The sequence below is a fragment of the Heterodontus francisci genome, chromosome 11 (genome assembly GCF_036365525.1).
Source record: "Heterodontus francisci isolate sHetFra1 chromosome 11, sHetFra1.hap1, whole genome shotgun sequence".
Taxonomy (NCBI): Eukaryota; Metazoa; Chordata; class Chondrichthyes; order Heterodontiformes; family Heterodontidae; genus Heterodontus; species Heterodontus francisci.
This window is the reverse complement of record NC_090381.1, coordinates 108,619,989-108,692,077: the sequence shown is the minus strand read 5'-3', so window position 1 is coordinate 108,692,077 and position 72,089 is coordinate 108,619,989. Positions and strand designations below refer to the sequence as shown.

General features: G+C 42.8%; 1 protein-coding gene across 2 annotated transcripts; it reads right to left on the bottom strand.

Moving 5' to 3' along the window:
• Positions 1-54,738: 54,738 nt before the first annotated feature.
• On the bottom strand, positions 54,739-68,158 carry LOC137374958 (extracellular calcium-sensing receptor-like). Of its 2 annotated transcripts, XM_068041572.1 has the most exons (6): positions 68,034-68,158; positions 64,901-65,192; positions 62,976-63,806; positions 62,020-62,244; positions 55,735-55,858; positions 54,739-55,652 (listed from the first exon to the last, which is right to left on the bottom strand). In XM_068041572.1, the coding sequence occupies exons 2-6, from the start codon at positions 65,156-65,158 to the stop codon at positions 54,739-54,741; spliced, it is 2,352 nt and encodes a 783-aa protein (XP_067897673.1). In that variant the 5' UTR covers positions 65,159-65,192; positions 68,034-68,158. The 2 variants fall into 2 exon arrangements, with proteins under 2 accessions (XP_067897673.1, XP_067897674.1); XM_068041573.1 differs by lacking the exon at positions 68,034-68,158 and having other exon boundaries at positions 63,006-63,806; positions 64,901-65,179.
• Positions 68,159-72,089: the final 3,931 nt, after the last annotated feature.

Sequence of the window (72,089 nt, the reverse complement as noted above, 5' to 3'; positions counted from 1 at the left end):
AACGGGATTTGAGGAAGAAATGGAGACCGCCTCAAAGACCTGCAGACGAAGACTGGACAGGGACTATTAAGGTTAGCACATGACATTCCTTTCGCAGGACATAGGGGAATTCAGAATACCAAATCACGCATAAACCAACATTATTACTGGCCAGGTCTTACAAAAGATGTGAGACAATTTTGCAAGATATGCCATACATGTCAAATGATGGGAAACCCACAACCTACCATATAACTGGAACCCCCATTCAAGTGATTGGTATTAGTTGACTGTGTAAGACCCTTGCCTAAAACTAAAGTGGGACATTAATGCAAACTTACTATCATGGATGTGGCTACTTGATTTTCAAAGGCCATTCCATTGAGCAGAATTACTGCAAGAATAGTAGTAGAAAATTTAACCCAATTCTTTACGAGATATGGCTTACCACTTGAAGTTCAATCGATCAAGGTTCTAATTTCATGTCTAAGATATTTCAACAAGTCATGGGCGATTTGGGAATTAGACAGTTAAAATCTTCAGCATACCACCTACAGTCACAGGGAGCTTTCGGGAGATTCCACCAAACTCCCAAAACAATGGTTAGAACATACTGTCACGAATATCCACATGACTGGGATGAAGGACTAAACTTTGTTTTATTTGCCAACAGAGACTCACCAAATGCGTCTACAGGCTTCTGTCCTTTCGAATTTGTTTACAGTCATGAATTAAGAGGTCCTCTAAAACTTATAAAAGACAGATTTTTGGAACAAAAAAATAAATCTTTGATACTGTACTATGTATTTGTGTTCCAGGCACAGCTCACGAAAGCTTGCGTTGTGGCTCATGAGAACCTTAAAGCATCCCCAGCCAATATGAAAAAATGTGCAGACAAGAATGCAAAAGCCCGTGATTTTAAACCAAGGGATGAAGTATTGGTGTTGTTACCATCACAGGGAGAACCATGAAAAGCACGATTCAGTGGTCCATATGGAGTGATCAAAAGAGTGTGTAAGGTAGATTGCTTGATTGACTCCCCTGATCACCGGAAGAAGAACCGGTTGTGTCACACTAATATGTTAAAGCAATATTATCATAGTGAGGAGGATAAGCCAGAAAAGGAATGTCAGGTAATCAGGAATGTTGAGAAGGAATAGGATAGTGATAATGAGGCAGAAGGAGGACATCATTCAGTAGGAATGTAACTTGCAAATATTTTTAAAATGTTATTCTCAATTAAAAACTGAACCACTGTTAATTTTGAGTATGTGTATGCGAATGCAGGGATTAGATTTTTAAATAAGAAGTTATAAGGTCATTAGACATTGGTTTATCTCAGTAGTGTTTATGATTTTAGTTTTTTGATAAATAATTAATTTGAAGTGGTCTAAAGGTACCTGGTTTGGTCCGCTTTATTCGGGGGAATACTGGAGCATTCAATTTGGCTGCTTTTCTGATTTGGAAAGCTTAAAGAAATATGTTGCAACCTGTGATGTGTTGGGGCTGAATTAACAGTGTGTTGCTCCGACCACAGTCGTAACAACACAAACAGAAACTTATGCAAACATGAGTTTTCTTCCAGACTCCTGCCTAATTCTGTTCAGGACAGTTCTCTAAAATGGTACAACAACCCCAAATTATTTACTGCCGACCTTCTAAGATTCTTTATTTTTCCTCATGACTGCTGCACACCACGCACCCACTCTCTTAGGCTTATGTGCCCATGACACAGAGCTGCAATTCCTTTTCCTGTTGTATCCATCGTTTATTCGTTTGTTCGTTACCTTAGTTATCTTTATCTTTAGTTCTTTAATAACAATAACTTATGAAATTATACTGGACATTTTGCATTCCAAATGGAAATAACAGTGTTCCTGCAGTGACAGTTTTTGTTAATGTTCAGCTGAGTTCTTCCCAAATGAAACATTTCTCTATATTCATAGAAACCAACCAGACTGCTTATTTTTTCACTATATTTTGATTTTCCCATTACACTTCGAAACAACTCCATCAGGGAAGGCAACATTTTAAATTAAACTCCAATTGTTTCCAAACTTTTCACGTTTTGTAAAGATTTTTTTGATACAACAAAGATGATTCCAAATTCAAAATCACAGCAATAAGCATTAAAAATTCAAAACTGCCAATGTTATATACGAGCAACCTTTTATCTGGTATTAAATACTCCCACATACCATGCGATGATAACTTCTAAGTTTGTTGTTGTCACTAATAAAATTCCAGTTAACCCAACTTACTGGTCAGTTAACCTTAATACCTAAACTTAATTCAAACCAGTGCTTATTAACTACATATAGAATAGAATAGCATCTGCATTATAAAAGAAAAGGCAAATTACGTCATTTTTCATGTTCTTTCTTCTGGCGTCTTTTCAAATGACTGCAATAAACCAAAATCTAAAGAAAAGGTTGTTTAACGTTCTTACAACGAAGACTTAACACCAACATCTAAAACTAACTTTAAAATCTTTCCAATCTCTCGTTTATTTATCCTTTAACAGTCATGTTTTTAATTTAAACTGCAAAAAAAGCAATAGCAAATTTTAAACTTTGGTCCCATTAAAGCAAAGCATTTAAAAACTTCAAATTGGATTTCTGCCAGGCATTTCCAAGTATCCAAGGCTGAAGCTTATCTCTTGCAAAATTGTGCATTGCATTTTCACAGTTTCAAAACCAACTTTAAAAATAAAAATAAAACATGACACCAGCATTTTTAATTTAAAATGTAATTCCGTTTTTATATCCCATTCTGGGTGCACAATCTTAAATTGAAATTAACACATTAAACAATCACACTGACACTATCTGAATTCCATGCAACTTAGAATTATTGATTCCTGGAATGGTTAATGAATTCAAAGTACCAATCTGCATCAAATTCCCAGCCCCAAGCCGAAGGAACATATACAGGTTCAACTAGTTCACTTCCAAAACATGACATATGCAAGCTTAGAACAAGTAACAGACTGATGCTTTCAACTTTAGAACAAAGGATAAAGAACAAAGAACAGTACAGCACAGGAACAGGCCATTCGGCCCTCCAAGCCTTCGCCAATCTTGATGCCTGCCTAAACTAAAGCCTTCAGCACTTCCGGGGTAAGTATTCCTCTATCCCATCCTATTCATGTATTTGTCAAGATGCCTCTCAAATGTCTCTATGGTACCTGCTTCCACCACCTCCCCCGGCAACAAGTTCCAGGCACTCACCACCCTCTGTGTAAAGAACTTGCCTCGCACATCCCCTCTAAACTTTGCCCCTCGCACCTTAAACCTATGTCCCCTAGTAACTGACTCTTCCACCCTGGGAAAAAGCTTCTGCCTATCCACTCTGTCCATTCCACTTACAACTTTATAAACCTCTATCTTGTCGCCCCTCCACATCCGTCGTTCCAGTGAAAACAATCCGAGTTTATCCAACCTCTCCTCATAGCTAATGCCCTCCAGACCAGGCAACATCCTGGTAAACCTCTTCTGTACCCTCTCCAAAGCCTCCACGACCTTCTGGTAGTGTGGCGACCAGAACTGCACGCATTATTTTAAGTGTGGCTTAACTAAAGTTCTGTACAGCTGCAGCATGAATTGCCACGTTTTATACTCTATGCCCCAACCGATGAAGGCAAGCATGCCGTATGCCTTCTTGACTACCTTATCCACCTGCATTGCCACTTTCAGTGACAGCCACCTGCGTTGCCACTTTCAATGACTAAACCCAGGTAACAAAGGATTAACAACTATTCGCTCTACAGAACACAGGCTACACAAGCAAGGGCATAAATTCATGGAAGCTTCCAACATTCATACAAACATGAACAAAGACACAGGAATTAGTCCCTTTTGTCTGTCCTGTTCTTTCCACCATTCTTTATGCTTATCCACAGTGCACGAGGGATACCGATCTTTCTGATCATTTTATCTAACGTCTTCTAGTTTCCAGCTGCCAGAAATTTGGTGAGTGACCCTTTTGGTCCCCATTCCAGATCCTTATTTGCCATAAATGATGTTTTATACTCTGAATATTGTTAGTATTTGTTTGGGTACGGACCTCTCGTTACCCTATGATCGTTCCTATGTGTGAAATTGACCACCTGTTTCCCCTCTGATAGTTCTTACTCCCTCTCTGTGTGTGGGTATGGACCTCTGGCTATCCTATGATCGGGCCCATGGCAGAAACAGACCTTTCATTTCCTCTCTGATCTTTCTTACATCCTTTTTGTTGGAAACAGACCCGTCACTTCCTCTGCAAGCGTTTCCTACTTTGTGTGGGTACGGACCTCTGGCCAGCATACGATCGTTCCTACATGGGAAATGGACCTCTCACTTCCTCTCCAGTCATTCTTAATTCACCTTGTTAATCCCAAGAACGATATTACCGCCTCGTTTACCCAAGTAATGGCAATCCTGATGCTCTGCCATCTTTAGCTTCTCCACACGTGGACCCGTACTTTGGTTCTGATCCTTAAATTGGCCTGTCAGCTTCCTGTCTGAAACGCCAACCTCCCTATCTAGAGTCATAGAGTTATATAGCACAGAAACAGGCCCTTCAACCATCGTGTCTGTGCCAGCCATCAAGCAACTATCTAGTCTAATCCCATTTTACAGCACTTGGCCCGTAGCATTGTATGCTGTGGCATTTCAAGTGTTCATTTAAATACTTCTTAAATGCCTCTACCACCCCTTCAGGCAGTGTGTTCCAGATTCCAACCACCAGAAATTTTCCTCAAATCCCCTCTAAACCTCCTGCCCCTTACCTTAAGTCTATGCCCCCTGGTTATTGATCCCTGCACTAAGTGAAAAAGATTCTTCCTATCTATCCTATCAATGTCCCTCATAATTTTGTATACTTCAATCAGGTCCCCCCTCAGCCTTCTCTGTTCTAATGAAAATAACCCCAGTCTATCCAGTCTCTCGTCGCAGCTGAAATGCTCCAGCCCAGGCAACATCTGCCGATTCTCCTCTGCAACGTCTCCAGTGCAATCACATCCTTCCTATAGTGCAGTGACCAGAACTGTACACAGTACTGCAGCCATGGCATAATTAGCATTTTAGACACCTCCATCATAACCTCCCTGCTCTTATATTCTCTGCCTCGGCTTATAAAAGCAAGTATCCCATTTGCATTCCGAACCACTTTATCTACCTGTGCTACAGCCTTCAGTGATCTTTGAACAGGTACACCAAGGTCCCTGTGACTCTCAGTACTTCCTAGGGTCTTACCATCCATTGTATATTCCCTTGCCTTGTTAGTCCTCCCAAAATGCATCACCTCACACTTCTCAGGATTTAATTCCATTTGCCACTGCTCCACCCATGTTACCAGCCCATCTATATCGTCCTGTAATCTAAGGCTTTCCTCCTCACCCTGTACGACACCACCAATTTTGGTGTCATCTGCAAACTTCCTGATCATACCTCCTTTTTTCCTGTCTAAATCATTAATGTACGCTACAAACTGCAAGGATCCCAGCACTGATTCCTGTGGCACACCACTGGTCACAGGCTTCCACTCACAAAAACAACCCTCAACCATCAACCTCTGCCTCCTGCCACTAAGCCAATTTTGGATCCAATTTGCCAAATTGCCCTGGATCCCATGGGTTCTTACCTTCTTAACCAATCTCCCATGCGGGACCTTATCAAAAGCCTTACTGAAATCCATGTAGACTATGTCAACTGCTTTGCCCTCATCTACACATTTAGTCACCTCCTCAAAAAATTCAATCAAGTCAGTTGGACCCGTTCTCCCCCCGACACAACCATTCTGACAAGCCATGATTAATCCCTACCTCTCCAAGTGGCGATTTATGTTGTCGCTCAGAATTTGTTCCAGTAGTTTCCATACAACTGATGTTCGACTCACCGGCCTGTAGTTACTTAGTTTATCTCTGCTAGCCTTCTTGAACATTGGTACCACATTCGGTGTCCTCCAGTCCTCTGGTACCTCTCTGACACAGGATGTAGACAGGCCAACCAGGGGCGATGCCACATTGGATTTGGTACTGGGAAATGAACCCGGCCAGGTGTTAGATTTAGATGTAGGTGAGCACTTTGGTGACAGTGATCACAATTCGGTTAGGTTTACCTTAGCGATGGGCAGGGACAGGTATATACCGCAGGGCAAGAATTATAACTGGGGGAAAGGAAATTATGATGCGATTAGGCAAGATTTAGGATGCATAGGATGGGGAAGGAAACTGCAGGGGATGGGAACAATCGAAATGTGGAGCTTATTCAAGGAGCAGCTACTGCGTGTCCTTGATAAGTATGTACCTGTCAGGCAGGGAGCAAGTTGTCGAGCGAGGGAGCCGTGGTTTACTAAAGAAGTTGAAGCGCTTGTCAAGAGGAAGAAGAAGGCTTATGTTAGGATGAGACGTGAAGGCTCAGTTAGGGCGCTTGAGAGCTACAAGCTAGCCAGGAAGGATCTAAAGGGAGAGCTAAGAAGAGCAAGGAGAGGACACGAGAAGTCATTGGTGGATCGGATCAGGGAAAACCCTAAGGCTTTCTATAGGTATATCAGGAATAAAAGAATGACTAGAGTTAGATTAGGGCCAATCAAGGATAGTAGTGGGAAGTTGTGTGTGGAATCAGAGGAGATAGGGGAAGTGTTAAATGAATATTTTGCGTCAGTATTTACAGTAGAGAAAGAAAATGTTGTTGAGAATACTGAGATTCAGGCTACTAGGCTAGATGGGATTGAGGTTCACAAGGAGGAGGTGTTAGCAATTTTGGAAAGTGTGAAAATAGATAAGTCCCCTGGGCCAGATGGGATTTATCCTAGGATTCTCTGGGAAGCTAGGGAGGAGATTGCAGAGCCTTTGTCCTTGATCTTTATGTCGTCATTGTCGACAGGAATAGTGCCGGAAGACTGGAGGATTGCAAATGTTGTCCCCTTGTTCAAGAAGGGGAGTAGAGACAGCCCTGGTAATTATAGACCTGTGAGCCTCACTTCGGTTGTGGGTAAAATGTTGGAAAAGGTTATAAGAGACAGGATTTATAATCATCTTGAAAAGAATAAGTACATTAGAGATAGTCAGCACGGTATTGTGACGGGTAGGTCGTGCCTCACAAACCTTATTGAGTTTTTCGAGAAGGTGACCAAACAGGTGGATGAGGGTAAAGCAGTGGATGTGGTGTATATGGATTTCAGTAAGGCGTTTGATAAGGTTCCCCACGGTAGGCTATTGCAGAAAATACGGAAGTATGGGGTTGAAGGTGATTTAGAGCTTTGGATCAGAAATTGGCTAGCTGAAAGAAGACAGAGGGTGGTGGTTGATGGCAAATGTTCATCCTGGAGTTTAGTTACTAGTGGTGTACCGCAAGGATCTGTTTTGGGGCCATTGCTGTTTGTCATTTTTATAAATGACCTGGAAGAGGGTGTAGAAGGGTGGGTTAGTAAATTTGCAGATGACACTAAGGTCGGTGGAGTTGTGGATAGTGCCGAAGGATGTTGTAGGGTACAGAGAGACATAGATAGGCTGCAGAGCTGGGCTGAGAGATGGCAAATGGAGTTTAATGTGGAAAAGTGTGAGGTGATTCACTTTGGAAGGAGTAACAGGAATGCAGAGTACTGGGCTAATGGGAAGATTCTTGTTAGTGTAGATGAGCAGAGAGATCTTGGTGTCCAGGTGCATAAATCCCTGAAGGTTGCTAACCATGTTAATAGGGCTGTCAAGAAGGCATATGGTGTGTTAGCTTTTATTAGTAGGGGGGTCGAGTTTCGGAGCCACGAGGTCATGCTGCAGCTGTACAAGACTCTGGTGAGACCGCACCTGGAGTATTGCGTGCAGTTCTGGTCACCGCATTATAGAAAGGATGTGGAAGCTATGGAAAGGGTGCAGAGGAGATTTACTAGGATGTTGCCTGGTATGGAGGGAAGGTCTTACGAAGAAAGGCTGAGGGACTTGAGGTTGTTTTCATTGGAGAGAAGGAGGAGGAGAGGTGACTTAATAGAGACATATAAGATAATCAGAGGGTTAGATAGGGTGGATAGTGAGCGTCTTTTTCCTCGGATGGTGATGGCAAACACGAGGGGACATAGCTTCAAGTTGAGGGGTGATAGATATAGGACAGATGTGAGAGGTAGTTTCTTTACTCAGAGAGTAGTAAGGGCGTGGAATGCCCTGCCTGCAGCAGTAGTAGATTCGCCAACTTTAAGGGCATTTAAGTGGACATTGGATAGACACATGGATGAAAATGGAATAGTGTAGGTCAGATGGTTTCACAGCTCGGCGCAACATCGAGGGCCGAAGGGCCTGTACTGCGCTGTAATATTCTAATTCTAATTCTAATTAGTCTAAAGACCCCCACACCCTCCCCACGCTCGCCCCCAGCAGCACTAGCAAACCTTCCAGCAAGGATGTTGGTCCCGTTCCGGTTCAGATGCAACCTGTCCAACCTCTACAGGTCTCACCTTCACCAGAAACGGACCCACTGATCCAGCAAAATAAAGCCCTCCCTCCTGCACCATCTCCTCAGCCACACTTTCATCTGCTCTATCCTCCTACTCCTATATGCACGAGCACGTGGCACCAGGGGTAATCCAGCGATTCCCTTTGATGTCCTGCTTTTTAAACTGCTACTTAGTTCCCTAAATTTTTGTTGCAGAACCTGATCCCTCTTTCTACCTGTGTCGTTGGTACGAATGTGTATCACGACCTCTGTTCACTTTCCCCCTTGGGAATGCACTGCAGCCGCTCCATGACATCCTTGACCCTAGCACCAGGGAGGCAACATACCATCCTAGAGTCAGGTGTGCGGCCACAGAAACGCCTATTTGTGCCCGTTACAATAGAATCCCCTATCACTATAGCTCTCCCACTCCTTTTCCTCCCCTCCTCTGCAGCTCAGCCACCCGTGGTGACACAGAACTGGCTCTTGCTCCATTCCCCTGAGAAGCTATCTCCCGCAACATTATCCAAAGTGGAAAATCTGTTAGATAGGGAGATGGACCCAGGTGACTCCTGCACTACCTGCCTCGTTCTTCCACTCTGCCTGGCGGTCAACCATTCCCTTTCAGCCTGAGCAGTCTTTACCTGCGGTGTGACCACCTCCCTGTTCATGCTATCCATGATGTTCTCAGACTCGTGGATGCAGCACAGTGTCTCCAGCCACCCCTCCAGATCCGAAACGCGGCTTTTGAGTAGCTGCAGCTGAAGACACTTCCTGCACGCGTGTTTGCCCTGGACACTGGAAGTGTCCCTGATTTCCCACATTGCAAAGCAGATGCACTCCAGGTTGCCGAGCTGCCCTGCCATGATTTACCCTTAAGTTACTCCCTTAGATTAACCAAAAATTAGATTATTTACATCAGGGACCGTGATTCCATAAAAAAAATACTGACTATATGTTTAAAAACTGTAGACCTTGCTCTTTACTTTGGTTACTTACCCAGCTATTTATTTATTCCAGAACAGCAGTTACTCACCAACCAATCACCTTGCAGCTTTCCTGTGATGATACTATTGAATTCTTTTTTCTTCTTTTCTTAAAAGCTCCGGCGTGCCTGGACTCCTCTCTGCTCTGCTCCTGGAAGGTAACTGACTAGGCCGCAACCCTCGGGCTCTATTTATTAGCTCCTCTCTTGGCCTTCTCCCCTCAGGTCTGCTCTTCTCTGCTCCACTCCCAGAAGGTAATCTAATGGGTGGTAAAATAAGTGTACTCACTGGCTCTCTGATGCCGATGTTCGACCAGGTACCAGCAACTGAGGCTCGAGGATACTGCCAGCTATGCCAAATTGGTGTGAGGAAAATATAACCACTCTCGACTCCACGAGATTAAAGCAAATAACGACTTTATTTTGTCAAGCATATGCAAGGGAGAAGCCCTGTGGTTCACCCAAACAGCTTCTCAGTGAAACAGAATTTTAAACACACATTTATGGGATACAATCACCATTATTCATTTGTTAACACTACCCCAATACATTCCATGTCTGTAGCTTGATCAATAAACTGGATTTATTGCCCCACTGACATTCTCCTGCTATCTCCTCCCAAACCTTGAAGCTGCCAGCTCCCATAGTTTATGGCATCCTGTCCCATCTCCAGTCTCACCCTTACCTTTTGATTAGTGAAGCAAGGACAGCATGTTTGCACAGATATGGAGGCAATTAGGCACTGAGCTTTACAACTTCCCAGAACAGTGGTCAAGTATCCCATCATGCCGTGGTTCCCCACAACTACAGTGATTCTTCTAAACTTATTAAAACATTCTAATACTAATTCTACTCATGTTATGCTTCTGGTCCCACTTCACTTTTGTTCTCTTTCGCACCACCCCGGCCCCAAACAACCCCCATCCCCCCAACCCCTCCCCCCAGCCACGTCTTTACTTGCTTAAGCCCTATTACATTTCTGACCTTTGCCAGTTCTAATGAAAGGTCATAGACCTGAAAAGTTAACTCTGCTTCTCTCGCCACAGATGCTGCCTGACCTGCTCAGTATTTCCAGCACTTGCTGTTTTATTATTTATTATTAATGCCAGTTTATGCCCAGGTAGTAAGTTGAAAGTATACTGCATGACCTTTATGCACATTTAATTTCATAAGGCAGAGTCCCCTTAACCACCAATTCAGATAACTGATCAATCAGAATTTTTATTAGTTCTTGAGATAGGAGCATTGCTGGCATTGCCAAAATCCCTAATGTCTCTTGAGAAGATGCTGGTGAGCGACCTTCTTGAACCACTGCAGTCCATCTGGTGCAGATACACCCACAGTGCTGTTAGGAAGGGACTTCCAGGATTTTCATCCAGTGACATTTAAGGAATGTCGATATATTTCTAAGGCAGGATTATGTGTGACTTGGCAAATTGCATGTGGCAAGGTTCCCACGCGTGTGCTGCCCTTGGCCTTCGAGATGGAAGAGTTCTCAGGTTTGTAAGGTGTTGTCAAAAGAGACTTGGTGAGTTGCTGTCATGCATCTTGTGTATGGTACACACTACTGCCACTCTGCGTTTTGGTGGAGGGAGTGAATGTTTAAGGTGATGGATGTGGTGCCAATCAAGCAATCTGCTTTGGGTGGTGTTGAGCTTCCTGCGTTTTGCTGGAGTTGCATTCATCCAGGCGAATGGAGAGTATTCCATCACAATCCTGACTTGGGCCCTGTAGATGGTAATGGGCTTTGGGAAGTCAGGAGGTGGGTTATATGCCACTGAATTCCCAACCGCTGACCTGCTCTTGTAGTCATAGTATTTAAGTGCTGCTCCAGTTCAGTTTCTGGTCAATGGTAAACCAGGATGTTGATATTGGGGAATTCAGTAATGGTAATGCCATTGAATGTCATGGGAAAATGGTTAGATTCTCTCTTGTTGGCGATCATCATTGCCTGGCACTTGTGTGGCATGAATATTGCTTGCCACATATCAGCCCAAAACTGAACGTTATCTGGGCATTGCTGCATAAAGGCACGACTGCTTCAGTATCTGAGGAACTGCAAATGGTACTGAGCATCGTGTAATCATTAGTAAACACCCCTACTTCTGACCTTATGATGAAGAGATCATGGATGAAACAGTTGAAGATGGTTGGGCTTCGGGCACTACCCTGAGGAACTTCTGCAGCAGTGTCCTGTGACTGAGACGATTAACCTCCAACAACCACAACCATCTTTGTTTATACTTGGTATGACTCCAACCAATTGGCAGTTCGGAAGATAGGAACATAGGAGCAGGAGTAGGCCATTAATCCCATCGAGCCTGCCCCACCATTCAATAGAAGAGTGAGGCAGCTCCTGGAGGCTGAAAAAAGGTAGAAGAAAGAAAGGAGCCACTCCCTCACGCACCAATCTCCCACTTTACACTGTACACTCAAATATATTTTTTTCTTAATTTATAGCTCCCCTCCTGACCGAACTCCCTCAAGTACCCAACTCGCTTTTTCACAATCTGTGCCCCCAGCAGCTCTCAATGCAGACAAGCAGCACTGAAAGTTCCCTGAAGTTATACTCTGAAAATAATACTTTGTCAGCTCTTCTAGAGCTCTGCTAGAGCTCACAAAACAGCTTAAGCTAGCTACTTAATTAACTAGCTACAGTGACTCACAGAGTGTTTACATGCCCATGTTTAAAATTGCAAGAAACCTCGCTTACCTATTAACTGAAATAGGAATTTCAATTAATTGCTAGATGTAAACAAAACAAAACAAAAAGTTGTCTTGAGAGATTAACCCTTAAAATCCATTCACTTACCAAACTCACTTCTTCACACACTGCAGACCTCTGATTCAGTTTTCAGTTCTCCCTCTGATACCCATTGACTTCAATTTGGCGAGAGAGTCAACTGCTGCTTTGACATCTGGAGGTGTACTTGCAGGTGGTGGTATTCCCATGCATTTGCTGCCCTTGTCCTTCTAGGCATTAGAGTTCATGGCTTTGGATGGTGCTGTTGAAGGAGCCTTGGCAACCTGCTGCAGTGCTGCTTGCTGATGGCACACACTACTGCCAGTGTGCACTGGTGGTGGAGTGAATGAATGTTTATGGTTGTGGATAGGATGCTGATCAAGTGATGCTTTTTCATGGATGGTGTCAAGCTTCTTGAATACTGTTGAAATGCATTTAGCCAGGAAAGTGGAGTGTATTTCATCACACTCTTGACTTCTGTTTTATAGATGCTGAAGCGGATTTCGGTAGTCAGGAGGTAAGTTAATCGCTGCAGAATTCCCAGCCTTTGACCTGCTGTTCCAGTCAAAGTATTTACATGGCTGGTCCCATTAAATTTCTTGTCAATGGTAACCCACAGCAGGTTAATGGTATATTCTATTGCAAAACATTCACAATTATCTGTCAATCACCTCAAACAGGCAGCACAGTGGTGCAGTGGTTAGCACCGCAGCCTCACAGCTCCAGCGACCCGGGTTCAATTCTGGATACTGCCTGTGCGGAGTTTGCAAGTTCTCCCTGTGTCTGCGGGGGCTTCTCCGGGTCCTCCGGTTTCCTCCCACAGCCAAAAGACTTGCAGGTTGATAGGTAAATTGGCCATTATAAATTGCCCCTAGTATGGGTGGGTGGTAGGGAAATATAGGGACAGGTGGGGATGTGGTAGGAATATGGGATTAGTGTAGGATTAGTATAAATGGGTGGTTGATGGTCGGCACAGACTCGGTGGGCCGAAGGGCCTGCTTCAGTGCTGTATCTCAAAACTAAAAACAGACATGTCAAGAACTTACAATGAAGTCATTTTAATAAATAGACAAAGAACCAAACTTACTTGTTGGCTGGTCACTCACTTTATTTTGTCCAGCACTGAATAACAAGAAAACTGGACGATACCAGGTAAATGTGGCTATCCTTATTGTCACTCTGTTCATATATTATCTCTTAGTTTGTGGCCCTGAATACCAATATACGAACATTCAAACATACGAATTAGGAGCAGCAGTAGGACTTTCGGCCCCTCGAGCCTGCTCCACCATTCAATAAGATCAGGCTGATCTGTTTGTGTCTCGAATTCCACATTCCCATCTACCCCCGATTACCTTTGATTCCCCTATCTGACAAGAATCCGCCTCCACCATCTTCGAAGGCACAGAGTTCCAAAGTCTGCAACTCTCTGATAGAAAACATTTCTCCCCATCTCTGTCCTAAAAGAGCGACCCCTAATTTTAAAACAAAACCCCCTAGTTCTGGACACACCCACAAGAGGAAGCATCCTTTCCACACCCACCTTGTCAAGACCGTTCAGGATCTTATACACTTCAATCCAAGTCTCCCCTCACTCTTTTAAACTCCAAGTAAAAATAAGCCCAGTCTGTCCAATGTTTCCTCATCAGGCGACCCACTCATTCCAGATATCAATCTCGTAAATCTCCTCTGAACTGCCTCCAAGAGAGTTACAACTTCCTTAAATAAGGAGACCAAAACTGCACACAATATTCGTGAAGTGGTCTCACCAATGGCCTTTATAACTGAAGCATCACATCCTTACTTTCATTTTCAATTCCTCTCATGATAAAGGATAGCACTCCATGAGACTTCTCTATGACATGCTCGACCTGCAGACTAATTTTTTGTGACTCGTGCACTATAACACCTAGTTCCCTCTGCACTTCGGATTCTGCAGTCGTTCCCTGTTTAAGTGATACTCTATTTTTTTATTCTTCCTGCCAAAATGAGCAACTTTGCATTTTCCCACATGAAAGTCCATCTGCCAGGTTTTTGCCTAATCACTGACCCTATCAATATCGGTCTGCAGCCTCCTGATGTCCTCTTCACAACATACTTTCCTACCTATCTTTATGTCATCTGCATATTTAGCTACAAATCCACCACTCCCCTCAACTAAATCATTGATATAAATTGTAAAAAAGTGGAGCCACTAGCACAGACACCTGTGGGACTCCGCTCGTCACATCCCAACAATCAGGAAAGGACCGATTTATTCATACTCTCTCTTTTCTATCAGCCAAGCAATCTTCTATCCATGCTAATATGAGTTCCAACTTTGCGCAAAAACCTTTTATGTGGCCCCCTTGTCAAATGCCTTCTGGAAATGCTAGTACTGTACATCAACGGGTTCCCCTTAATCCACAGCACATGTTAGTCCTTCATAGATATCCAATTAATTGGTTAAACATGATTTTGCTTCCACAAAGTCAAGTTGACTAATCCTGATTACCTTGAGTTTTTCCAAGTGCCCTGCTATAGCCTCCTTAATGGTCGATTCTAACATGACAGACATCAAGCGAACTGGCCGATAGTTACCTGTTTTCTGTCTCCACCCCTTCTTGAATAGAGGGGTTATATTTGCTAATTTGCAGTCTGATAGAACCTTTCCAGAATCCAGCGAATTTTGAAAACTTAACAGCAACGCATCTACTACCTCATTAGCTTAGTTAAGCTTAAGATTAAAAATGGCAGGAGATCGTAGACCCGTGTTATGCTCCTCTTGCTCAATGTGGGAGATCAGGGACACGGCTGATGTCCCTGACTCCTTCACGTGCTGGAAGTGTGTCCAGCTGCAGCTCTTGTTAGACTGCATGATGGCTCCGGAGCTGCGGATGGACTCACTTCGGAGCATCCGCGATGCTGAGGAGGTCGTGGATAGCACGTTTAGTGAATTGGTCACACCACAAATTAGGATTGCTGAGGGAGAAAGGGAATGGGTGACCAAAAGGCAGAGAAAGAGCAGGAAGGCAGCGCAGGTGTCCCCTGCGGTCATCTCACTCCAAAACAGGTATACCATTTTGGATACTGTTGAGGGAGATGGCTCACCAGGGGAAGGCAGCAGTAGCCAGGTTCATGGCACCGTGGCTGGCTCTGCTGTCCGGAAGGGCGGGAAAAAGAGTTGAAGGGCTATAGTCATAGGGGATTCGATTGTAAGGGGAGTAGATAGGCGGTTCTGTGGTCAAAAATGAGACTCACGAATGGTATGTTGCCTCCCAGGGGCAGGGGTCAGGGATGTCTCAGATCGGCTGCAGAACATTCTGAAGGGGGAGGGTGAACAGCCAGTTGTCGTTGTGCACATAGGCACCAATGATATAGGTAAAAAACGGGATGAGGTCCTACAAGCAGAATTTAGGGAGTTAGGAGCCAAGTTAAAAGGTAGGACCTCAGAGATAGTAATCTCAGGATCGCTACCAGTGCCACGTGACAGTCAGAGTAGAAATGAAAGAATAGTCAGGATGAATGCATGGCTTGAGAGATGGTGCAGGAGGGAGGGGTTCAGATGTTTGGGACATAGGGACTGGTTCTGGGGGAGGTGGGACTATTACAAATTGGATGGTCAACACCTGGGCCGGACTGGAACCAATGTCCTTGGGGGTGCTTTTGCTAACGCTGTTGGGGAGGGTTGAAACTAATGTGGCAGGGGGATGGGAACCAAATGAGGAGGTCAGTGGACAGCAAGGAGGTAATAACAAAAGCCTGTAAGGAACTAGATAATGAAGTCAGCGTGACTAAGGGGAAGAGTAGGCAGGGAGCAGATGATGAATGCAAAGGGACTGGTGGTCTGAGGTGCATTTGTTTTAATGCAAGAAGTGTAGTAGGTAAGGCAGATGAACTTAGGGCTTGGATTAGTACCTGGAAGTATGATGTTATTGCTATTACTGAGACTTGGTTGATGGAAGGGCACGATTGGCAACTAAATATCCCAGGATATCGATGCTTCCGGCGGGATAGAGAGGGAGGTAAAAGGGGTGGAGGAGTTGCATTACTGGTCAAAGAGGATATCACAGCTGTGCTGAAGGAGGGCACTATGGAGGACTCGAGCAGTGAGGCAATATGGACAGAACTCAGAAATAGGAAGGGTGCGGTAACAATGTTGGGGCTGGACTACAGGCCTCCCAACAGCGAGAGTGAGATAGAGGTACAAATATGTAAACAGATTATGGAAAGATGTAGGAGCAACAGGGTGGTGGTGATAGGAGATTTTAATTTTCCCAACATTGACTGGGATTCACTTAGTGTTAGAGGTCTAGATGGAGCATAATTTGTCAGGAGCATCCAGGAGGGTTTTCTAGAGCAGTATGTAAATAGTCCAACTCGGGAAGGGGCCATTCTGGACCTGGTGTTGGGGAATGAGCCCGGCCAGGTGTTTGAAGTTTCAGTAGGAGACTACTTTGGGAATAGTGATCACAATTCCGTAAGTTTTAGAATACTCATGGACAAAAACGAGAGTGGTCCTAAAGGAAGTGTGCTAAATTGGGGGAAGGCCAACTATACCAAAATTCGGCAGGAGCTGGGAATGTAGATTGGGAGCAGCTGTTTGAAGATAAATCCATATTTGATATGTGGGAGGCTTTTAAAGAGAGGTTGATTAGCGTGCAGGAGAGACATGTTCCTGTGAAAATGAGGGATAGAAATGGCAAGATTAGGGAACCATGGATGACAGGTGAAATTGTGAAACTAACTAAGAGGAAAAAGGAAGCATACATAAGGTCTAGGCGGCTGAAGAAAGACGAAGCTTTGAAAGAATATCGGGAATGTAGGACCAATCTGAAACGAGGAATTAAGAGGGCTAAAAGGGGTCATGAAATACCTTTAGCAAACAGGTTTAAGGAAAATCCCAAAGCCTTTTATTCATATATAAGGAGCAAGAGGGTAACTAGAGAAAGGATTGGCCCACTCAAGGTCCAAGGAGGAAAATTATGCGTGGAGACACAGAAAATGGGTGAGATTCTAAACGAGTACTTTGCATCGGTATTCACCGAGGAGTGGAACATGACGGATGTTGAGGTTAGGGATAGATGTTTGATTACTCTTGGTCAAGTCGGCATAAAGAGGGAAGAAGTGTTGGATATTCTAAAAGGCATTAAGGTGGACAAGTCCCCAGGTCCGGATGGGATCTATCCCAGGTTACTGAGCAAAGCGAGAGAGGAAATAGCTGGGGCCTTAACAGATATCTTTGCGGCATCCTTAAACATGGGTGGGGTCCCAGAGGACTGGAGAATTGCTAATGTTGTCCCCTTGTTTAAGAAGGGTAGCAGGGATAATCCAGGTAATTATAGACCGGTGAGCCTGATGTCAGTGGTAGGGAAGCTGCTGGAGAAGATACTGAGGGATAGGATCTATTCCCATTTGGAAGAAAATGGGCTTATCAGTGATAGGCAACATGGTTTTGTGCAGGGAAGGTCATGTCTTACCAACTTAATAGAATTCTTTGAGGAACTGACAAAGTTGTTTGATGAGGGAAGGGCTGTAGATGTCATGTACATGGACTTCAGTAAGGCTTTTCATAAGGTTCCCCATGGTTGGTTAATGGAGAAAGTGAAGTCGCATGGGGTCCAGGGTGTACTAGCTAGATGGATAAAGAACTGGCTGGGTAACAGGAGACAGAGAGTTGCAGTGGAAGGGAGTTTCTCAAAATGGAGACGTGTGACCAGTGGTGGTCCACAGGGATCTGTGCTGGGACCACTGTTGTTTGTGATATACATAAATGATTTGGAGGAAAGTATAGGCGGTCTGATTAGCAAGTTTGCAGACGACACTAGGATTGGTGGAGTAGCAGATAGTGAAGGGGACTGTCAGAGAATACAGCAGAATATAGATAGATTGGAGAGTTGGGCAGAGAAATGGCAGATGGAGTTCAATCAGGGCAAATGCGAGGTGATGCATTTTGGAAGATCCAATTCAAGAGTGAACTATACAATAAATGGAAAAGTCCTGGGGAAAATTGATGTACAGAGAGATTTGGGTGTTCAGGTCCGTTGTTCCCTGAAGGTGGCAACGCAGGTCAATAGAGTGGTCAAGAAGGCATACGGCATGTTTTCCTTCATCGGACGGGGTATTGAGTACAAGGGTTGGCAGGTCATGTTACAGTTGTATAGGACTTTGGTTCGGCCACATTTGGAATACTGTATGCAGTTCTGGTCGCCACATTACCAAAAGGATGTAGATGCTTTGGAGAAGGTGCAGAGGAGGTTCACCAGGATGTTGCCTGGTATGGAGGGCGCTAGCTATGAAGAGAGGTTGAGTAGATTTGGATTATTTTCATTAGAAAGACGAAGGTTGAGGGGGGACCTGATTGAGGTGTACAAAATCATGAGAGGGATAGACAGGGTGGATAGCAAGAAGCTTTTTCCCAGAGTGGGGGATTCAATTACCAGGGGTCACGAGTTCAAAGTGAGAGGGCAAAGTTTAGGGGGGATATGCGTGGAAAGTTCTTTACGCAGAGGGTGGTGGGTGCTTGGAACGCGTTGCCAGCAGAGGTGGTAGACGCGGGCATGATAGCATCTTTTAAGGTGTATCTGGACAGATACATGAATGGGCAGGAAGCAAAGAGATACAGACCCTTAGAAAATAGGTGACAGGTTTGGATAGAGCATCTGGATCGGCGCAGGCTTGGAGGGCCGAAGGGCCTGTTCCTGTGCTGTTATTTTCTTTGTTCTTTGTTCTCTGTTCTCTTTTAGAACCCTTAGATGAAGCCCAACAGGACTCGAGGACTTGTCAGCCCGTGGCGCCATCAGTTTTCTCAGTACCGTTTCGCTGGTGATTCTAATTTCACTAAGTTCCTCCCTTCCTTCCACCTCCTGTGTTTGCACCTATTATTGGATTTTTTTTGTATTCTCTGTAGTGAAGAAAAATGCAAAAAATTTGTTAATTTCGTCCGAAATTTCCTTATTATCTAATATTAACTTCCCATTCTCACTCTTTCGAGGACCAAGACTCACTTTACTTGCTCTTTTCCTTTTTAAATACCTGTAGAAACTCTTGCTATCTGTTTTTACAGTTCTAGCTAGCTTTCCCTCAAACTCTAATTTCTTTCTCCTCATTAACCTTTTAGTCATTCTCTGCTGCTCTTTATATTCTGACCAATGATCTGACCTGCCACTCATCTTTGCACAATTATATACTTTTTCTTTACGTTAACTTCATTAGTTAACCACGGATGGTGGGTCCTCCCCTTAGAGATGTTCTTTGTAGTGAGAATATATTTATTCTAATTGTTCTGAAATACCCCTTAAATGTATGCCACTACTTCTCTATTGATCCAACTCCTAGCCTAGTAACACAGTCCACTTCAGCTCACTCAGCTTTCATGCCCACATAGTTGCCCTTCTTTACTTTTAAAATATTGGTCTTGGACCCACTCCTCTCTCTTTCAAACTGAATGTAAAATTCAATCTTATTGTGGTCGCTGCTACCCAGATGGGCCTGTACTCTGAGGTCATTAATTAATCCTGTCACATGACACAACACCGAGTCTATTATAACCTGCTCTCTGGTTGGTTCCAGAACATGCTGCTGTAAGAAGCTACCTCGAAAGCATTCTATGAACTCATTATCCAGGCTACCATTGCCAATCTGATTTTTCTGATTTATATGTAGATTAAAATCACCCATGATTATTGCCCTCCCTTTATTACAAGCAAACAATATTTCTTCTTGTATATTTGGTCTTACATTATGATTCCTGATAGGGGGCCTGTAGACCACTCCTACTAGTAACTTCTTTCCCCTAGTATTCCTCCTCTCCACCTAAATAGACTCTACATCCTGATCTCCTGAACCAAGGTCATCTCAAAATATTGTATCAATGCCATCCTTGATTAACAGTGCTATCCCTTCAGCTTTACCTAGCGTCCTATTCTTCCTGAATGTCATATTTTCCTCAATATTCAGGACCCTTGTCATCCTGCAGCCATATCTCCATAATGGCTATCAAATCATATATATTCACTTCGATGTGCACGATAAGTTCGTCTACTTTGTTATAAATGCTACGTGTATTCAGATACAGGGCCTTAAGTTTTGTCTTTTTATTATCTTTGTAACATTTAGTCTGAGCTTGGTGTGGTCTTAGGTTTTTTTCTTTCTGTTCCTTCCTGCCATTCTCTGACCCTCACTTCCCATACTACTATTCTGCTCTCCTGTGTTGTCTCTACCCCTTCATTTGCTACATCTACCCAAGCTTGATCCGTCTCCTCCAATTGTTTAGTTAACAATCCTTTCTACTTCCTTAGTTTTACAGTTTGCTAAAACACCGGTCCCAGCATGGTTCAGGTGCAGACTGTCCCAACAGTACAAGCTCCCAATTTCCCAAGTACTGGTGCCAGTACCCAATGAACTGAAACCCAGTTCTCCCACACCAGTCTCTGAATCACGTATTCATTTCACTAATCTTGTGTGCCCTCTGCCAATTGGCACGTGGCTCAGGTAATAAACCAGAGATTATTACTCTTGAGTTTCTGCTCTTCAATTTGGTGCCTAGCTCCTCATATTGTCTGAGCAGAACCTCTTTCCTCGTCCTACCTATGTCATTGGTACTTACATGCACCACAACAAATGGATCCTCCCCCTCTCACTCCAACTTCCTGTCCAGCTCTGAGCAGATGTCCCGAACCCGGTCCACTGGGTCGGCAACACAACCTTCTGGACTCATGCTCTCGGCTGCACAGAATAGTGTCAATCCTGCTCACTACACTATCCCCTACTACCACTCCATTCCTCTTTGCTGCCCCCACTTGAATGGCTTCCTGTACCACAGTGCCATGGCCAGTCTGCTCATCCTTCTTTCAGACCTCACTTTTGTCCACACAGTTTGAGAGCACCTCAAGCTTGTTTGACAATTGCAAAGTCTGAGGCTCCTCCAATAATCTCTACTCCGTCCCTTTACCTGCCTCACTCAAGGTCACATCCTCCTGTACTTCACTGCTAACCAAAAAAGACGACTCTGTTCTAAGAGGTATGACCATCTTATGGTACAAAGTGTCCAGGTATTTCTCCCCCTCCTTTGTGTTGCACAGTGTTTGTAGTTCAGTTTCCAGATCAATAATCCTGATCTATAATTCTTCTAGCTGTTTTCACTTTCTGCAGACGTGTTTGTCCTGAATCACCTTGGCATCCTGGAGCTCCCACATACCACAGTTGCAACATATCACCTGTCCTGCCATTGTTACCTATGCTATGAGTTAATTTACTTTAATTACTTTCTTAATTAACTTAGAATAACTCCTATGTATAATAGAATTTACTGTGTTTATTATATGCTGGTAACACCTACAACTAAAGTTATACTTTACTTGTAGATACAGATATGTACACCTTTCTACTGGTAATAAACCTTGCCAATGCTAATAAAGCTTTGCCAATTCTAACATGCCTTAGTATTATTTGTAAACTTTACAAATACGGATAAACCCTAATAATACTTAATATAGCTTATGTTTTAATTTTTTCTAATTTGAACTAATTCTCTGTGAAGCTCTGGGCATAAAGAAAATCTTTTGCATTCTGACTGCTATCTGAACTTCTCAGAATTTTAAGCATCAACAATCTTTCAGAATTCAATCGGATATTCCAATACTCTATGATAGGGCACTATTCTCTTAGAAAACACTGAAATTCCCTACTTCACACTATGTGTGTCATAGGGAGAATTTTAGAAGCCCCCTGCCGATTTGGCGGTCCACCCGCCAGGGCCGCATCTCACAGAGCAGCGACGATTCTAGGCGTGGCAGCTCATTTAAATAGCAGGGCAGGCCACCACCCACGATCACGTGGAGGGGGCTGGCTGTCCATCCCCGGCAATGGCGTCAGCTACCTGTGCACATTCACTCCCTCCACCACCGACGTATAGTGCCAGCAGTGTGTACCATCTTCAAAATGCACGGCAGAAATGCACCAAGGCTGCTTCAATTGCACCTTCCAAATGAGTGGCCTCTTTGACCTGGAAGATCAAGCGCAGCAGATACATGGGAACACCACAACGTGCAAGTTCCCCTACAAGCCACACAACATCCTGATGTGGAACTATATCGCCATTTCTTCACTGTCATTGTGTCAAAATCTTGGAACTCTCTTCCTAACAGCACTGTTGGTGTACCTATCCCGCATGCATTGCATCAATTCAAGAAGGCAGCTCTCCACAACCTTCTCAATGGCAAGTAGGGATGGACAATAAATGCTAGCCTAGCCAGTGATGCCTACATTCTATGAACGAATGAAAAAATCAGGAAAGGAATGCATCTATTCAAGGAGAAGGCCCACCATCACCTTCTGAGGACAACAAAGGATGGACAAGAAATATAACCTTGCCATCGTCTTCTCAATCCTGAGAATAAATAACAAGATATGTAGAGTGATGCACAGCCAGAAATTCTGCCTCAGCTATTCTGCTCAGTGACAATGGAGCCATGTGCAGAGTTCTACTTTACTGGAAACTCAAGTTAAAATTTAAGCAACAGTCTTTTTAAAACATCTCATGATACAGGCAATGCTAAGAAAGCAGGCATTACATGCCCATCTCCAATTTGCCTTGAGAGTTTGGGAGTAGGCCTTCATTCTAAACTGCTGCAATCTGTTTAGTGAAGATACTGCTTCAACACTATTAGGTAGGGGGTTCCAGCATTTTTGCGCATCAGGAAAGGTGTTATATCACCTGGTCAGGATGATCTGTGACTTAGAAGTGATGCTATTCTCAATCACCAGCTGCCCTTATCTAATATTTATCTTATAGCTAGCTGCACCAAGATTGATGATCTGGTCGTTTATCTAATAGCAGTTTGTAGGAGATCGATACCAATTGGCTGCTGCATTCCCCAAAATTGCAACAACAACTACATTTCAAAAGTAATTCGTTAGCTGCAAAGTGCTGAGGAACCTCCTGAGGTTGTAGAATGCACTGCATAAATACAAATTATTTCTTCCTTTTTAGTTGGGAGAGCTTGCAGGTTTGGGAGGTTCTCCAGAAGAAATAAAGACTTGGACTTTGCTATAAATTAAAAATTCTCAAAAGAAGTGACTAGGATGAAGTGACTTTTTAAAAAATCAGAGGGCTACAATTATACTGATGAAATGTTACAGAGCTGAAACGTTTCTCTCTCCAGATTTCCAGCATCAGCAGTGTTTTGCTTTTATACAATTTTACGACAACAAATGTTTGGCACAGGTTGTTGGAGGCAACCTCAGATCTCTTAGTTTAGGAGTGCATTTCCACACCAATTTTAGTATCACGGTACTCAGGCTTCTTGTTGGCTGTGAGAATGTTGGAGTGTAAACACAAGGCTAGATTGGTCATCTGACAATGACACTAAGGAAGATGGTTGTGGGTCAAAAGCAAAATACTGCAGGTGCTGGAAATCTGGAAAAAAACCCAGAGAATTCTGGAAATACTCAGCAGGTCAGGAAGCACCTGTGGAGAGAAAAACAACGTTCAAGTGTCAGGTCTGTGGCATTTCATCAGGACTGTCAAAAGTTAGAAATGTAATAGATTTTCAGCTAGTGTAATGTGGGGGGAATAAGAATAAAAGGGATGGTCTGTGATAGGGTGGAGGGCAGGAGAGATTAAATGATAAAAGATTTCATGGTTCAAAGAGAGAAGGAATATAATGGGACAAGTAACGAAATGAAGGTGTGTCTGGATGAGGTATGAATGGCAGGATGGCTGCTTTCCAAACACAAACTAAAGGGATTTAAAAAGAAACAAGAGGGGGAGAAAACAGATCCAGAAAAAAATCATGAAAAACGAAACAAAATGGGGGCAGAGGTTATGATGGAAAATAGTTGAACTCTATGTTGAGTCGCAAAGGCTGTAAAATGCCCAGCTGGAAGATGAGGTACTGTTCCTCTAGCTTGTGTTGAGCTTCACTGGAACACCAAAGCAGGCCAAGGACAGAAAGGTCAGAGTGGGAGCAAGGTAGAGAATTGAAATGACGAGCGACATGAAGCTCAGGGTCATGCTTGCGGACTGAACAGAGGTGTTCCACAAAGCGGTCACCAACTTTGTCTTTGGTCTCCCAATGTAGAGGAGACACATTGTGAGCAGTGAATACAGTATACTAAATTGAAATAAGGATAAAAAGAATCTGTTTCACTTGCAAGGGGTGTTTGGAGCCTTGGATGCTGAGAAGGGAGGAGGTAAAAGGGCAAGTGATGTATCTCCTCTGCTTGCATGGAAAGGTGCAGTAGGAAAGGGAGGAGGTGTTGAGGGTAACTGAGCAGTGGACCAGGGTTTCACGGAGGGAATGGTCCCTTCAGGATGTTGAAAGGGAAAGGAAGGGGAAAATGTGTTTGGTTGGGGCATCACTCTGGATGACGTGGAAATGGCACAGGATGATCTGTTGAATACGGAGGCTGGTGGGGTGGAAGATGAGGACAAAGAGAATGCTTTCATGGTTCTGGGAGAGAGGGGAAGGGCTGAGAGCAGAACTAGATAATACACGGTTGAGGGCTTTGTCAACCGTGGTGGGAAGAATCCTCGGTTGAGGGAAAAGGAAGATATATCAGAAGCGCTAGTATGGAAGGTTGCATCATCCAAACAGATGCGACAGAGGTAGAGAAACTGGGAGAATGGATTCTAGTCCATTCAGGAAGTGGGGTGTGAGAAAGTGTACTCCAGCTAGCTGTGAGAGTCCGTGGGCTTATAGCGAATATTGGCGAACACCTTATCCTCAGAAATGGAGACAGAGAAGTGAAAGAAGAGAGGAAAGAGTCGGAGATGGACTATGTAAAGGTGAGAGAAGGTTGGAAATTGGAAACAAAGTCAATAAAAATTTCTAGCTCAGGGTATAGAGCAGAAGTGGCACCGATACAGTCCTCAATGTAGCAGAAGAGGTGAGGGAGGGAGCCAGAGTAGGACTGGAGCAAGGAATGTTCCACATATCCCACAAAAAGGCAACAGAGCTAGGACCCATGTGGGTATCCATAGCAACACCTTTAATTTGGAGGAAGTGAGTGGAGTTGAAGAACTTGTTCAATGCGTGAACAAGTTCAGCCAGGCACAGGAGGGTGGCAGTGGATGGGTATTGGTTGGGCCTCAGTTCAAGGAAGAAGCAGAGAGAACTCAGACCATCCTGGTGGGGGACAGAGCTGTAGAGGGCTTCGACAACCATGGTGAATAGGAGAGGGAGAGAGCCAAGAAACTGGAAACTGTTGAAGTGACGGAGGAGGAATAGATTTAAGGCTGGGATTGACAGATATTTGGTCTCTCAGGGAATTAAGGGATACAGCAAGCAGGCGTGAAAATGAAGTTGAAGCCTAAAATCAGCCATGATCGTATTGAATTGTGGAGCAGGCTCGACGGGCCATATGGCCTTCTTCTGCTCATATTTCTTATGTTCTTGTGCTCCTGTTTGTCACTCTCATGCTAGGAGCAATATGAACAATAAAAAAACCGATGGATTAACCTCCCAAAATGGCCATAGTTTTGCTACAAGACAAATGGAGTATGGGGTCAGGTGACCTCTCCTGCAAATATACATAGTGACTGCTGGATACTGAACCCATTATCATGTTTGGATCATCCCTATAAAAGAATTAGAAATGCTAATAGCCCATTCATTGGTCATGGCTACCTTTTTCAACCAGTTGGGCTAACAATGACGTTTACAGATGTAGAGTAGCCAGACTCAAACCCAGGATAATAGGTGTGACCCTACACCACATTATCAAGATGAGCAACATTCAAGCATCTTGTCTAACAGTAGCCACACATTCAGAGACATTGTTTGAAAGCACCATGGGCAAGCAACTTTGGTCACGTGAAAGAAACCAAATGGAGACTTTTTTGTGCAGAAAGCATAGCAGAAGAAATAAAAAGCCAGGTGTGAGGAGAAGGAGAGAGCGATCTATTCCAGCAAAGAAAGAGACACTGCTGAATACCATCTTTAAAAACTATCTAGAGGCAGAGACGAAGAGGTGACCTTTGAAAATCTCCCCATCTGAGAGATTGCAACAGAATCTTCACCATCGGACAGTAACTGAGATTTAATCAAGGAATTCTTCAGCAAAGCATGCTCCACCTGAAACTTTGCAAAGCTAGACTCGAGTGAACCAGGAGAAAAGGAAGAACAGGTCTGCATCATCTAATTTTTCCTCCCGGGGAAACAAACAATGTTTCACAACAAACTGTTTGTTTTTTAAATACCAGACCTAAATACATGCTATCTTTTAATCTTTGTCTTTTCTCGTGTGCGTACATGTGTGTGCGTGTGTGTGGATGAAGTTGCAAATTTTTAGGTTTTTTGCTCAATAAACATTTATCTTTCTTTAAACCTACCAGAAAACCTGTCATTTGTCTGTTTATTAAACTTTAAAATTCTCAAGGGTTAAAACACAATTCTAATAAAAACATAGTCTGCGGTCAGTTGAGAGGTGAAAAGGGAAACCACCCCTCTCACTTCCTATCTGTCTGATATTGGAAGAGTTGCAGATGTAGGTTGGAAGAAACTGCACAAGGGGAGAAAAACAGAATTGAGATATGAAGAAATCATGTCAGTGGGGCAGGAACAGGGTGAAACAATAAGACTACCAGGGCAGTCCTGTTTCTGGATTTTGGGAAGGATATAGAAGCGGGCTGTCCAGGGTTGGAGACCTATGAGGACGGAGGCTGTGGAGGGAAGATCTCCAGAGGAGATGAGGTCAGTGACAGTCCTGGATACGTTGGCTTGATGTTCAGTAGTGGGGTCATGGACCAGGGAGAGGTAGGAAGAAGTGTCAGAGAGTTGGCGTTCGGCTTCTGCTAGGTAGCAGCCACTACGCCAGACAACAATGCCACCACCCTTATCAGCAGGTCTGATGATAATGTTAGGGTTGGACCTGAGAGAACAGAGTGCTGCAACGTAGTTGAAGGCCAATCATCTCAGCTGCGGACATTACTGCAGGAGTTCCTCAGGGCTGTATCCGATGTCCATAAGTCTTCAACTTCATCATCAACAGCCTTCCCTCCAATATAAGGTCAGAAGTGGGGATGATTGCTGATAATTGCAAATCTTCTTTCACAAATCCTCATATAAAGAAGCAATATGTGCCCACATTCAGCAAGATGTAGACAACAGTCAGGCTTGGGAAGATAAGTGACGAGTAATATTTGAGGCACACAATTAGCAGCCAATGACTATCTCCAAAATGAGGCAGTCCAGCTACCTCCCCTTGGCACTCAGTAGCTTTACCAAGTCAAATATCCCAGCATCAACAACCTGGGGATCACCATTGAGCAGAAACATAACTGGACCAGCCACATAAGTACTTTGCTGACACGAGAGGGCCAGAAGCTGGGTATTGTATGGTGAATGACTCAGCCTCGAACTCCCCAAAGCCTGTCCGCCATTTAAAAGGCACATGTCATGAGAGAGATGGAGTACTGTTCAATTGCCTGGAGCAATGCGGCTTGAACAAAGCTCAGAAAACTCCACATCATCCCGGGTGTGTCAGCCGACTTGAATGGCACCCCATAGATCACTTTAAACATTCACACACTCAACCAAGAGCGTACCATAGCTCCAGCGTGTACTATCTTCAAGATGCAATGCAGCAACTTATCACTGCTTTTTCGACAATACCTCTTAAACCCACAACTTCTATAACCTAGAAGGAGAAGGGCAACCAGCACATGGGAGCACCACCTTGAGAGTCTTGTACTTGAGCTTTCACCCGGCAGATATTTTCATTGTAATATTGTTCCAACAAATAAAATATAAAATATAAAATTATGAGGGACCTAGAAACAATGAATAGGAAGGACCTATTGCCATTTGCAGAGACAGCAACAACGAGGTGGCATGGGAGAAGAATTAGAGAAAAGCTGAGGAGCAATTTTTCACCCAGAAAGTGGAGAACGTTTGAAATTCACTGCCTGAAAATGTGGTAGAGGCACATCGCATTTAAAAATACTTTGATATGCACTTGAGGTGCTGTAACCTACAGGGCTGCAGATCAAGTGCTGGGAGGTGAGATTGAACTGGAGAACTCTTTTTCAGCTGGCTTACATCTTTCTATGCTTCTCTGTTTCTAAATAAGCAGGTGACACAGTCGGCTGAAAGCTATCACTAGACAAATTATCATGTAATTATGTGGAAGGTCAAGGAACTCAAAACAGATTTTGGAATATAGGAAATTGTAAGGACATAAGAGGCCATTAGGGTCTAATATTCCAGCTCATCTGTTAACTGAGCTGATCTTCACATTCCTCGTTTCTGAAGACATTTGTCTACCTTCTCGTTCTCTGGAATAATAACAGGTTTAAACTGAATTCTTAGATATTGCTTCTCTGAATAGCCTTCCACCATAGTCATTTGTGTGGAAAGGTTCTGTTTGAATTGACTATTCTGTCAAGATGTACTCTTTTGTTTAAATGATGACCACGAATTCTGAAGTCTTGATTTATTCATCACAATCAACAATCCCCCTTGATCAAATTTATCAAGTTTCTTTGTGATTAAAAATTCACCAGTCCACTTATAGGGCTTTTCTTTTACAATGTCAACAAACTCAGAATCATTGAATGATACAGCACAAGAGGCCATTCTGCCTATCATACCTCTGCTGACTCTTTGATAGAGCTATCCAATTTATAAAGAACGTACAATTTAAATTTCTCTATTCTCTCTCCAAAAATACTACCTGACCAGCTGAGTATTTCCAGAATTTTCTGTTTTACAGTGCAACGTATTTGTACGTTCACCATAATTAAAGGATCCAAGTCCAGTTGTTCACTCACTATGTGATGCAGGGCAGCACCTCACACTGTACTGTAAGTGGTTAAACCAGGGTCTTTGACGACAACAGTGTAGTTTATTTTGATCTGTATTCTATTCCTGGGCTAACCCAACCAAATGCATTTTTACTTGATGAGTATTTTTATTGCATCAATGCAGTAATTTGCTCGGCCAGTTTCTCATAAGATACAATTATTGGTGGATCTGGTTGCATTAAATTTACTCAGTCCAGTTTGAATATCATTTCTAAATGTTGAAGTCTTGCTACATTAATTGTGCCAAAAACGGATTCACATAATGAACGACTCAATGCCTTCAGATATTATTTTCATCTTTTGAAAATGGTGGTGATTAAACTCCTCTTTAAAACATCCAGTATGGCCAATCCTTTCTCTCTGGGTCATGCACTACCTGTATCATCCTGTCTCTCTCTGAAGCCCTGGAGGATATGGCAATCTCATATTTGCCCTTTTCGGGCTCAACTGGCTCAATGGCCTACTCCTGCTCCCATGTTCCTATGTTCCCACACCATTTGTTCAGGAACCAACAGTTTGTGTTCTTTCCACCACCAACACCAAGATTGTTCTGGTCAAAGTTTTCAATAGGCATTAGAGTGTGGAAACTTGAGCATATGTTCAGAAGGAAGAGAAGTAAAGCTGGAATGGAAGGTAAAAAATTAGAAAGTCAATATGAATAGCAGCGGAAAGAAAGACCAGAAAATAAACATAAAAGGAGTTTGTCACTGCTTAATGGTATATACGTCAATGCAAGGAATCTACTCAAATAGGATGATGAGCTGAGAACACAGATAGACACTAGGATGTATGATAGAAACATAGAAACATAGAAAAATAGGTCCATTCGGCCCTTCGAGCCTGCTATGTCATTCAATACGACCATGGCTGATCATCCAAACTCAGTAACCTGTAACTGCTTTCTCCCCGTATCCCTTGATCCCACTAACCCTAAGAAATATATCTGACTCTTTCATGAATACGTTTAATGATTTGGCCTCAACTGCTTTCCTTGGTAGAGAATTCCACAGGTTCATCACTCTCTGGGTGAAGTAATCTCTCATTATCTCAGTCAGCACAGTGGCGCAGTGGTTAGCACCGCAGCCTCACAGCTCCAGGGACCCGGGTTCGATTCCAGGTACTGCCTGTGTGGAGTTTGCAAGTTCTCCCTGTGTCTGCGTGGGTTTTCTCCGGGTGCTCCGGTTTCCTCCCACAAGGCAAAAGACTTGCAGGTTGATAGGTAAATTGGCCATTATAAATTGTCACTAGTGTAGGTAGGTGGCAGGGAAATATAGGGACAGGTGGGGATGTTTGGTAGGAATATGGGATTAGCGTAGGATTAGTATAAATGGGTGGTTGATGTTTGGCACAGACTCGGTGGGCCGAAGGGCCTGTTTCAGTGCTGTATCTCTAATCTAAGAATAAATGGCTTACCCCTTATCCTTAGACTGTGAACCCTGGGCCTGGACTCCCCCACCATCGGGAATATCCTTCCTGCATCTAGTGGCCAGTTCTGATAGAATTTTGCAGGTTTATATGAGATCCCCTCTCATGCTTCTAAAACTCTAGCGAATACAATCCTAATCGACCCAATCTCTCTTCATACGTCAGTCCTGCCATCCCAGGAATCAGTTTGGTGAACCTTCGCTGCACTCCGTCCATAACAAGAATGTCCTTTCTCAGATAAGGAGACAAAAACTGCACAGAATATTCCAGATGTGGTCTCACCAAGGCCTTGCATAATTGTAGCAAGGCATCCTTGCTCCTGTTCTCGAATCCTTTCGCTATGAAGGCCAACATACCATTTGCTTTCTTAACAGCCTGCTGCTGCTGCAGGCTTACTTTCAGTGACTGGTGCACAAAGACACCCAGGTCTCGCTGCACCTCCCCCTTTCCCAATCTATCGCCATTCAGATATTAATCTACCTTCCTGTTTTTGCCACCAAAGTGGATAATCTCACATTTATCCACATTATACTGCATCTGCCATGTATTTTCCCACTCACTCAACCTGTTCAAATCACACTGCAGCTTCTCTGCATCTTCCTCACAGCTTACACCCCCACCCACCTTTGTATCGTCTGAAAACTTGGATATACTACATTTAATTAACTCATCTATATCATTATTATATATCGTGAATAGCTGGGGTCCAAGCACTGATCTCTGCGGTGCCCCACTAGTCACTGCCTGCCACTCAAAAAAGACCCATTTATTCCGACTCTTTGTTTCCTGTCTGCCAACCAGTTCTCTATCCATGTCAGAACCCTACCCCCAAACCCGTGTGCTTTAATTTTGCATGCTAAGCTCTTATGTGGGACATTATCAAAAGCCTTCTGAAAGTCCAAATACACCACATCCACTGATTCTCCCTTATCTATTCTAGTAGTTACATCTTCCAAAAAGTCCAGTAGATTTGTCAAGCGGCGATTTCCCTTTAGTAAATCTATGTTGATTTTGTCCGATCCTGTCATTGTCTTTGAAATGCTTTGCTATTACCTCTTTTATAATGGACTCTAGCATTTTTCCCACTACTGAAGTCATGGCTAACCAGTCTATAATTCCCTGTTTTCTCTCTACCTCCTTTTTTAAATAGTGGGATTACATAAGCAACCCTCCAATCTGTTGCAACTGTCCCAGAGTCTATAGAATTTTGAAAAATTACCAGTAATGCATCGACTATTTCCAGAGCCACTTCCTTAAGTACTCTAGGATGTAGATTATCAGGCTCTGGGGATTTACTGGCCTTTATTCCCAACAATTTCCCCAACATCAAATCCCTACTAATACTGATTTCATCTAGTTCCTCCTTCTCACCAGACCATATGTTCAGCAACATTTCCAGGAGGTAATTTGTGTCCTCCTTTGTGAAGGTAGAACCAAAGAATGCATTTAATTGGTCTGCCATTTCTTTGTTCCCCATTAAAAAATCCCCCGTTTCTGACTGGGAGGGACCCACATTTGCCTTCACTAATCTTTTCCTCTTCACATATCGATAGACTTTTTACCGTCAGTTTTTATGTTCTCTTTTTTATTATTCATTCATGGGATGTGGGCGTCACTTGCCAAGCCAGCATTTATTGCCCATCCCTAATTGCTCTTGAGAAGGTGATGGTGAGCTGCCTTCTTGAACCACTGCAATCCATTTGAGATTGGTATACCCACAGTGCTGTTACGAGGGGAGTTCCAGTATTTTGACCCAGCGACAGTGAAGGAACGGTGATATAGTTCCAAATCAGGATGGTGTGTGACTTGGAGGGGCACTTGCAAGTGGTGGTGTTCCCATGTATTAGCTGCCCTTGTCCTTCTAGTTGGTAGAAGTCGCGGGTTTGGAAGGTGCTGTCTAAGGAGCCTTGATGCATTGCTGCAGCGCATCTTGTAGATGGTACACACTGCTGCCACTGTGCATCGGTGGTGGAGAGAGTGAATGTTTGTAGATGGGGTGCCAATCAAGCGGGCTGCTTTGTCCTGGATGGTGTCGAGCTTCTTGAGTGTTGTTGGAGCTGCACCCATCCAGGCAAGTGGAGAGTGTTCCATCACACTCCTGACTTGTGACTTGGACAGGCTTTGGGGAGTCAGGAGGTGAGTTACTCGCCTAAGGATTCCTAGCCTCTGACCTGCTCTTGTAGCCACGGTATTTATATGGCTACTCCAGTTCAGTTTTGGGTCAATGGTAGCCATTAAGATGTTGATAGTGGGGGATTCACTGATGGTAATGCCATTGAATGTCAAGGGGAGATGGTTAGATTCTCTCTTGTTGGAGATGGTCATTACCTGGCACTTGTGTGGCGCGAATGTTACTTGCCACTTATCAGCCCAAGCCTGGATATTGTCCAGGTCTTGCTGCATTTCTACACGGACTGCTTCAGTACCTGAGGGGTCATGAATGGTGCTGAACATTGTGCAATCATCAGCGAACATCCCCACCTCTGACCTTATGATTGAAGGAAGGTCATTGATGAAGCAGCTGAAGATGGTTGGGCCTAGGACACTACCCTGAGGAACTCCTGCAATTATGTCCTGGAGCTCAGATGATTGATCTCCAACAACCACAACCATCTTTCGTTGCACTAGGTATGACTCCAGCCAGCGGAGGGTTTTCCCCCTGATTCCCACTGACCTCAGTTTTGCTAGGGCTCCTTGATGCCATACTCGGTCAAATGCTGCCTTGATGCCAAGGGCAGTCACTCTCACTTCACCTCTTGTGTTCAGCTATTTTTTCTCTGCAAGCTTCCTCTCATACTCTATTTTCCCCTTCTTAATCAAATGCTTTGTCCACCTTTGCTGAATTCTAAACTGCTCCCAGTCCTAGGTTTGCTGCTTGTTCTGGCCGTTTTTCATTTCTCCTCCTTGGATCAAATACTAACCCTAATATCTTTTGTAAGCCAAGGTTGAGCCACACTTCCTGTTTTATTTTTGCGCCAGAGAGGAATGAACAATTGTTGTATTTCATCCATACCCTCTTTAAATTGCCTATCCACTGTCAACCCTTTAAATAATGTTCCCCAATCTATCAGAGCCAACTCGCAACTTATACCTTCATAGTTTACTTTATTTAAGTTCAGGACCCTAGTCTTGGAATCCACTCTCTCGCTCTCCATCTGAATGAAGAATTCTATCCAGTTACAGTCGCTGCTCCCCAAGGGACCCAAAACAACAGGATTGTTAACTAATACTTTTTCATTACACAATACCCAGTCTAGGATGGCCTGTTTTCTCGTTAGTTCCTCAACATATAGGTCCAAAAAAACATCTTGTGTGCACTCCAGGAATTCCTCATCGACAGTATTATTGCTAATTTTGTTTGCACAATCTATATGTAGATTAACGCCACCCATAATTACAGCTCTACCCTTACTGCATGCATATTTATGTTCCTGTTTAATGCCACCCTCTAAATCACCACTGCTGTTTGGGGGTCTATATACAACCCCCACGAACTTTTCCTTCCCCTTGGTGTTTCTTAGCTCCACCCATACAGATTCCTCATTAGGATTCTTTGAGCTAATATCCTTTTTCTACTGTATTGATTTCCTCTCTTACTCACAACTGCACTTCCTTTCCCTTTTAAAGGATGCGATAGCATAACGCCTGGAAAGTATAAATGGGATTGGACAAAGTCAGCATGGGGTTACGAAAGAGAAATCATGCTTAGCAAATCTACTAGTGTTTTTTGAGGATGTAACTACCAGAATAGATAAGGGAGAGCAAGTGGGTGTAGTGCATTTGGATTTTCAGAAGGCTTTTGATAAGATCCCACATAAGAGGTTAGTGTGCAAAATTAATGCACATGGGATTGGTGGTAATATACTGGCATGGATTGAGAATTGGTTGACAGACAGGAAACAGAGAGTAGGAATAAATGGATCTTTTTCTGGATGGCAGTCAGTGACTAGAGGGTTACCACAGGTATCAGTACTTGGGCCCCAGCTATTCATAATATATATTAATGACTTGGGTGAGGGAACTAAATGCATCATTTCAAAGTTTGCAGACGATGCAAAGCTGGGGGTGGGGGGAGGGGGAGATGTGAGGAGGATGCAAAGAGGCTCCAATGTGATTTGGACAAGTTGGATGAGTGGACAAATGCATGGTAGATGCAGCATAATGTGGGTAAAAGTGAGGTTATCCACTTTGGTTGTAAAAACAGAAAGACAGTTTATTATCTGAATGGTGATAGATTGGGAAAGTGGGAGCAGCAACGGGACCTGAGTGCCCTTGTACACCAGTTGCTGAAAGCAAACCTGCAGGTGCAGCAAGCAGTTAAAAGGCGAATGGTATGTCGGCCTTTATTGCAAGAGGATTTGAGTACAGGAGCTAGGATGCCTTACTGCAGTTGTACAAGGCCTTGGTGAGACCGCATCTGGAGTATTGTGTGCAGTTTTGGTCTCCCTATCTGAGGAAGGATGTTCTTGCCATGGAATGAGTGCTAAGAATATTGACTATGCTGATTCCTGGGATGGCAGGATTGACAATATGAGGAGAGATTGGGTCGACTAGGCCTATATTCACTAGAGTTTAGAAGAATGAGAGGGGATCTCATAGAAATGTATAAAATTCTAACAGCACTAGACAGTCTAGATACAGGGTGGATGTTCCCGATGGCTGGGATGTCCAGAACCAGGGGTCACAGTCTCAGGATATGCCATTTAGAACCGAGATGAGGAGAAATTTCTTCACTCAGAGTTTGGTGAACCTATGGAATTTTATACCGCAGAAGGCAGTGGAGACCAAATCCATTAAATATGTTCACGAAGGAGATAGATATATTTCTTAATGTCAGAGGGATCAAGGGATATGTGGAGAAAGCAGCAACGGGGTACTGAAGTAGATGATCAGCAATGATATTTTTGATTGGCAGAGCAGGCCCGAAGGGCCGAATGGACTACTCTTACACCTGTTTTCTGTGTTTCTAGTTTCTAACCATCTCCCCTTGATTTTAAATTTCATAACCATCGCTGAATCCTCCACCATCAACATCCTGGGGCTACCATTGACAAGAAACTGAACTGGATCAACTACATAAATTCTTTGGCTACAAGAGCAGGTCAGAGACTGGGAATGTTGTGATAACTAACTGACCTCTTCGCTCTCTGAAGCATATCTACCACCTACAAGGTTATGAAATACTCTTTATTTGCATGTATGGGTGCAGCAACAATACTCAAGAAACTCGACACTACCCAAGACAAAGCAGCCTGCATCACCGACACCTCATCCACCAGCTTAAACGTTCATTCTCTCCACCACTGGCACACACCGGCAGCAGAATGCACCATATACAAGATGCACTGCAACAACTCAACAAGGCTCCTTCCACAGCACCTTTCAAACACGTGATTTCTACCACCGAGATGAACAAGGGCAGCCGATGCATGGGAACACCACCACCTGCAAGCTCCCCTCAAAGTCACACACCATCCTGACTTGGAACACCTATCACCATTCCTTCACTATCGGTGGGTCAAAATCCTAGACCTCCCTCCCTAACAGCACTGTCGGTGTGCCTACACCACTAAAATATTGCAGCAGTTCAAGAAGGTGGCTCATCACCATTTTCTCAAGGGCAATTAGGGATGGGCAATAAATGCTGGCCTCGCCAGTGACATTCACATTCCAGGATCGAATAGAAAATTTGAGGTTCACAGCCCGAAACTGAATGCCAGTAATCCAGCTGGAGCCCAATCAAAGTTCAGCACAACTTTTGAATTCCAACTACCTTAAATTAAGGCCAACATTCCATCAGTCTTTCTGATTATTTTTCACACCTGTGCACAAGATTTTGGCGATTCTGGTACATTGACAGCTCAATCGCTTTGCTCTTCCACCATCTAGTCCCTCATGATTCAGAAAATATCCTGCTTTTTCTTTCTCAGATCCAATGGATGGCATCACATATTCCTACACTGAACTCCACCTTTCACAGTTTTGCACAGCCACTTTTAACTTCCTCCTCCGGTCCACAATACTTCTGTGCGTACCAACCTGGTGTCATCTGAAAGCTTGCATATACAGCTCTCTATTCCTTCATTCAAGTTAACATATATGGTGGAAGGCTGAGGCCCCAGAACAGATCCCACTTGTCACATCTTGACAATCAGAGAATGAAACCTTTATCCCTACTCTCCTGCCTGCCAAACAATTAACAATGGACTGCATTTGTTGACAACGCTATCGGTAGGTGGCGCTGTTTTGGCACATGCGCAAATACAGCATGTGCCACGAAAACGTCACAGCTTGCGAATGTAGCAGCTGCCAGGACTAAAGATGGCACTGGTCAAAGAATCACACAGAGGCAACCTAACAAACACGTGGCAGCATACAATGGCCGGAGTGATAGAGTGGAGCGGGCCGGGGAGAGCAGCGGCGGCGGCGGCGACGAGGGGCGGGGGTGGGTGGGTGGGGGAGAGCTGAGGGAGGGAGGGGGGGAGTGCTGAGGCAGGGAGGGAGGGGGAGAGCTGAGGGAGGGAGAGAGGGAGGGAGGGAGGGAGAGAGAGAGGGAGGGAGGGAGGGGGAGAGAGAGGGAGGGGAGGGAAAGGGAAAATGAGGGAGGGAGGGAGGGGGAGAGAGGGGGAGGAGAGCGAGGGAAGGAGGGAGGGTGAGAGGGAGGGAGGGAGAGTGGGAGGGGAGAGCGGGGGGAGGGGAGAGAGTGGGGGGAGGGCGACGGTGAGTGAGAATGTGGGGGGGAGCAGCGGAGCGGAAGAGGAATGCCTTTTTCTGTGCATGTGCCATAAACACAACAGCCAAAGACTTACCGGCCAGTCCCTGCACCCGGCAACACCAAGGTCTTCGGCCGCTCGCTCTCCGTGGCTCTCTACAGCCTCTCGCTTTCGGCCCTCTCCATTCAGCCTTTCCCTCCAGCTGCGGATGCCCAATCCAGTTGCTTTCTCCCCTACTCCTCAACAGTACTTCAGGCATTGCAACTGTCTGATCCCTGACTTTTGCATGCTCCCTCTCCGCACCCCTCCCCGCTCTCCCCACCCCTCCCCCTCTCCCCACCCCTGACCCCTCTCCCTCTTCACCTCCACCTCTGCACCCACCCCTCCCTCCCCCTCTTCACCCAGCCCTCTATCCCCCTCTTCACCCACCCCTCCCTCTACCCCCCTACCTCCACCCCTCCACCACAGTTGAATATCTGAAGTGCAGTTGCAAAGTCGGGGAAATAGCATCCAAAACAAAACCTCAACAATTCTGGTTTTAATTATTAAGAAGTTTTATTAAATTCATTAAGCATCCGAGGAGCTGCTATGCATGGATACATGAGTGTTGTGTCCAGCACTCCCATGTGACAGACAGGCCGAGTCTCTGCTGTGCACAGCTGAAGAGATTGTTCCTGGAGAGCCTTGTGGTGAATGAACGCTTGGCTCTCTATTCCACTACTGTATTGTCCATGTGAAGAAGGCAAAGTCACAAGAGTCTGAGCTCAGTCTATTCTTGGTGAATGTTCCCCAAGCACATCCCAATGTGCACTCCCAATTCATCCATAAATGCAATGTTCCTTTCCACATCGTCACAAGCTCTGCAGCATCATCCAGTTGCCTTCGTTGCTTGAATGCTGACCTTAAGTGTCAAGGATTGTTTTCTCAATGGCATGTTTTACATGAAAAGAAATAAAGCAAATCAGAGTCAGAGCTTGCCTCCCTCCATCCACTGAAATTACTGTTGTGCACACCTTTTTAAGTTCTGCAGTGAAGGCACCAATTGATAACGTCGCCAATGAAGCACTTATTACCCACCTCTGATGCAGGAATAGCACATCCTTGCGTCCTCTCCCGCACTGCCTCCTTTGCTTGAATGCCGTCCTTAAGTCTCAAGGATTGTTTTCTCAATAGCATGTTTTACCTGAAAAGAAATAAGGAAAGAACAGGAGTGTCAGAGCTTCCCTCCCTCCAATGAAATTACTGTTGTGCATGCTTTATGCTCTGCAGGATAGGCATGTACTGATAACACCGCCAATGAATCACTTAGTACCCACCTCAGCTGCAGGAGTCAGGATGATGTAACTGCCCCTATCTCTTGATGGTTCAATGCTGCTCTCAGGGAAAACATGAATGATGTGAGGGTGCTGGAAAAAGAAGCACATTTCTTTTGGACTATGAACATAAAGCAGGCCATTTAGCCCAGCTATTCCCTGCTAGTAGTTATGCTACACCTGCGCCTTCCCATATGCTCCCATTTAATTCTGCCTACTACTATCAGCATCACCTTCCATTTCTTTCACTCTTACCTAACTTTGCCTTAAAGCAACACTGAGGATGGAGAATGGTGTGGCTGCACTCTCACCTCACCCGTTGTGCACGCTGCAAGAGCATTCACATTTGTGCTACCACTGGATGCGGCATGAGGTGGCTGTGTTTCCATGTGCACTGCTCGGATGGGTGCAGGAACAGGTGGCTGTGTCTCCATGTGCACTGCTCAGATGGGTGCAGGAACAGGTGGCTGTGTGTCCATGTGCACTGCTCGGATGGGTGCAGGAACAGGTGACTGTGTGTCCATGTGCACTGCTCGGATGGGTGCAGGAACAGGTAGCTGTGTGTCCATGTGCACTGCTCGGATGGGTGCAGGAACAGGTGACTGTGTAACTGAACAGCAAGGAGAGGGTACCGCAGGTGGGGGAAGTGGAGCTTTGAACAGGCAGGTAGATGTTTAGGAAGTTCAGGAAGGCTATTAAGGGACCACACGGGATACATGAGATGAGATAAGAAATACAGAATGCACTCCATTGAAACGTTGCAAAAACGAAAGTGACCGTTTAGATGGAAGGTTGTTCGCTGGACTGCAGCACATGTAATGCCTGCACACAGCAACTTACAACAATGGAGCACATGCTCCATTCACTTTTGTGAATGTCCCCAGACAATGGAAATGTTTTCAGAGCAACTTACCTTGGAACCCTCCTCTGTCTAATAAAAATGAAGCAAATCTCCAAAACGACTAAATAATTGACATAAAATGCGAGAAAATGCCCGACGAAACCTCTCCTCCTTCCACTTTCAAAAACTCGCGCCGAAGCTTTGACGCATGCGTGAATATCGGAAGAATGACGCATGCGTGAATATCCGGTGGCGTAGCATGAAGCGCATGCGTAGAGGCTAACCTGGCGCGTTGCCCGAGGAAGACGACGTAACGCGATGACGTCACAAGCGCATGCGCAGACGGGTCCTGACCAGCCGGAACACAGCGCATGCGCAGAGTGCAGGAGAACGTCTGCGCATGTGCGCACCGCGGCGCAGCCTGATGACGTCGGCGCTGGCCAACGTTGTCAGGAATCACTTTGTTAACATAAAAGCAAAATACTGCGGATGCTGGAAATCTGAAACAAAAACAAGAAATGCTGGATTCACTCAGCAGGTCTGGCAGCATCTGTGGAAAGAGAAGCAGAGTTAACGTTTCGGGTCAGTGACCCTTCTTCGGAACTCAGACACTAGGTTACCTCCAGTTCCATGCATACCAATTTTTGCTAATAATCTCCCATACGGAACTTATTGTGGTGTATTTGCTCTATGATTACGTAGCAAAAGTATTTAATGCCAATACTAGTTTGCAATCCATTATTTAACTATTGTTAAAGAAGCCAAGCAAAGGTTTGTGCTCCTATGTTGCAAAAAGTCCTGAAAATTACAACATCCATATGAAACTCAAGAAGCAAGTTGAAATAGTTCTCCCTGCAGGAGATAGTGTAATATCTAATCACCATGCTGATTTCACACAGACTGTAAGATTCTGAAGTCGGAATGTTATTCCCTTCCTCCTCTGGATACAATGCAAAACAAGAAATCAACTTCTTATTCATGTTATCCCTTCGACGTTTCATCTCCTCTTCCAAGACTATTGACGTGCTCACCACAGATTCCTTATTCTGACTTAATGGCATCTGAACATCGTTGAAAAGGCGGAGCCAATGAGACATTTGGAGCTATCACTTTATGGTACATATCGAGAAGACAGCTGCAGAATTTAAAGCACAGATTTATTAAAAAAGTCACATACATACTTGTATCACATATTGTGAAATTTGTGTATCTGTCCTAATATCTCCTTATGTGACTCGGTGTCAAATTTTGTTTTTCAACAGTCCTGTGATGTGCCAGTTTCACACCCAGACAGCAAGTTGAAAATCTAACATACAGCATTTGATAATTTTGTTTTAAGCTGTCAAATCTGTGGCCTATGTGCAATATTTTTTCTGAAGTGGGTTGGGTACGTGGGAAAAGATTACGTAACTGTAATGGAATTAAGATAATTGTAAATCCATGGATTCATGCACTCTTCAGGAAAGCAAAAAGAAAGCTCACTTATGGAAGCTTTGCTCATGCCATTGAATGTGAAAATAGTGCAACAGAATCTGAAACAGTAACAACTGATATTCTTGGGTTTAAAATTGAGTTTCTTCAAGAAATTTGTTTAAGAGTTCACAACTCCATAATATAAAACAACATCTTTGGATCTTGTTATAATTACCAGCCAGTGGAATGAATGTCTCACTTTCCGTGGTGTGCGATAATGAACATTATGCTACCAGTAGAATTGATTTCTCTTTTTGTGGCTGATGGTCTATTTCATCGCCCCATAACATAGCTGGTCTTCAGCAGTTTCATTGAGATATCAGCCACTGGGTGGTATCCAAGTGCAACTATCTCCATCTATTAAGTGTCCCCATAACAAAATAGTTCAGAAGATGAATTAATAAATCTCATTTAAATTATTAATCAATCGCCTCAATTAATCATGAATTTCATTTATAAAATCCTCGATTGATGTGAAGGACATTTGATCACATTAAAATGTGGTAGCAAGGTAGAAGTGTTAAACATTTCCCTGCATGAAATATTTTCAGAAAGTAAGAAGGCAAAATGTTTAGCGCCTCAACAAAAAACATGCAAGCCTGTCTAGTTTAGAAGTGCAACAGTACGATTGTACTAAGCCGCACATGGCTAAGGAAACAAGACATCAAGGTTCACAATCATTTTACATCATCAGGCTGGACGGTTATAAACCATTTGTGCAACTAAGGCAGCATGCATTAACGTGCTCAACTTCCAATTCCTGATCATAGGTTCACCCTTTTGAACCCAAACAGGGTTAACAGCAACTTGCATTTGTATATCACCATAAAAACTGCAAACGGTCTTCACAAATATTTATAAAGAAGCAGATGAGAAGCTAAGAAGGGTAATAATCTTAGGGTTAACTGAAAGCTTTGTTGAAGAGATGAGTTTTAAAAAGATTTGTTCAAGATGGAGCAGCAGAGTTATTTCGTTCAAATTATTGGACTATGGCAGTTGAAGGCCCTGTCACTGAGGGTGGCGCAGAGGATGCACGAGTCAAAGAAACAAGATATGAATGAGATAATAGAAGGCTGAGGGAGGCTGTGGAAATAGGGTGGAGTGACGTCATCAAGGAATTTATAAATGAGGACAAGGATGGGGGTGATGTGTCAACTTAATATGAGACTGCATATGAGTAAAAGAATTTTTGAACATGTTGCACGACGAGGCAGCAGTAAGGAGAGAGGTAGTATGGACAAGGCGGAAGGTGACAAACACATGTCTAATCGGTCAGCAGTGGCATGGCTGAATTATGGGCAATGTGGGGCAGTTATTTGGAATTGGCAGCAAGTAGTCCAGGCAATGGAAAGTGCATGGGGTTTCCAGCTCAGTTCAGCGTTGAACAGAATACCAAGAACACAAATGGTCCAATACAACATGAGCGAAAGGGGTGAAAACAGGAAACGGGCAGCAAAAGTGAAAAGTCACCCCAAGGGTTGATGTGGGGGAAAGTGAGTCAGTAACAAGGAATTGAAAGTTTTTGGTAGAGGCTGATGGCAATGGATTTAGTCTGACTACGTGCCTTGAGCAATCCTGTTTGGTTCGTTACTCTACACCTTTATTCTAGCACTGGTAGAATGCTCTGTAACGTCAGTGGTTACCTCTGACAGCTAAGGACAAGCATTGCAAGTCCGCATTACATTAACATCTCACATTTACTGTCATATTATTTCTATTTGACTTGTATCTTTAGTCGTCCCCTCACTGTCACAAAGAAAACTCGTAAGTTGACATCTTCCAAACTAAGATCAAAACCTAGCCTATGATAGAAAAAAGGGAAGCTGAAGGTCAGTTGCCATTGGACACACATATCGCCTTTCTGGATAAGGCATTGAAATCTGTTCATTTAATGGAACAGACAGTGCATGAAGACACGGGCTGCGAGAGCATGATGAGAAACAGGTTCCATTTCCTTTTCCTCTCCACATCTTAAAATATGGTCCTAATTGCAGCCACTTTGGAAAAATCGAAGGATCCAAAATCCTTGCAATCTTGATTTCAGACCAACTGATTTGTGAAAGCATGCTTTAAAGAGCTTTATGTATCTACTGCAACCTTGACACAGATACAGGTTTACTTAATGTATTTGTGGGAGATTAATCAAGGCTGTTGTAATTTCTCAATAAGTAAAAATCGCTTGTCGTAAAATTACAAGAAGATTAGATATGTCCACTGTCGTAATTAATGCAGTATACGTATATTGCTCTGTTAGCGAACAATTTGGCATCATTTATTTCTAGAAGAAGAAAATTAGTCAACAAAGCGTCTTTAAGGTTTTTAAAGTCATCTCCTTCAATGGCAGCTGTACTGTAAATCTGTTCCAAGTGATCGATACCTTGGATGGATAACTGAAGCATGTTGCTGAATCAGATGATCCATTTCTTGTTTGATGACTGGATACCAGTGCTGGAATGTCAGAGTATGCTGGGAGTCAGCCTGTAATAAAAAAAGAGGGGGAAAACAACAAATTCTGAATAAAACCAATGCAGCTTATTACTGTTTTGAACCACCTCTGCTCGGCGCAGAATGTAATCTGGGTGGGGAACTTCAATCTCCACCATCAAGCATAGCTTGGATGCGCCACTGCTGGCCGAGTCCTAAAGGGCATAGCTGCTAGACTGGGTCTGTGACAGGTGGAGAGGGAACCAACAAGAGGTAAAAACAAATTTGACGTCGTCCTCACCAATCTGTCTGTTGCAGATGCACCTGTCCATGACAGTATTGCTGGGAGTGACCACCACAGAGTCCTGTCGTCACAGACTGGATACCCTCCATTGTGTTTTGTGGCACTACCAATGTACTAAATGGAATAGATTTCAAATAGATCTAGCAATGCAAAACTGGGCATCAATGAGGCACGGTGGGCGATCAGCAGCAGCAGAGTTATACTCAACCACAATCTGTAACCTCATGGCCCGGCATATCCCCCACTCTACCATTATCATCAAGCCAGGGATCAACACTGGTTCAATGACATGTGCAGGAGGGCATGCCAGGAGCAGCACCAGGCATACCTCAAAATGAGGTGTCAACCTGGTGAAGCAACAACCCAGGACTACTTGCATGCCAAACAGCATAAGCAGCATTTGATAGACAGAGCTAAGTGATCCCACAACCAAGGGATCAAGTCTAATCTCTATACTTATGTCACATCCAGTCGTGAATCATGGTGGACAATTGAACAACTAACTGGAGGAGGTGACTCTATGATCAATGATGGGGGAGCCCAGTACATCAGTGAAGAAGACAAGGTTGAAGCATTTACAAAAATCTTCAGCCAGAAGTGTCGAGTTGATGATCCATCTCGGCCTCCCCATGAACTCCACAGCATCGCAGATGCAAGTTTTCAACCATTTCAATTCACTCCACGTGATATCAAGAAACGACTGAAGGCACAGATGCTGCAAAAGCTATGGGATCTGACAACATTCTGGTAATAGTACTGAAAACCTGTGCTCTAGAACTTGCCACGCCCCTAACCAAGATGTTCCAAAACAGCTACAGCACTGGCATCTATCTGCCAATGTTGAAAATTGCCCATGCATGTCCTGTACACAGGAAACAGGACAAATCCAAGCTGGCCAATTACCACAGCATCAGTCTACTCACGATCATCATTAAAGTGATGGAAAGTGTCATCGACAGCGCTATCAAGTGGCACATGCTTGGCTATAACCTGCTCAGTAATGCTAAGTTTGGACTCCGTCAGGGCCATTCAACTCCTGATCTCACCACAGCCTTAGTACAAACATGGACAAAAAAGCGAAAATCAAGAGGTGAGGTGAGAGTAACTTCCTTTGACATCAAGGCAGCATTTGACTGAGTATGGCATCAAGGAGCCTTAGCAAAACTGGAGTTAATGGGAATCAACGGGAAAACTCTCCTCTAGTTGGAGCCATAGCTAGCACAAAGTGAGATGGTTAGAGAGCAATCATCTCAGGGCCAGGACATCACTGCAGGACTTCCTCCGGGTAGTGTCCATGGCCCAACCATCTTCAGCTGCCTCATCAATGACCTTCCCTCCATCATAAAGACAGAAGTGGGTCTGTTTACTGATGATTGCAGAATGTTTAGAAACATTCGTGACTCCTCAGATACTGAAGCAGTCCGTGTAGAAATGCAGCAAGACCTCGACAATATCCAGGCTTGGGCTGATATGTGGAAAGTAACATTCGTGCCACATAAGTGCCAGGCAATGACTATCTCAAACAAGAGAGAATCTAACCATCTCCCCTTGACATTCAATGGCATTGTGATAACTTAATCCCCCATTATTAACATCTAGGTCAAAGGCTAGGAATTCTGAGGCGAGTAACTCACCTCCTGACTCCCCAAAACCTGTCCACCATCGACAAGACACAAGTCAAGAGTGTGATGGAGTACTCTGCACTCGCCCTGATGGGTGGAGCTCCAACAACACTCAAGAAACTCAACACCATCAAGGACAAAGCAGACCACTTGATTGGCACCCCATCCACAAACATTCACTGCCTCCACCACCAACGCACAGTGGCAGCAGTATGTACCATCTACAAGATACACTGCAGCAATGCACCAAGGCTCCTTAGACAGCACCTTCCAAACCGGCGACCTCTACCACTCAGAAGGACAAGGGCAGCAAATACATGGGAATGCCACCATCTGAAAGTTCCCCTCAAAGCCACACACCATCCTGACTTGGAACTATATCAGTGTTCCTTAACTGTCGCTGGGTCAAAATCCTGGAAATCCCATCCTAACAGCTCTGTTAGTGTACCTGCACCTCAAGGACTGAAGCAGTTCAAAAAGGTAGCTCACCATCACCTTCTCAAGGGCAATTAGGGGCGGGCAATAAATGTGGGCCTGGCCAATGATGCCTTATCCCATGAATGAATGAAAAAAGATTCTAACATGTTCCCTATGACCGATGTTGAGTTAACTGGCCTGTAGTTTCCTGCTTTCTGTCTCCCTCGCTTTTTGAATGAAGGAGTTACATTCACTATATTCCCAGGTCTGCTCTGACTCTGTCCCTCTGAGAATTGTGGAAGTACCACACAACATGATAGAATGTGTCCCCAGTGAGACAGGACTTTTTCTTCACAAGGACTGTGCATTGGTCACTCATACCAATACTTGGTGAAGACAGGGTCAGGTAGGTTTTTTCATCATGTTGTTTCACGCCCCCCTTCTTCAGGCCCAGTCTGCTTGATATATTCTTCAAAACTCGGTCAGCTTGACTGTGGTGGTTCTCCCGAGCCACTCCTGGTGATGGACATTGAGGTTCCCCACCCCAAGTCCATGCCCTTGCATAACCTCAGTGTGCCTTCGAAGTAGTGTTCCATACGTATTGAATCATCAGCTGAGATAGGGCAATAGGTGGTAATCCCTGCCCGTGTTTGATCTGATGCCTTGACCCTCCTTTTGTGGAGCAAGACATTCTGTGGAATGGTGACAGAGGAGTCTGCAACATTGGCTGCAAGGTATGATTCAGTGAGTATGACTATGACAGACTGTTGCTTGGCTAGTCTGTGGGACAGCTGCCCTACTTTTAACACAATTCCCCAGATCCGACTGAGCAGGACTTTGCAGTGTGCAATTTGTGTCTTCATTATTTTCACTGTCCCGGTGTTCTGTCCAGTTCTTATTTAACTTTTCTTTAGTTGTTTCATACAACAGAGTGGCTGGCTAGGTGACTTTAGAGCACAGTTAAGAGATAACCCCATTGCTGTGAATCTGGAATCACACATCGGTCAGATTTTCTTTCCTTTCAAGGACATTATTGGATCAAATGATGGACCAGATGGGCTTTATTCCCCGAAAAGCCCAGTACTTTATCATCATTATGAATAGAGATGAGCATTTTCTGCCAAATGTATTAATTAACCCTACAACTGCCATGGTGAGATTTGAACTTGTCTCTCAAAAGCAAACCTAGCCGATTGAGTGCACTGACAGTGCCAGTATCACTACCCTACCACCCCCAGCCAGAATCACTGAGATAAAATGCATTTTGAATGTTACTATATTAGAATATGAAACAAATTACCTTAGGTGCCTTTCTATTCAATCACAACAATTAGGAGGGAGTTCAGTAAACATTTGAAGATGGTAAACGTTAAGGAATAGGTAAAAGGCAAGAGAATTGGCTCAGATTAGTTCTGATGTGAAAACAGCAGTGCTGCTGGCACATGGACAGAAGTGGCAGTCCTTTGTCTGCAAATTTCAATGATACCTAGAGATTGAGGTCTCAGTGTAATTTAATTTCCTGAAAAGCTTTCCTCTCGGTTCAATGCTGATGGGAATATTGCCTCCAAAATGAAGTCGAATCTAGTATACTGAATGGATTATGCATCCAATTTAATTTACGTGCATAGCAGCAGAAATGTTGCAGAGGTAATTTTATGTGAATGAACATTTCACTTGAATTTCAATGGATCTACTGCAGGCAATGAATAGAGTACACGTCACAAGGTACATAGAAACATAGAAAATAGGAGCTGGAGGAAACCATTCGGCCCTTCCAGCCTGCACCGCCATTCAATACGATCATGGGCTTTCTCTCCATATTCCTTCATTCCTTTAGCCCCAAGAACTATATCTAACTCTCTCCTGAATATATTTAATGATTTTGCCTCAACTGCTTTCTGTGGTAGAGAATTCCACAGGATCACCACTCTGTGGGTGTAGAAATTCCTCCTCATCTCAGTCATAAATAGCTTACCCCTTATCCTTAGATTGTAACCCGTGGTCCTGGACTCCCCCACCATCGGGAACATCCTTCCTGCATCTAGTCTGTCCAGTCCTGTTAGAATTTTGCAGGTTTCTATGAGATCCCCTCTCAATCTAGTAAACTCCAACGAATACAAGCTTAATCGACCCAATCTCTCCTCATACGTCAGTCCTGCCTTCCCATGAATCAGTTTGGTGAACCTTCACAGCACTCCATCCATAGCAAGAACATCCTTCCTCAGATAAGGAGACCAAAACTGCACATAATACCCCAGATGTGGTCTCACCATGGCTTTCTTTAATTGTAGCAAGACATCCTTGCTCCTGTACTCGAATCCTCTCGCTATGAAGGCCAACCTACCATTTGCCTTCTTAACTGCATGCTGCACCTGCATGTTTACTTTCAATGACTGGTGCACAAGGACATGCCGTGTTGCTGCACCTCCCCCTTTCCCAATCTATCGCCGTTCAGAGATAAATCTGCCTTTCTGTTTTTGCCACCAAAGTAGATAACCTCACATTTATCTACATTGTACTGCATCTGCCATGTATTTTCACACTCACTTAACCTATCCAAATCACACTGGAGCTTCTCTGCATGTTCCTCACAGCTCACACCCCCACCCAATTTTGTGCCGTCTGCAAACTTGGATATATTACATTGAATTCCCTCATCTATATCATTAATATATGTTGTGAATATCAGAACCAAAAGCACTGATACCTACGGTACCCAACTAGTCACTGCCTGCCACTCAGAAAAAGACCCGTTTATTCCTACTTTTTGTTTCCTGTCTGCCAGTCAGTTCTCTACCCATGTCAGCACCTTACCCCCAATCCCATGTGCTTTAATTTTGCATGCTAATTTCTTAAGTTGTACCTTATCGAAAGCCTTCTGAAAGTCCAAATACACCGCATCCACTGGTTCTCCATTATCTATTGTGCTAGCTCAGGGTGGCACAGTGGTGCTGTGGTTCGCACCGCAGCCTCACAGCTCCAGCGACCCGGGTCTGATTCTGGGTACTGCCTGTGTGAAGTTTGCAAGATCTCCCTGTGACCGCGTGGCTTTCAGTTGGGTGCACTGGTTTCCTCCCACAGCCAAAGACTTGCAAGATGATAGGTAAATTGGCCATTGTAAATTGCTCCCAGGGTAGGTAGGTGGTAGGAGAATGGTGAGGATATTGTAGGGAATATGGGATTAATATAGGATTAGTATAAATGGGTGGTTGTTGGTCAGCGCAGACTTGGTGGGCCAAAGGGCTTGTTTCAGTGCTATATCTCTCCGTGACTCTAGTTACATCCTCTAAAAATGCCAGTCGATTTATCAAACATTATTTCCCTTTCGTAAATCCATGTTGACTTTGTCTGATCATGTCATTGTTTTCCAAGAGCTCTGCTATTATATCTTTTATAATGGACTGTACCATTTTTTCCCACTACTGATGTTAGGCTATAATTCCTTGTTTTCTCGCTACCGCCTTTTTTAAATAGTGGGGTTACGTTAGCTACCCTACAATCCATTGGAACGGTTCCAGAGTCTATAGAATTTTGAAAAATGACTTTTAATACATCTATTATTTCAAGGGCCACTTCCTTAAGTATGTAGATTAGGCCCTGGAGATTTATCGGCCTTCAACCCCATCAACTTCCCTAACACCATTTCCTGACGAATACTGATTTCATACAGTTCCTCCTTCTCACTAGACCCTATGTTCCCCAACATTTCTGAGAGGTAATTTATGTCCTCCTTTGTGAAGACAGAACCAACGTATGCATTTAATTGGTCGGCTATTTCTTCGTTCCCCTTTATAAATTCCGCCGTTTCTGATTGTAAGGGACCCACATTTGTCTTCACTAATCGTTTTCTCTTCACATATCTTTTACAGTCAGTTTTTATGTTCTCTGCAATCTTACTCTCATACTCTATTTTCCCCTTCATAATCAATCCCTTTTCCTCCTTTGCTGAATTCTAAACTGTTCCCAATCATCAGATTTGCTTGCTTGTTCTGGCCATTTTATATTTCTCCTCCTTGGATCTAATACTATCCCTAATTTCTTTTGTAAGCCACGGTTGAAGCACCCTTCCTGTTTATTTTTGTGCCAGACAGGAATGAACAATTATTGTAATTTATCCATGCGGTCTTTAAATGCTAGCCATTGTCTATCTACTGTCAACCCTTTAAGTAACGTTCCCCAATCTATCATAGCCAAATCACGCCTCATACCTTCATAGTTTCCTTTATTTAGATTCAGGACCCTAGTCTCAGAATCAACTCACTCTCCACCATAATGAAGAATTCTCTCATGTTATGGTCGCTCTTCCCCAAGGGACCGCGCACAACATGATTGTGAACTAATACTTTCTTATTGTGCAATACCCAGTCTAGGATGGCCTGTTCTCTAGTTGGTTCCTCAGCGTATTGGTCCAAAAAAACCATCTGGTGCACACTGCAGGAATTTCTCCTCTACAGTATTGTTGCTAATTTTATTTGTCCAATCTATCTATCGATTAAAGCCACCCATAATTACAGTTGTACCCTTGTAGAATGTGTCACTAATTTCCTGTTTAATGCCATCCTCTACATCATCGCTGCTGTTTGGGGGTCTATATACAACCCCCACCAACGTTTTCTGCCCCTTGATGTTTCTTAGCACCACTCATACACATTCCACATCAGGGTTCTCTGAGCTAATATCCTTCCTCACTATTGTATTGATTTCCTCTTTTACTAACAATGCTATTCCACCTCCTTTCCTTTTTTGCCTGTCCTTCCTAAATATTGAATACCCCTGGATGTTCAGTTACCATCCTTGGTCACCCTGCAGCCATGTCTCCATAATCAAAACTATTTCGTATCCATTTACATCTATTTGCACAGGTAATTCAACTACCTTATTGTGAATACTCCGTGCATTGAGACACAATGCTTTTCGGCTTGTCTGTTTAACATTCTTAGTCAGCTTAGCATTATTGTGCACTCTGGCCCTATTTGTATCTTCCCCTTGATTTCCATGCCATCCACTTTTGCCTTTTTGTTTCCTGTCTTTCGTTTCTCTCCTTGTTTCATCCTCCTCAGTCTCCCTGCTCAGTTTCCCATCGCCCTGCCATTCTAGTTTAAATCCTCCCCAATAGCATTATCAAATGCCCCTGTGAGCACATCGGTTCTGGTCCTGCCTGGGTGTAATCCATCCCGCTTGTACAAGTCCCACCTTCCCCAGAACTGGTCCTGATGTCCCAGGAATCTAAATCCCTCTCTCCTGCACCATTTCACCAGCAATGCATTCATCTGGTCTATTTTCCTGTTCCTATACTCACTAACATGTGACAAAGGAAGTAATCCTGAGATTACTACCTTTCAGGTCCTGCTTTTTAATTTACTCCTAACTCCTGAAATTCATCTTGCAGAACCTCATCCCTTGTTCTACCTATGTCGTTGGTACATATATCTCTGCCAACTGGTAAGAGTTCTACTGCTAGGATATGAAGATATTGCACTATTAAGTAATTATAACCTGTGCAACCATGTTCAGTTAGCCACGAACCCAAGTTTGGCTACTCTATGTTTGATGTACAGCTGTACATGGAAACAGAGGTTAGAGGTGAGGAAGAAGGAGGAACTGTATCACGACGGTAAATGTTTGAGAATTGTGACTGTGGTTACTTTGAAAAGGATTAAAATGATTCCTGACCCATGGATCCAATTAAAATAGCATTTGTCTTCAACAGCTTTGTCACAACACATTTGTTTGGCCTAGAGCTTACAATATGTAATCCTGGCTCAGTAACATTTGTCATCAAATTATTTTGGCTTGAAACTTCATTGTAAATTTCTGGGCTTGTGTCAACATATTGGCCTGAAAATCCTCACGTCAATGTTTTAGCAACTGGTTTATTTAAATAGATGAATGGCACCACTAAAATATTGTTGAAAGTATTCCAGATGAACTCTGACATTCCATGTGGTGATTACAATGTGTGTTATTTTAACAGAAACAGTAATGGGTCGATTAAATGAAGACAAGTTAACCTAAAGGCAACCCATGTTTAAGTTTAAGTTCAAGTTTAAATAATGTTACAGAATGCATTACAAAGCCTCTCACTATACTGTAATGATCTTGCTCAAAAACAATAACGTTTCATTTTAACTGCGTGCTTCATTTCCAAATGAAATATCCAGTGTGTTTCCCGTTCTGTGCATAATTCACAATCGGTTCCCTTTTGCCTTCCTTGTTCCAATGGAAAAGACACACTTTTCAGCATTACCTCATAATTGTAAGTTCTCATTCCCGGCATACCTCTCGCGTATATTTGATGCCCCCTCCCATGGCTCTGATGTCTTTCAAATAATGAATTGCCAAACCTGCAAACTATATACAACGTCGGCTTATCTAATGTGTTATACAAATTCATAGGAACAGGAGTGTGACATTCAGCCCATCAAGCCTGTTATGCTATTCTACTAGGTCGTTCCTGATGTGTACCGCCACTCCATTTGGCTGATGTTTGCCTGTACTCCATTTACCGGACATTGCTCCTTATCCCTAGATACCTATATCTCACAACAATATATCCAACTCAGTGGTGACAGTTCCAACTTGGATAGCATCCACAACTTTTTGGGAGAGAGTTTCAGCTTTCTACCACCCTCTGTGTGACTAAGTACTTCCTGGTTTCACTCTTAAATGGCCTCTCTTTAATTTTAAGTTTGTGCCCTTTGTTCTGGAGCTCACCAAGAGGGAAAATAGTTCCTCTGTATCAGCCCTATTGAATCACTTTATCATTTTAAATACCTCAATAATGTCACCCCTCAATTTTCTAAGATCTGTAATAAATCTGAAGACCCTTTGGCCTGCCTGTTCAACAGTTCGAAGCTGGTAACAGTTATGACTTTTATTTAAGTATAAATGTAATTTAATGCATGCAGTATTCAAGCAGCAGTTTACAGAGTACAATTGAGAATTATGTTGTCCACTATTGTCGTTTGAGTAAAAAGCATGGCCCACTCCTTCGACTCTCTACTCACATTCGTGAATACACCTGTCTGGTGTCCTTCTAGTCCTTACTACACTGTGAATGGCAGAATACCCAGAAAACGAATGTCAGAGGCATTGGGTCTGCCTTAACTTTTCTTTTTGCATAAGCGAAAGCTTTTCCTATACCTGATTTCTGTTTCCAGAATGTTGACACAATCTAGAGTGTTGAGGACAACAAAAGTTCGAACTGCAGATAAAACCTAGATTTGAATATATGTTCCCTAATTATAACCAATGGGAAATAAATCGATGGCAATGAACCTACAGATTAGCGACCTTAATATTAAACTGTGATCTATCAAAGCTTAATGCTGAAGAATAATGAAAGAAAATCATATTTGATTATATATTAACAACCGACAAAAGCGTGAGCATTACGACAAAGAAACAGATAATAAATAAGGCTGTAGGCAGCTCTAAGTCTCACTGTTCTTTCTACCTCTTCTCGCAATAACAGACCACTTGTGATAATGCACCTGCCAGAGTCAGTAAGCAATCCAAAGCTGCGTTTTTTGATGAACAGCAGCATAAGACAAAAGTCTAGAAACATTAAACTGTTGCAAAGTCTAAACGTTCAAAATACTCTTATAAGCCCACATTCTTTCAGGTCACGGAAATACAAACCAATGTCTGCAATCTGTGTTCATAATTTACTTCTTTAAACCCTGGTGTTATTGGAATGAATCTGCATTGCAAACCCTCCAAGAGCAGTATCTCTCTCCGAAGTTTCAATGCATAAAACTGAACGCAGTAATGCCGATGGTGTCTGACCAAGGTACTGTAAGACTGAAGCATTCATTCCTCTTTTTGTATTCCAAAAACTTGAGTTAAAGGTATGACATTAACAATAAATTCCATTAGCCATTATTCTTCATTTCTTTGCACAATCTGTTCATGATCAATTACTTGGCAGGGGTTTTCGAGCCAAGAGAAAATATCCGAGTGGAATACCAAGGTAAAGATAATACTTGGAGACATAGATAATGCTAGAATAAGGAATAGCAATTTAATAGGCGGGGTCAGAGTAAAGGAGAAAGAAAGAAATTCAAAATCAGGGCTGCTATTCATGTATGTGAATGATTGTGATAAATAAGATTGGTGAGTTACAGGGGCAGATTGCCATGCAGAAATATCATGTTTTGTCGATAAAGGAGACCTAGTTCAAAGAAGGGAAGGACTGCATGTTGAATATTCTTGGATACAAGGTGTTCAGGAAAGATAGGAAAGTGGTAAAATTAAGGAGAGCATTGCACTGCTGGAGAAAGAGGATGTTCCAAATGTGTCGAGGACAGCATCAATTTGGCGAGAGCTAAGGAACAAAAAACGTGCAATTACATTGCTTGGTGTTGGCTATAGGCCTCTAACTAGTGGAAAGGAAGTAGAGGAACAACGTTTCAAGGAAATTACAGAGTGGTGCAAAAATTATAGTGTCGTTATAATATGGGACTTTAATTATCCAAATTGAGATATGGATATCAGTCGTGTAAAGGGCAGTGAGGGGTAAGAGTACAGAGCGTGTGTTCAGGAAAAATTTCTACAGCAGTATGTTTCCAGTCCAACGAGAAAGGAGGTACCACCAGGCCTGGTTCTTGGGAATGAGATGAGCCAAGCTGGATCAAGGGTCAGTAGGAGAACATTTCAGTGACATTAATCATTGTATCATAAGGTTCAGGCAGACTATGGAAAATGACAAAGAACAATCCAGTGTTAGAATAATTAACTGGGGAAAGGCCAACTTCAATGGGGTAAGAATGGATTTGGGATGAATAAATTTGAGACAAATGCTGGCAGGGAAAACGGGAACTGAGCAATGGGCTACCTTCAAAAAAGAGGCATTTCGGGCACAGTCAGTCGCCGCTTGTTGCAATACCTCAGAAAGATGTAATAACTCAATATATACTATTTTGATTCCAAGAAATGTTGTGCAGTCTGTTTAGATTAAGCATTTTAAGACTTGAATTATTGTTAATTTAGTTTCCACCAGAATCTGATTTTCAGCCAGAACCGTAGCAAGTCGATGATCGTCGTGTTCAAACGGTAGACATGTAAGGCTTCGTGAATCACATAAATTAATAAGTAATTGATCCATTTTTAATGAAAACAGAACGCAAGTACGGATAGAATGTGAGCAAAACTTCAATACGCTTGTAATTTTACCAAATTACCTTGCTGCCGTACAGCAAATGCCTTGCAGTTTAGATATAAGCAATGTGCACTGAAATTCTAATTTACATCAAGATAATAACAAAAACATCATCAAAGAAAGCTGAACGCAGCTTTATAAATTCTCAAAGCTTTTTGGAGGGCATTTTGCCCATTACATGTTTTCTAGTATTCTTTTCGCGTCTCAGCAAGATAATATAACATTTAGGAGCAAAAATACAGATCAGCAAGGCGAAGCTAGATGCTAAAATAGCAAACACTTCTACAGCTACCGTGTACTTCCCAGGAGAACTCACATAAGCTGGAATGAATGTTATCCAAACCGCGCAGAAGATAAGCATGCTAAAAGTTATGTGTTTAGCTTCATTGAAATTATCAGGAAGTTGTCGAGCGAGAAAGGCGACCACAAAGCACACACAAGACAGAAATCCAATGTAACCCAGTACACAATAAAAGGCAATTGCAGACCCTACATTGCATTCAAAAACTATTATCTCGTTAAAATAATCGCTGTTTTTCAGAGGATATGGTGGTGATGTGGTGAGCCAGATCGTGCATATTAAGCATTGCAACAAAGTAAGAATTAAAACAGTCAGTCGCTGCTGCGCTGGCCCAAACCACTTCATTATGTTGTTGTTGGGAAGAGTTGCTTTAAATGCCAGGACTACAATAATTGTTTTGCCCAAAACGCAAGATATGCAAAGAACAAATGCAATCCCAAATGCTGTGTGTCGTAACATGCAAGACCAGACTGAGGGTTCTCCGATAAACGTAATAGAACATAGAAAACAAAGCATTAGTGCAAAAATAAGGAGGAAGCTTAACTCTGAGTTGTTAGCTTTAACAATTGGAGTGTCTCTGTAAGTGAAAAATGTAACAAATACGATTAACGTGATGCAACATCCAAGTAATGCCAGTGTCACTAGAATAATCCCCATGATCTCATTAAAGGATAGAAATTCAATCTCCTTTAGTATGCATTGGTCTCGCTGTGCATTGGACTTGTATTCTGTTGGACATGGAATGCAATCGGTTGAATCTAAAAAGAAAAATGTTGCATTTAGAAATAAAATGTGTGATAGATTCTTATCAAATAAGTGGAGATCTGACACGTATCTTACCAGTAATGTTGCTAATTTCACTTTGGGCACATTGTACACAATCAAAGCAGCATTTGGGTTGCCCTATCCTTGCAGCTTTCCTTGTTCCTGGAGCGCAACTTACGGAGCAAATTGCTTTCGGAACCTTAGAATCAAAATGAAAAATATTTCAGCGATATTCGAGTTTATCCTTGACAATGTTATTAAGGATATGAAACGTCCACTTTGCGAAAGCTGCTGGCTATTTCATTTTCAGGAAAGACTGAAGCAGGTGTGGAACGTGTTAGGATTTTAGGGAGGAAAGTGAGGTTGGAGATGGAATGGTAGTTCATAAGAACAGGGGCTCAAGGTTAGAATTTCTTTTTTGAAAAAAGATTAACGATTGCAGTTTTTAAAGGAAGCATAAAGTACCTGAGGAGAGGGAACCATTTACAACGTCAGCTATCATGTTGGCCAGGAAGATCAGCAACTTAGTGGCAATCGCTAAAGAGAGCAGGAAATGGATCTTTTAGAAGTGATAAGGGGTATGGGAGAAAAACTAGACTAAGACGTTGATTCAGGGGAAGGCAGTAATAAATTTCGGGGAGGTTTGCGGGAAATGAAAAGGAAAGGAAGAGGCAGCTGAATTGCTGATCTCAATGTTAGAGGAAACGAATTTCATGAAATCTTCACATCTGCAATTGGGGTTGAGATGGAAGGAGTTAAGAAGAAAGTTGCTAGCGGAGGGAAAAAATCATCAGAATGATCCAAGCATAATGGCTGAGAAGAATGAGGCTGCAATGTATTTGATGTAACCCAGCCTGCTCTGGTGATCAACAGTTAAACGAGTTGCTTGCAACCAGAACACATCTACCCATTTCTAAGTCTTGCGGGAATAAATATATGGCCACATGGTAGGGCGTGTGTGGGACGAAATAAGTATATTTTTTGATTGGGCGTGAGCATGAAAAGTAGAGCTTACATAGCGGCTAAGCAAATTAATGACTGCAAAAGCGGCAAATGGAGCGGCACGAGTCCAGCAGTTAGGGGTTTGCAAATCCCGTTATCTTATACTTGAAGGGGTGTTTGTGTGCCAAGGGTAGACATATATGGAAATGGGATTTGTTTGGATAGAGGAGTTTTAAGTGGTGAGGGATACAAGGAAGTGGTCAAGGATGGTCATTGGAGTATAAAAAGAATGGAACATGAGAAGGTTGATGTGATTTGAATATGTTTTGGAGACTATGCTGATTAAATTGGACCACGTAGCAGCCATTCTTGCTCCTGAGATGACCAAAATGGAGGAGTGGAAGTAAGTGTACATTTCTAACCTGAAAGTCGCCGCCCGCCATATCGAGTAAGGGCAAACGGGAGGCATCCTTTTTTCCGGAGATTTGTCTAATTGTTACGTGCAGGCATGTCATAAATATGTTTGTGAACATTCTGTTTACAGTAAAATTATACTGGAACACCACAAACTACAATGTGCCATTCCACTCAGCTGTACTGCAATTATACTATCCATGCAATTTCCGTCCTTTTTAATTCCAACTTCCTGCACTTCCTTCCTATTCCTTAATACTTTTGTTTCTTCCCTTTAAGCATTTGATTAATTCTTAATCCAGACCTTCTCTAGCAATGCATTCAAAATTCTTGCAGCCTTTCATGTAATTAATTATTGGATTCACGTTTAACCAGATCAGTTTGATTTTTAAAATGTTCATATTTGATTATCCTACTATAGGGAAGAGTTATCCACAATAATTTTACCAATTCCCTTCACTTTTATCACCAAAGTGTACCTCGTCTTTCACCATAACTCGATTGCTTTCATTCCATGACTATACTTTTCCAAATCCATAACATTCTTCTTAAGACAGAACATCTAACTATGAGCCCAGTATTACAAATGAAAGCAGGCCAATACTCATATCGCTGCAGCACTATATGCTATATTTTGTACTTCATGAAGCCCAGAATCTAATTGCTCTTTTGATGTTTTTTTTTATCGTGAGTGAATATTCAAATATCTGTATACTGTCCGCCCGAATCCTGTGTCCATTAACTCCCCAGATTGCTGAGTTAGACAACAGTTCAGATATTGCCTCAAAAGTATGCTGCCTCATATTTTCTTACGTTGAATTTCTTTCCTTTATGCTATCCACTGGCTGACTTAAACAGTTAAAATTGCTTTTTCTGGCCATTTTCTGTTTTTGCCTTCGAGTGTGCCATTCTTCCAAACAAAACATTACGTGAAAACTTGCAAATTTTCCCCTTACTTTCACATTCCAGGTATTTACATATAGAGTAAAAAGCTTGTACCCCTACTCTACTTGCCTCCTCCTAACAATCTAAATAATTATCTATGCTAAAAACTCTGCTTCCTACTTCTCAAAATTATCTATGCCAAGAGCTTGTCTCAGACTTATTATGCTGTAGTAGAACAAGATGCAACGTCTTGTCAGAACCCATGCACAAGTGTTCCATTATGGCCCCGATTTTGTGAGCAGCGCTGAAGTGATGGTGCTCACCGCGGAACGTGAAGAAAGCTGCCCACAAAGATCTTGTGAGCTCTGTGGCATGGATTTCACTTTGCCGATGTCAGGTTGAATCTATTAGCAAGTCATAGCCATCTCCAGGCATTAAGCAGCAGCGATGAAATCAAGCATGCTAAACAGCCAGTCCCGTTGGAGCATTCCCACAGATCACAAAACAGGAAGTACAAAACACTGAATTTGTCTCTTTCAGTTAAAATTTTAAAGAGACTGATATAAATAATTTGGACATATACACAGGATTAAGGTGGAAGATAAATATCACAAAGAAAATTCAAAAAACCTTTGAAAATCACAGAATCACAGAATAATACATAAGAGGCACTTCGGCCCATCAAGTCTGCACCGATGCATTCAAGACACCTGACCAGTCTACCTAACCCCATTTGTCAGCCCTTGGCCCATAGCCTTGAATGTCATGACGTGACAAGTGCTCTTCCAGGTACTTTTTAAAGGATGTGAGGCATCCCGCATCTACCACCCTCCCAGGCAGGGTTTTCCAGACTGTCACCACCCTCTGGGTAAAAACGTTCTTCCTCAAATCCCCGTTAAACCTCCCACCACTCACCTTAAACTTGTGTCCCCTCGTAACTGACCCTTCAACTAAGGGGAACAGCAGCTCTCTATTCACCCTGTGCATGCCCCTCATAAGCTTGTACACCTCAATCAGGTCACCCCTCCGTCTTCACTGCTTCAGCGAAAACAACCCAAGCCTATCCATCCTCTCTTCATAGCTTAAATGTTCCATCCCAGGCAACATCCTGGTGAATCGCCTCTGCACCCCCTCAAATGCAATCACATCCTTCCTAGAATGTGGCGACCAGAATTGCACACAGTACTCCAGCTGTGGTCTTACCAAAGTTCTGTACAACTCCAACATGACCTCCCTGCTTTTGTAATCTATGCCTCGATTGATAAAGGCAAGTGTCCCATATGACTTTTTCACCACCCTATTAACCTGCCCTTCTGCCTTCAGAGATCTTTGGACAAACACGCCAAGCACCGTTTCTTCCTCGGAACTTCCCAGTGTCAGGCCATTCAGCGAATACTTCCATGTCACATTACTCCTTCCAAAGTGTATCCCCTCACACTTTTCAGCGTTAAATTCCATCTGCCACTTTTCTGCCAATTTCACCATCCCATCTATATCTTCCTGTAACCCAAGACACTGCACAGTGGTGCAGTGGTTAGCACCACAGCCTCACAGCTCCAGCTAAACGGGTTCAATTCTGGGTACTGCCTGTGTGGAGTTTGCAAGTTCTCCCTGTGTCTTCGTGGGTTTCCTCAGGGTGCTCCGGTTTCCTCCCACACGCCAAAGACTTGCAGGTTGATAGATAAAATTGGCCATTATAAATTGCCCTGAGTATAGGTAGGTGGTAGGGAAATATAGGGACGTGGGGATGTGGTAGGAATATGGAAATAGTGTATGATTAGTATAAATGGGTGGTTGATGGTCGGCACAGACTCGGTGGGCCGAAGGGCCTGTTTCAGTGCTGTATCACTAAACTAAAAGACACTCAACCTCACTGTTAACCACTCAGCCAATCTTTGTGTCATCCGTGAACTTACTGATCCTACCCCCCACATAGTCATCTATGTCGGTATATAAATGACAAACAATAATTGACCCAGCACAGATCCCTGTGGTACGCCACTGGACACTGGTTTCCAGTCACTAAAACAGCCGTCTGCCATCACTCTCTGTCTCCTACAGATAAGCCAATTTTGAATCCACCTTATCAAGTTACCCTGTATCCCATGTGCATTTGCTTTCTTGATAAGTCTCCCATGTGGGACCTTGTCAAAGGCTTTGCTGAAATCCATGTTAACTACATCATCTACACACCTGTTCACATGCTCAAAAAATTCAATCAAATTTGTTAGGCATGACCTCCCTCTGACAAATCCATGCTGAGTATACCTAATCAAATTTTGCCTCTCCAAGTGAGATAGATTCTCTCCTTCAGAATTTTGTATCAGTTGCTTTTCTTCATGGGAAATGTTGACATTCCACAAATATATTATTCGTTTTTCAGAGCCAGTGACAAGGTTCAGCAGTGATTATGCACTCATATGGCGTGATAACGCCAATTATATCTCATTCAACAAGGTGTAACTTTTTCAAATGTTTTTTGCAGTGAGACTAATAGTATGCAAGGACAAGTTGAATGCAGTCTGTTGGGATTTCACCAGTGCATGCTCTGGGAGGTGTAGAATCACTGACCAGGAATTCTGGGCCAGACAACAGCTGTTCTCTTAGGTGGGACTATTCTGAGGAAGAGCAGGGGAATCCTCCCTGGTGTTCTGGCAAATATTTATCATTCAACTAACATCACTAAAGATATATTGGTCCTGATTGTGCAATAATAATGACAGTAAAGTTATCAGAATTTATCATCAATGCTTCTCTGAAACTGACAGCAACTCCTGGAATCCCCATTTGTACAGGTAAATGATTAGTGATTATAAACTTCCCATACAGTGCGCTGTTTTAGTCCCCACAGCCTGTAATCAAGTACCAAATATCAAGTACCAACAGTCTCATGGTCCTGAAAAGCTTATTTTATATGGAATATCAAATTTCTCCATTATGATAAAAATATCTTATTAAAATGTTTCTGATAATCCTATATGTATGTCCCAGTCATTGATTTTACTCTCTGTAAAATTGTAATTAAAATTAAAAAATGCAGTGCCTATTAGTTCCTAGTTTGCTGGCTCTGAGAATACGTCAATGTGAAAGGCTGCTTACCTTGCTTGGTGACATGTTGCTTGATACAACCCTTGTCTTGGCCAGATTCAAACTGCAGGCGGGAAAGGAAAAATCCACGCCAACCATCCTAGAGGAATTGCTACTGATGGCAAAATCTAGGCGATTATCACTTTGCTATTTGTGGGCCTTGATGTGGGTGACCACCTTTTTGCCGTGGAGATCTTTCGGTCAGGCCCTGAGGTCGTGAAAAGCACTGTAAGTCTTTCTTTTTTAATATATCAAACTGAATGAGTCTTCACCAATGTACTAATAGAGTAGCTACTCACAGTGACTCGCGGTATTCTTATCAAATTGTCAACATTAGGATTCAATTTGGCTTCGAACTTCAAATAATTAATTATTAGTGGTATATTGGTAATCCAGTCCATTGGTGTATGTCATTTTTTCTTTGTTCCAATGGTCAATCTGATTCCAGGTATACACTTAAAGCTGAAAGGTCCCGTGAAGATAAACACAGTGGCAGGCAATCCTGTCGTTTTTGCATTCCCGATTTGTCCTCTGCAAGAGAGTTGTCTCTTAAGTTGCAGCCGTTCGGATATTCTGTTGTGATGATGGTTTTGGTGTCATTTCTTTATATATGTTTGGCCTAAGAGGTAGGTGTTAAGCAGAATCTTAAAGGAGAAGAAAGATGTAGATAGGTTCAGGGAGGGATTTCGTAGTTTGGGGCCTAGACCGCTGAAAGAAGTTACAGAGATAGGGCGAGACGGCGCCATGGAGAGATTTGAACACCCAGACATCAAGTGATATAAAGGATGGAGGTTGTGAGCCATTCCTGCTCTCCAACATGGTCTCATGCTATTACTTGCTGAAAGAACAATAGAATGCATATAGTAGCGTAACCCACACCCCGGTCTGAAGCCAATATCAGCTCGAGGTGGAGTTATAATATAGAAATTTTAATAAAGAATGAGTTATAATGCTCGCTCTGTTTACAAATAGACTCAGTTGAGTAAACACCTCTAAGATTTGAGATTCTTTACATGCAATGAGAATCCTCACCGTAGTCCGGCCTCCACTCCATACGATTGCCTCCTCGGATAGAACAAATTTTTGGCCCGTGGGAGCAGCTCCATCATATTGTCCAACAATTACAATATCAGCACCGAGATCAGTCGCCTGCCAGTTTACGATGTCGTATGTCGCCACCGGGTCGCCATTATTATCAAAATATATTTTTTCCCCTGTCTTTGTCCTGAAGTTAACTGTTTTCATGTAATGTAGAAGCTAGATCAGAAATTCATAATGTAGTAAGAAACAACATTTTGACTCCATTTCGAAAGAGAGCAGGGTAATTCTGTTTATATCAATCCTTTAACTAGTATTACTGAAAGATAATGGCGCAGTGGTTAGCACCGCAGCTTCACAGCTCCAGCGACCCGGGTTTAATTCTGGGTCCTGCCTGTGCGGAGTTTGAAAGTTCTTCCTGTGACCGCGTGGGTTTTCGCCGGGTGCTCCGGTTTCCTCCCACAGCCAAAGACTTGCAGGTTGATAGGTAAATTGGCCATTATAAATTGCCCCTAGTATAGGTAGGTGGTCGGGAGATATTCGGGATGTGGTAGGAATATGGGATTAATGTAGGATTCATAAAAATGGGTTTCTGATGGTCGGCACAGATTCGGTGGGCCGAAGGGCCTGTTTCAGTGCTCTATCTCTAAATAAATAAAAATAAAAAAATAAATATTATTTGATCAATGTCACATCCCGTTTGTGAGACGGCGATGTGTCCAAATTAGCTGCCGTTTCCGACATTGAAACGCGAACTACATTTAAAACCACTGCAAAGCCTTTTGGGACAGTCGGAGGTTCCAGAAGGCCCTCTAACAAGTTTTCCTTTCGTTCATGCAATCCTTGAAACATGGTGATATACCTTTCCCTAGACATACCATTATCATTAATATAAAAATTATTTAATGTGAGCTTATTTTCATACAACATTTATTTGGAAAAGTATTTACCTGCCAAGGTTGAAAGTTTGAAATATTTGCACAACTGTTATTAGAAAATGGTCCACTGCCATTTTCACATGAGAGCATATCATGAAGAGCGTGAGCGAGAGCATAAGTCGATTTATACACGTTGTACGTTACTCTGTACTCAGACACATCTGTGAAATCGTTGTGTGCTATATGCAAATTTTCTTTTCCAGTACATTCCTTAAACAAAGGTTTAAAGTTGTTGAATTTGTTTTGTGCGCGCCTTAATTTACAGCTGAACGTTCTTTCCCAAAACTCTTCCATTAAGGGGTTTCCCGGATATGCAGATGGGTGAGTCTGCATTAGAAATTCTTTCAATCCTGGCACATGTACTTTCCGAACTGCAATTCCAATTGTGCCAGCAAGGAATAGTTTACTTTCTTCAAGGGGCAGAACCCTGGTGGAGACCCAAGCCTCGCTGCCTATCCATTGTATGCCAGTCAAATTCTGCCGTACAACTTCCTGTAGCAAAATGCTCATATCCGCTTGTGCAAGGAAAGCTAAAATAACTTTTGTGGAAGATTTTTTTATAATGTCTATAGTTTGAAGTATTTTTTCCCTCGAGTATGTTCTATGAAAAGACTCAGAGAACGCGATACAAATGCCGAGCTCTTGCACAGCCTCTGTAAAAGCCTGCATCCCAAAATTACCATAGTCATTATCGCTTCTGATTGTCCCGATCCAGGTCCATCCAAAATGTTTTATAAGTTGAGCTAATGCTTTCACCTGAAAGTAATCGCTCGGAATTGTTCTAAAAAATGATGGATATTCATGTCTGTTGCTCAGGCATGCACATGTAGCGACGTAGCTAACCTGGAGATAAAGTGATGTAACAAGCACAAATAACATATATTATACCTTCAGTGAAAAGTATCTAATTCATGTTATAAGTATCATTTGTAGTATGTAAATAGAGTAATTTGGCACTTATTATAGTAATCTTTACTTTGCTGCAAGGATTTTATATAATACAATGCTGGTGGTTTGTCTTTATTAATCATTGACAGGTTTTATTTTGCAACATTTAGAAAGCCCAAATGTCTGCTTCAGTTTCGCTTAGTTTTTTTTATTTATTTCACAACTACCTTTAGTATTCATTACTAAGAATGCAACTGGAAATATAAATATCCTTCCCAATAAAATAACTGGAAAGCATTTTTGGTTTGCGAAAGGAATGGTGGAAATTAGAAAAGCAACTGTACTTTAGGCAAATTGCCCAACTACATTTGTATAAAAGCACTAATAATCTTAAATACCACAGGTGAACATAGACACGTCAGATAAAATATTACAACTTCAGCCAAGTGGTTTAGCAAATTGTGGATTTTTTAATGATACTTTAAGACTGAATTAACAACAAATAGGGGGGAATAAGTTGATAATTGTTTGATTCCGGTTATATTTACAAATGTACATATGAAATCAGTCGATAAACATGAAATGATGTATGAAGTTGAAAGCGTTAAGTGGACATGATGTTTTGTTTATAATTTTTATCTCAACCATTAAAAAACAAATCCCACTTTTTGAATAAGGATATAAATAACACGCTAGTTTGAAAAAGTATCATGCTGAACAAGATGAGTTTCTTTATTCATAATCACGCGCTCCAGCCCCGATATAAGACGAATAAATGAGCCTTACAATTAGTTCATAATACATTAACTGAGCAAAGGTATGTACAAATGGCACTGGCATGCAGCTGAACATAAACAGAACAGAAGAAAGGCTGTAATTTTAGCCAGACTTATGACAATGGTTTTGTGAAGAAAAAATTTCGGTTGCTTAAAGCAGTATTATTTTATGGGAATCTAACAGTGAGGAGTTGAATGGAAGCGATCAATACTTGTTCGTTTCCCCATTTTCGTGCATCAGCTGTTATATTATTTATTTATTAAACAGCTTACCACAGGGATCCTAAATGGGGCGATTAAAGATGCGATTGCTAAGGTCTGTGATGATCCAGAATCACCAACAATAGCAGGAACCACGGGAGCTCGTTTGCAGGCAAAATCTGAAGATGTCATTTCTAATCTGTTTAAAAACTCAAAGGCTGCTTTTGTTGATACAGTGGGCCTGCCACAAGAATCATAAATCCTGTATCCCAGAGTAACGTTTGGAAGCAGATTTGGGTTCTTGTTGATTTCTTCTATTGCAAAGATCATAGTTATTGCAAGACGGAAAAGTCTGAACCGAAAGCTGCAGAAAACACAATTGCATATGAATGAAAAAGAGGAATTTACGTTCCTCGCTTTAATAGAGACGACAGTCACAGTAGCAATATATTTTGAAAAAGGAAAATACTTCTTAAGAGCTCCAACCACAGAATAAAGCACAATTAGGTAGAAAATAGTGTATTAGGATTAAGGTACTCTCTCGTTTAGAAACACAAGGAAGGCAATATCCATTCTCCTCAAGACTTATGATATATTTTTTAAAGAAATCGTTTGCAATAGATAAGTATGATTGGTGTCAACATCAGTTTCAGGTCTTAAATTGGTCTTGGTTAATATGTTTCTCAACGCAATTTTTTTAGAAACGACAATAAATTGGACAAGCATGTAATCATTTGAAGCCTAGATTTCTAATCTATAAATAACATTCTTGATCACTGGTATCTGCGATTAAAGAACATTGGCCAAGTATGAAAAAGGAAAGAGATAGTAATAATTGCATTTAGCAAATTTTATCTGTTCTCTTATTACAACCGTCAAAATTACTCAACTGGGGTATATACATTAGATTATTGTTGCAAATGGATCACAGAAATTTGGTGTTTTGAAAATATTATGATTTCTGCCCGTTGGTGAGATTCCAAGGCGATAAATTTGCTTTTAGGATTACCCTATGAACCTTTGCTGCAGATGATGCCTGCAATGAATGCAGTGCTAACAACAATAACTATTTCGCTACTTTACTACTAACATAGTAAAATGACCCAAGGTGCTTCACAGGAGCGTTGTCAGACAAAATCTGACATGAAGCAAACAAGGAGATATTCGTAATGGTGACCAAAAGTTTGGTGCAAGGAGCAGATGTTAAGGAGCGCTTTAAAGAAGGAAAGAGAAGTAGAGAGGTGGGGAGGTTTGGGGAGGGAATTCCAGAGCTTAGGGTCTCTGCAACTGAAGGCAAGGCCACCAATGTGGAGCGTGTTAAATAGGTGAAGCACAAGAGACCAAAATTGGAGGAGTGCAGATGCCTCAGAGGGTTGTAGGGCTGTAGCAGGTTGTTCCAGAGTTAGGAAACAGAGCATGGAGGGATTTGAAAACAAGGATGGGAATCTTTATCTTTCACAACCATTGGACTTTCCAAAGTGCCTCACAGCCAATGAAGTATTTTTGCAGTGCAGTCACTGTTGTAATGTTGGAAATGCGGCTGCCAATTTTCACACAACAATCACCCACAAACAGCAGTTCTGATGAAGGGTCGCAGACCTGAAACTCTAACTCTGTGTCTCCCTCCCCAGATGTTGTTAGACCTGCTGGTTATTTCTGGACTTACTTCCAGTTTGGTACGGACAATAGGGTTTAGGATGAGTTTAAGCTTATGGAGAGTGGAAGGTGGGAAGTCTAGAGGTAACTAAACATTGTCAGATTTCACTACAGCTCGGCAGACCAGTTCACTTTAATTGTCAATAAAGGAAAATCTTTATTTGGGCAGCTCCTGACCTCATTGCAGCCTTCATTCAAGCAAGGACAAAAGAGCGAAAATCAAGAGATGAGATGAAAGTGGCTGCGCTTGACATCAAGGCAGCATTTGACTGAGTATGGCATCAAGAAGCCCTAGCAAAACGGAAGTCAAAGGGAATCAGTGGGAAAACTCTCTGCTGGTTGGAGTCACACCTAGCGCAAAGGAAGATGGTTGTGATTGTTGGAGGTCAATCATCTGAGCTCCAGGCCATCACTGCAGGAGTTCCTCAAGGTAGAATCCTCGGCTCAACCATCTTCAGCTGCTTCATCAATGACCTTCATTCAATCATAAGGTAGAAGTGGGGATGTTCGCCGATGATTGCACAATGTTCAGCATGCTTCACAACTCCTCAGCTACTGAAGCAGTCCATGTAGAAATGCAGCAAGACCTGGACAATATCTAGGCATCGGCTGATATTTGGCAAGTAACATTCACACCATGCAAGTGCCAGGCAATGACCATCTCCAACACGAGAGAATCTAACCATCTCCCCTTGACATTCAACGGCATTACCATCACTGAATTTCCCACTATCAACATCCTAGGGGCTACCATTGACCAGAAACTGAACTAGAGTAGCCATATAAATCTCGTCACTACAAGAGCAGGTCAGAGGCTAGGGATCCTGCGGAGAGTATCTCACCTCCTGACTCGCCAAAGCCTGTCCACCATCAGCAAGGCACAAGTCAGGAGTGTGATGGAATACTCTTCACCTGCCTGGATGGGTGCAACTCCAGCAACACTCAGGAACCTCGACACCATCCAGGACAAAGCAGCCTGCTTGATTGGCACCCAATCCACAAACATTCACTGCCTCCACCAACGTCACACAGTGGCAGCAATGTGTGCCGTTAATTTAACGCAAACCAGGAAACAAATATGAGATATTGCTGAATTGTTAACTTTGTTTTATTCTCCACAGATGTTGCCTGACCTGCTGAGTAATTTCAGCATTTTCTGTTTTTGCTTCAGGCATATTTTATGTTTCTTTTGAATTCAAACATATTAGCTTGAAGTTGTCAAATAATAACAGCCCATTTGCGATCTTTCAATCCAATGTGATTCAAGATTTCATAAAACATTAATTTCCGCAGATCTCGGGTGACACATTTCCACCGACTGGTCGTGTATCATGTCAATATTATTTTTTCCATCATTTCCAATTTACTTCATAGAATTGTATTCAAATGACAAACCCTATGATCACTCATTAATCATTCGAATCTGACATTCATGAATATAGAAAAATTACTTAGGATTCAACAACATTAATTTTCCAGTTGTCTATAACACTAATCCGTAAATAAGATTAAATGCAACACAAGAAGAAAACGGCAACGTTTTACTAACCGTGTACATTTTACCGCTTTTGGTTCAGTTCTGAAGGAGAAATTTTGATCTTCCACATCGACGTGGACACTGAAAACTCCGCCCAGAACGATGTCTGCGTCCTTAGACAACCCCCGTAAGTCAAACTTTCCCCACGGTTTGCACTTTGGTTCATCTGCCATCCGAACAGAGGTAAGAACAGATAATAATAACACAGAGAACAATAGACAGTCCATCACCATTAAACGTGACTGCTGTTGTGGCAATGTACTGCATTGTTCGCAGTTGTTATATATTGTTGGGCACTTAAAGTTTCCTTACATAAACCTCATTGTTCATGTATCTTTACCTAATTAGCGAGAAGTCCCAAAAGGAAATCGAGTAGCAATTGGCTCTTCCTCGATGAAAAGAAGCATAATTTAAAAGGGAATAAAACAACACTGTCATCGCTATTACCGGAAAAAAAATCCCCTCTTCACTCTGCTTCATTTGTACACTAATCTCACTAATCCTTTGGTGCTGTGATATCTAAAATGTTTCAGATTGGATATACTTCATGTTGAATCCAAGAGGGCCAACTTGATCCCCGAAGCAATAACTTTTAAAATCAATCATGTAGTGCACCTGTTTTTGAATCCCATGGTGTGCAAGAATGAGTAGATAAATGCACGCGATAGCGAGTCAATCAAAATAGTCATGCGTATTGTGTTTTTAATGCTATACCTCTGTTGCTTTATACTTTCGTAGGAGTGAAAAACTCTGGGAGAAGATTTATTCTGGTCGCTACTTGAAGTGAAATTGCAACTTCATTTTGAATGTATTAAGAACCTCATTCCACAAGAACACAAGAACACAAGAAATAGAAGCAGAAGTAGACTATATGGCCCATTGAGTCTGCTCCGCCATTCAATATGAACATGGTTGATCTTGGGCTTCAATTCCACTTTCCTGCTCGCTCCCCATATCCCTTGATTCCCTGTGAGATCAAACATCCATCTACCCCAGCCTTAAATGTATTCAATTATTGAGCATTCACAACCCTCTGGGGTAGAGTATTCTAAAGATTCACAACCTTTCGAGTGTAGTGATTTCTCCTCATCTCAGTTCTGAATGATTGACCCCATATCCTGAGACTGTGTCCCCTTGTTCTAGATTCAAAGTGGGAACAATCTCTCAGCTTCGATCCTATCAAGCCCTTTCAGAATCTTGTATGTCTCAATTCTCCTCTCATTCTTCTACACTCCAGAGAATATATGCCGAATTTACTCTGAACTAGGCCATTCAACTCTTACAATCACCCACTTCAATGCCTTTTTCCCATACTATCCCCATATCCCTTTGTGTCATTGGCATTTGGTATTAGGAGAGCCAGTGTCCAATTGGATAAAAAAAAATGGTTTATGGATAGAAAACAGCAAGTCACAGTAAATGAAACAAAAACAAGAAATTCTGGAATCACTCAGCAGGTCTGGCAGCATCTGTGGAAAGAGAAGCAGAGTTAACGGTTCGGGTCAGTGACCCGAACCATTAACTCTGCTTCTCTTTCCACAGATGCTGCCAGACCTGCTGAGTGATTCCAGAATTTCTTGTTTTTGTTTCAGATTTCCAGCATCCGCAGTATTTTGCTTTTATTTAAGTCATCGTAAATGGTTGTTTTTCAGACTGGAAGATGATATACAGAGCTGTTCCCCAAGTGTCAGTCCTGGGGTGATTGCTTTTTTGCTATATATAAATGACTTGGATTTTGGAAGACAGATTAGAATCTCAAAATTTACTCATGACATCAAACTTGGAGGTGTGGCAAACAATGAGAATTATATACGCTACCATAACAGGACATAGATAGATTAGTGGAATGGGCAGACAGGTGGCAACTGGAATTTAATACCGGGAAGTGTGAGGTGATGCATTTTGGCAGAAAGAACAGGAAGAGTGAATATATACTTAATGGCACCGTTCTCAAATATGTGCAGGAACTGAGGGACCACGGGATGCAAGCGCATTGATCTTTTAAAGTGGCAAGACATGTCGAGAGAGTGTTTAGTAAAGTATATGGGATCTTGGGTTCCATAAATAGAGGAAGTGAGTACAAAAACAGGGAAGTTATGCTGAACGTTTACAAGGCTCTGGTTAAGCCCCAACTGGAACATTGCATCCAGTTCTGGTCACCACACTTTAGGAAGGATGTGAGGGTCCTTGAGAGGGTCCAGAGGAGAGTTACCAGAATGTTTCCAGGGATGGGGTAATTTTAGTTATAAGATTAAGTTGGAAAAGCTCCGGTTGTTCTTAGAGCAAAGAATATTGAGGGGGGATTTAATAGAGGTGAACAAGATTATGGCAGACTTAGATAAGTTACACATGGAAAACTGTTCGCAGTACCTAATAGTACAAGGAGTAGGGCACACAGATGGACGTTTTTGGGCAAGAGATGCAGGGGGATTATGAGGAAGAACTTTTTTATGCAGTGGGTGGTAATGACCTGGAACTCGTTGTCCACAAGGGTGGTGGAAGCAAAGATAATCAATTATCTCAGAAGGAAATTGAATAGCCACTTGAAAGAAATAAACTTGCAACATTATACGGATTGCGTGGAGGAGAGGGATTGACTGAAAGCTCCATGGAGAGCTGGCGTGGACTTGATGGACCGTATCGTCTCTTTCTAGGTCGTAAATGACTCGATGACTCTTTGGCTATGACTTAGGCAAGAGGGTGCTGGAGTACTTTCCACTGGCCTGGATGAATGCAGCTCCAACAATACGTTAGGAGTTCAACACCATTTAGGAAAAAGCAGCTTGCCTGATCGGCGACCCATCCCCCACCTTAAAGATTCATTCCCTCCACCACTCGTGTAGAGTTCCAGCACTGTGTACCATATACAAGAAACTCTGCAGAAACTGCCAAGATGCCTTCAACAGTACCTTCCAAACTCACAACCTCTACCACCTAAATGGAAAATGGCAGCAGGCACATGGGAACAACACCTTCTCCTCTTTCCATCCATCCATCCATTCATCCATCCATCCATCCATCCATCCATCCATCCATTTGAAGACTACACTTGGTCTTGTGCATTCAACTGGCAATATGTTGAAATGTGTCTGTAAACCTTGGTCTCACCCTTATATCCTCTGCTCCCTCTGTACTTCTGGTGCACCACCTTGATCGTCATGCTCTTTAAGGTTAGAACCACTACCTCGTGTCTTGCCCAGCGATATCCTCCTGCCTCTTTTTCGAGGTCTTTGCATCGCGCCACTGCACTTCCTAATGATTTCAATTTCAATTTCAGCTGCCATTGCTCTCTCCCTTCTCAAATCCCTGTTATCATGTTCTCTCTGACCCTCTCTCACCGCATATACTGTCCTACCTTTAGTCACACCTGTGTCATTTACCTCACCCTACATTCCTACAGTGTTGACCACTGACAACGCCATCTCTTATCAATTCGTTGTATCCCTCACCAACCATAATGAGTCACTTCCTACCAACCCACTTCCTTCTATCTCTGCTTTTGGTAGAAAATAACTCCCCCCAAGTTATTTGAACAACACGTTTCCGTAGCCTTCAGGTCATCACTCTACTTCTGTCATCATTAATTTTCTCAAGTGCCCACTCTCTCATTTCCTCCTTTCATATCCTTGCTCCCAGTCTGAGATGGCCCACATGTTTTCTTCACCAAGCCTAAGGGACTCAACTAGAATCTTTCTGATGCACAACAAGTTAAGCTATACATCATCTGATCTGGCTGGACCACTTCAGCCTTACTGGATCTCACTTTCCTGTGTCTAAAGCATCCACTACTGCAAGATCACATCAGACCAGGAAAGATGAAGCACAGACGATTTTCTGCACCACTAAAAATCTCTGTAAGCCCTTAACTTCTGACTCCTCCACTTTTACATCCAACAACTGAAAAGTGCTAACATGAAATAAAAACAGAAAATGCTGGAAAGGCTCAGGAAGTCTGGTAGCATCTGTGGAGAGAGAAATAGAGTTAAAGCTTCATGTTGATGACCCTTCATCAGATCACCAACTTGGAATGTAACAGTTTGTCTCTCCCAAGATGCAGCCAGACCTGCT

What these genes read in the sequence shown, in the direction of transcription:
- LOC137374958 (XM_068041572.1), bottom strand. Translation starts at nt 65,158, where the DNA reads ATGATCTTTGCAATAGAAGAAATCAACAAGAACCCAAATCTGCTTCCA. An exon ending in CAAACTTTCAACCTTGGCAG is followed by an intron (nt 62,245 to 62,975) that starts GTAAATACTTTT and finishes TTTCTGATCTAG; the next exon opens with CTTCTACATTACATGAAAAC. An exon ending in TGAAATTAGCAACATTACTG is followed by an intron (nt 55,653 to 55,734) that starts GTAAGATACGTG and finishes TTTTCTTTTTAG; the next exon opens with ATTCAACCGATTGCATTCCA.